This window comes from Lytechinus pictus, chromosome 5, assembly GCF_037042905.1.
Source record: "Lytechinus pictus isolate F3 Inbred chromosome 5, Lp3.0, whole genome shotgun sequence".
Lineage (NCBI taxonomy): Eukaryota > Metazoa > Echinodermata > Echinoidea > Temnopleuroida > Toxopneustidae > Lytechinus > Lytechinus pictus.
Window position 1 is genome coordinate 20,304,663 of NC_087249.1, and position 72,089 is coordinate 20,376,751.

General features: G+C 36.8%; 1 protein-coding gene across 1 annotated transcript; it reads right to left on the minus strand.

The window, feature by feature from the left end:
- Nucleotides 1-4,838: 4,838 nt before the first annotated feature.
- LOC135154159 (uncharacterized) lies at nt 4,839-14,721 on the minus strand. The gene is made up of 4 exons (XM_064099445.1): nt 14,643-14,721; nt 13,728-13,917; nt 13,012-13,085; nt 4,839-6,723 (listed from the first exon to the last, which is right to left on the minus strand). The coding sequence occupies exons 1-4, from the start codon at nt 14,719-14,721 to the stop codon at nt 6,629-6,631; spliced, it is 438 nt and encodes a 145-aa protein (XP_063955515.1). The 3' UTR covers nt 4,839-6,628.
- Between the last annotated feature and the right edge of the window lie 57,368 nt (nt 14,722-72,089).

Consider the following 72,089-nt stretch of genomic DNA (forward strand, 5'->3'; position numbering starts at 1 on the left):
GAATGAATAATAAGAAAGTTATGAGCATTTGAATATTGAGATCACTAATGCCATGTAGATCCTCCCATTGGCAATGCGACCAAGATCTGTGATGTCACACACGTACAACTCCCTCATTACTTTAGTACTTATTTCACTTATATTCTCACTTTTATAGAGTCTATCACAAGGTGAAGTGTTCTCTTTATGAGAGGACAAGTACAGAGGTTTCACAACATTATATCATTGATGATGATTAGAATGAGCAAAAAGAGATGTTTTGGGGTATATTTTCAGTGTCCAAAAGGGGAGAGTTGTTCATCTGTGACATCATAGATCTTGGTCGCATTGCCAATAGGAGGATCTCCATAGCATGAGTGATCTCGACATTCAAATGCTCATAACTCTTCTATTGCTAGTCCTATTTTACTCAAACTTTTGTTGATCTTATTCTTTGATTTTTCTGCTTTCACAAAAGCTAACTTGCTCCAAGAGTTTCATTCTCCTTTAACTATTCATACAATGCATGAAGGATCACTCAGTCCTGAAATTATACCAAATACAATAATTCTCTTTTACTATAGTATACATCATTTGATTTGTTTATTGGCGGGGAATTTAATGTCTCTGCTGGTCCTTCTTGGTTTAATTGTTTTGGTACTCATAAAAATGAGCTTGCCGTAGCAGTAGAAGTACAGGACGCCATCATTATCCCCGTCACCAAGTTGATAAATATATTCATTAGGAAAAATGATATTGGGTTACTGACCTTCTTGCTCCCAGCCAATCAGATTCAGGGATTTCAGTAGATTATCACAATTGTTAGAGAGAATAACTGACACATTTTAAAAAAAACTTAACTCAAATCTTTATCCATCCAATACTCAGCTGTGTTGGAATACCTTAGTGACCATTAGGGCCCCGTCTTACAAAGAGTCATGGGGCCGATTGCACGAAAGGGTCTTTCCAAGGACCGTCTTTCGTGTCGCCCATTTTTTATGATGCGCTATAAGCGGGGTGTTTCTGAAATTTATGATAAACAAATACAATTCGTAGGCTTGCTTTAAAATCAAATTTTATACAATTTTGTGAGATATCAAATCATTTTAAAAACAAATATTTTGTTTATTTTAACGGACGAATTAAATATGTTTGCAGATAATTTATTTGAAATGCGTTTCACATGGCGCATCATAAAAAATGGGCGACACGAAAGACGGTCCTTGCAAAGAACACTGAACTAGAAATTCTAGTTCAGTGGCAAAGACCCTTTCGTGCAATCGGCCCCTGATTGATCCAATCAACCACAACTATGGAAAGCCAGTGACGTCAACATCTAAAACACATGTTCAAAATATTTTTTTAGATATGATGTATATTCATACATTCATATTTTTTGTTTTTTTGAAAATATTGTTGTGTTTCCCTTTGTTTACAAAGGACATTGTGCAAATTTCCTGAAGAAAAAATTGACGTTGATGGATTTCCATATACTTAAGGTTGATCGGATCAATTGTAACTCTTTGTAAAAACGGGGCCTAGGTCGCTGTCTTACAAAGAGTTGCAATCGATTCTACCATGGCACGCCCGAGTCAAAGAAATCAAAATCTTCTGTAGAAGCCTATTCGCTTTCATTGTTAAAAAGAAGGGCAGGGCCCGAGAATCATTTGCAAGTCTTTGCGTGATCTCTCAGAATACACACTTCTTAGTATATAACTCGGTAATACCTTTTTTAAATGACTCATTCATGGATGACCATTTTCGCTCCCAATTTTAGCAAATAATAAGAAGGGATGCGGGGCCCTGGAAGCAATTTTTTAACATGGAGTGTTGTTTGAAATTTGACAAGCAAGAAAAAAATAGGTTTTCACTACAAAATGAAGGTCATTTTGGAGAAATTTGACAAGCAAAAAAAACAAGGGTTTCGATACAAATTGAAGGTGATGCTACTTAGCAAACGTGCTAAATATTATATTTTTTTGATAGGGTTTCGATACAAATTGAAGGTGATGCTATTTAGCATACGTGCTATAAATTATAATCACCAATGAACAATTAATGCGAATATCATTTACCACAAGAGAGTATCACCAGTCATTCTTAAAGTCACTCTTAACTTAGGAACAGCTCGATGAAATGGGCCCCCACATTTCCAGAGGGTGCCGTCTATTACACGCAGCACCCCCGCTTCCCAGGGCCATAAAGGGATGCATTGATTGCTGATTGGTCAAGACCCGCTTGATTTACATTCTGTTTGGTCTTATCCCACATCATGTAATAGTATTCCATATACAACCAGTGTGTCAGTAACAATTGGGTCTTATTGCCATTTAGCCCATTTACATTTTCGTCTGATTCACGGTTCGCTTTACTCATTTCAACTTTACAGTTTTTCTAAGACCACTTGGTCTATAGCATATTGTTGGCCTTGTGTAGATGAAGTAGAAATAAGGTCATCAACTGGGCTCCGTAACACAAAACTTTGCGATGAGTTGCAAATATGAAAGAACCGCACTGATTGGTCCCTGGTCAGTATTTTAAACCTAATGCGCGTGTAACATTGATATTGATTGGTCAGTTCAATTAGCGATTGATCGCTAATCTTTGTGTAACGGAGCCCAGGGCATTATTACGCTAAATGGACATTAGAATAGATGTTGTGTAGACCAAATGGCAATGAGGCCGAATTGATAGTAGACCAAAAGGGTTTAGCCCATGTGTTATCACACTGAAAAGTAGACCAACTGCTTTCTATATAGACCTGAAGAATATAAACCGAAGAAGATCGTGGTTTTTGTCTAAAAATACCTCACCAATCTTGATCATACCCACGATCTTGCACTTGTATCTATCTGGGAAACACTTAAAGGTAAAGTCCACCCCAGAAAAATATTGATTTGAATAAATAGAGAAAAATCAAACTAGCATAACGCTGAAAATTTGACCAAAATCGGATGTAAAAGAAGAAAGTTATGACATTTTAAAGTTTCGCTTATTTTTCACAAAACAGTGATATGAACTACTCAGTGACATGCAAATTAGACGATGATGTCGCTCACTCACTATTTCTTTTGTTTTCTATATTGTTTGAATTATACAAGATTTCATTTTTTACAGGTTTGACATTATGGACCAACTTGACTGAACCATATAGTAAAAATTGCTAATTCCACATGTTCAGGGATAATTTAATTGTTGTTTCACTTGACAATGAGGAGATAATTAGAATATTTCATATTTCATATAGTAAAATACAAAGAAATAGTGAGTGGATGATGTCATCAGTCTCCTCATTTGCATACCGACCAGGATGTAAATATAACTGTTTTGTGAAATTAAGCAAAACTTTAAAATGTCACAACTTTCTTATTTTACATCCGATTTTGATGACATTTTCAGTGTTATGCTTGTTGGATTTTTCTCTTTTTATTCAAGTCAACTTTTTGTTGGGGCGGACTTGTCCTTAAAAGATCTCAGCTGTCCATTCTATCGTGTAGAAAGTGTCGTTTCACTCATGCTAAATAAATTCAGTGAATTTTCGTAAAAGTCTTCATCTAATTTGTATAAAAGGCACACGTCCAAACCGCTATTTTTTTTTAAACTCTACTTTAAAATATGTTACAATGTTAGCTTGCCCTTTTTCGTAGTAGTAGTAGTAGTATTAGTAGTTGTTGTTGTAGAATACCATCACATGTTTCTTACAAAAACATAAACATCAGCTCGAAGCAGAGGGTCTCATGAAGCATCCCGACTGATGTATTGCCATCAGCCAATCAAGAGCAGGGATTTCAGTAGCTTATAACAGTTGTCAATAAAAATCAGTGACAAAATGCTCCTTGAAACACCATGAATTATTTTTGAATTTTACTTCTTGATCAGGGCAAGTTCAGCGTCTGACTTGTATATGTATACACTTTATTTTGATTGTTTGCTGTTTGTATTAACTTGATAATATTGTAACAAACATGTGACAACATACAACTCGCCAAAGTTTGAATGTCGTTGAAGTTGTAGTAACATTCAATACACCAAACTATATTTATTCTCTGACAATATCATGAAAATATCTATGCTTTTATTATTTGACTTTTACAATTTGGTCCTCAACTTTCGGTATCTGACCATGATAAATTATATGCACATTTATTATTGAAAATAGTATATACAGTGATGTGAAGTTTAATTTAAAAAAAAGGAACCCGCTATTTGAATACTGTGCAGCGATTAATATGTCCCTCTGTAAATATAATTGTGTCTATCAGGCCAGCTGAACCATGAATATTTTCAGTGAACTATGTACATTGTGTGTATGTATATATATGTATCCCATTTGTATCGATATACCACACAGAAGAGTTTTTCGCCCAAATTAATATCAGACCCCCCAAATCACAAACCTGTGTGTTTTTCTGAATACCGCAGAAACACTGGTTATTTTTTATTAGATGTACTTGTACATATTCTGCATTGATACACTTTATCAATGATGAGTTTAAATCAAATAATTAAAGAAAGCGTATTAATAATAAATTTTAATCGGTTATTTATTGCAGGGGACTTACATAAACCAGCAATGCTTTCCAGTGAGTTCCACTTTTTCGATTCTGTTATACATATTTTGCTTTGTACTTACTTTGTCAATCTATTTGAAATGAAAAAGAAGAATAAATTCAATCAAGTTAAGTGTAACTTGATATTAATTTACTTTTATATTCTTTGGATTATCCACTTAGTGGAAAATAAACAGAAGAACAGGTCAATTATCTAATGAGTGTATAAAAATGAATAGGATTATGAGTTATGTGCTATATTATCATCATTCTCCAAAGATTTTTATTCTGTAATTTTTTTTTGGGGGGGTAAAATGCTGTAATGATTAATCTATGATGATGCAAAAGAGAAAAAGGCGTAAGGTCAAAGTAACTTAAGATTCCCGTTGTGTAACTTTCATTTACTTCCACCGACATATGACTTTAGGCAATAATGAGAAATGACAATACTACCATAAAAATATCACTATCTAAATCATACTAATATTACTAGCGACATCATAATATGAAGAAGACTTACATAAAATGGAGTGACGCACAGTGCGTAAAAACGCGTTATTGCTGAAATATTTACATCTTGCCATGACATTTATATACTTTTCATAACAAAATCAATATCTTCAATTGACCTTCACTAGTCTTATGCATGAGGAAGTTACCTAATTTTGCATCATAAAATATTCAAACAAATACTTATAATAGTGCACCCGGTTGATGTGCTATGCTTGTATGACTTTGTTTATTCTTGTTATTTTTTGTTATTCATAATTCTGCAACTTTCTATTACTTACAAACTTCATGGAGTAACAATGCTCGTAAATCCAGAACGCCATGATGTGATATTCTTGATCCTAACAGAGAACTTCTTCTAATTTTGTTAAGTGACTATCATTTCTGTAATAGGCCTATCGGTTGTTTGAGGATCATTCTGGACTTATCTTCTTATAGCATCTTTGCCATAGACCAAGAAAAGTAAGCCTAAGCGTACATTTTCCAGTGCTTACTTAGCATGTTTAGGCAAAGTGGTTGACGCATAAGATATGACAACCCACGGGGTAAGTTTGCTTTCACAACCCCAACAAAAAATTATTGGACCCTTTGGTTTAAAACTTGGTAATGAACTCAACTTACAAAAATCAAACGTAAATTGACTTGTAACATACCACAACTAACTATTCAAGAATTGAATTTGACTTTAGTAAGGTTCGTTGAATCCCAAGTTTTACGACTCTGGCCCGTAATGTTGAACCACAAGGCCTAAGACATTAGGGACCTTAAAATTTGCTGTAGGCATCTCACTTCACTTTTCCTAGTCTATATTTTCTACCATTAAATTTTCGAAAGCCACCGCTTCTGTAATTTGTCCATCCCCTTTGACTTTTGGTTTCTTTATATCATTTTTAGTATTTAATGTTCCGAATTTCACGTCCCGGATGCTTCTACCAGGTGCGAGAGTCGTACCGAAGCCCCTGACAGATCCTGACGCCTAATCATTAGCGGATCTATATAGCTTTTCGCTAAAAGGGGGTTGACCAGCTTTTATGTCCCAAAAAATTGACAAGGAAAAAAGGGCATTTGAGGTTCATCTTTTTACTGAGCTGCGACGTACTGCGTCTTGAACCCTCCCTTCCGTATAGACCACCTTCCCCTTTCTTTCACGGATCCCAAAGGGTGGTTTAAACCCAATAACCCCCACCCCCATATCGAAAACCGTTAAAAAAAATGCGTAAGTTTAAACCTCATTCTTCAGCAGCATCCATTTCTGACTATCTAAATGTTGGCAGACTGCATTAGCATTTGCCCTCTTTTGGTATTTCAACATGTTCATGGAATTTTTGTCATTTTACCCCTTCCTACATAAGTATCGAGACGGATGCTGACGTTATTGTTGAAAAATTGTAATAAGCGACTGGGTCTTGAAGATTGCACTCTATTTCGCAAAGAATTTCCTCGACCGTCCAGTTGTTGTTATTTGGAGATTTAAGTCGCTCTCAATCAAACAAGAATAATGTGTGCCACATTATGATCGGTTGCTCCTTGTAGGGTCGAACTTCCTCACCCATGGCTTCTAAGTGATGATTGGATCAGCTGACGGTACTTTATAGAGGTTTAGAACAGCAACACCATATAAGCCTCCTCCTCATCTTACCAACACCGCTCACGGGAAGAACTTCGGAGATGAATGCACTACCATCTGTATTCAAAGTGGAAAAAGGGGAGAGAAAAAGATGGAAAACGGTGAGAGAGCATTTTGGCACTAGGCTGATATCCTCAAAATTACCCATTATATACGTCACTCCAGGCTAAAAAATGATATGATTAGAACAGAAAAGGTAAAATCAGACAAACGATATACTGAAAATTTCATCAAAATCGGATGAGGAATAACATAGATATGACATTTTAAATATTTGCATTATTTCTCTCTAATCATTTCTCTCTAATATAACAATGTCGACTTCATAATGTGTTGTATATGTTCTTTTGATTGGTTTATGTATATATGTATTGTGCAGGGCCCTGGATGACAGTAGTGTCTGAATCACTAAACATGCTACCCTGGGTAACGATGACATATTAAAAAAAAATCGGTGAAACTGTTCTATGCAAGTCTTGATGAATACCGGTATGCAATTAGCAAGGTGGCGATGTCATATCCCCACTTACTCTTTTGTATTTTATTACATTAAGTAATAATTATTCAAAAGTTTGTCCACCAAGAATGGAACAAAAATTCATTTGACAACTGTTTTAATGCATAAGATATTCATCACTGCAATTCTTTTCGTTACAACATAACACAATTGAGACCGTTTTCACAATAATATTACTAAACTTATAACTTCTTTATTTGTACTTGTCATCAGATTTTGATGCAATTTTAAGCGTACTTGCTAGATGAATTTTTACTCTACTTAGTTATTTTCAGCCCATAGTACCCTTTAAACAAATGAAAGGGGGTGGTAATGGTTGTGGTAGATGGTGCATGGAAAAAGGAGATTTTATGGGTGGATTTTATTAAGAAACTGTCTTGAATTTAAAAGTATCTTGCTGTGGATGTATGTAGGCACCCTGTACATTCTAATATAGTCTCCTGGTAAGAGTTCACTGTCCCAATAATACCCTGATAATATATCAACTCAGCAAATTTACTTTGAAAATTATTTTAGCTATTATGGTTTTAATGTTACAAATCTTTGGAACACAAATTGATCTGTCCCCTAAACTTAAAAATATTTAACATTGATTAATTAGTACTGGTCTAAATGCTTAAATGGTATACTCGTCCCATTATTTCCCATTACTTTTTTTACATTCCACAGAGGAATTTGGACATTCACCGGGTCTAGGCCTATAATGCTTATTTTAGTCGTGTTCTTTCGTCCATCATTAAGCACATTATTTTTTCAATACCAAAATATTAATGTGATTTTTTGGGGGTAATCCTCTTTGTTATTTCTATCTAGAATAATTATCTACTTAACTATTAAACTAACTACACTAATCTACTTAAGAGAAACTAACTACAAATCTACTTAAGAAAGACTTTGTTCTATATTCTTAAAGGGCAAGTCTACCCCAGGAAACGTTGATTTGAATCAATAGAGAAAAATCAAACAAGAAAAACGCTGAAAATGTCATCAAAATCGGATGTTAGATAAGAAAGTTATGACATTTTAAAGTTTCGCTTATTTTTCACAAAACAGTTCTATGCTCAACTCAGTGATATGCAAATGAGAGAGTTGATGATGTCACTCACTCACTATTTCTTTTGTTTTTTATTGTTTGAATTATACAATATTTCAATTTCAACAGATTTGACAATAAAGACCCTCTTGGTTAAACCACAAAATGTTAAAACTGGTAATTCCACATGTTCAAGAATGAATGAAACTTTGTTTCTCATGACAATGAGGAGAAAATTGAAATATTTCTTATTTCATAAAATAAAATACAAAAGAAATAGTGAGTGGATGATGTCATTAGTCCCGTCATTTGCATACCAACCAGGATGTGCAAATAACTGTTTTGTGAAAATAAGCGAAACTTTAAAATATCATAACTTTCTTATTTTACATCCGATTTCGATGAAATTTTCAGTGTTATGCCGCTTGCTTGATTTTTCTCTTTTTATTTAAATCATGTTTTTGTTGGGGTGGACTTGTCCTTTAATAATCAGGGAATGTCTACCACACAAGGCATGCTTTATACTGGGTCACAAAGCCTTACTCAACTTCCTCAAATCCGTCAATTTTTATCGGTATTATAATTATGCGAATACACGTCGGCCTATATTTGTGTAATCTGGATAATTTATATAAGATCAAATAAAAAAGAAGAGGACCGCCTCTTTTCCTATCATGATTGTAATAATTGTAGCAATTCAATTATTGTATCGAAAGGGGGAAATAACTTTTTTTTCTGCGACAAAAAACGCTTGTTACTCTACTGAATATAAGGGGAACATATAGACTCACCGTTACAACATAATATACGTAACTTTGGGGAGGGGTTGCAAATACTTTGGTTTTTCATCTCGCCAACATTAGTTTATATCAGGTAAATATATCTGTGTCATTAAATTGTAATTTGGAATATGTTTCCCGAGAAAGAAACATGTAGTTCAACGAGAGTTCATGTCGTCAGGCGATGTTGATTACATTCTTTCATTTGCAATCCCTCGCATCAGTATTATTCATACGGGGCAACAGGACGCACCTTCATTGTGACAGTCACATTTAGAATACACGCCACAGAATAAATGTAAAAGTTTTGATTGTAATGTGCGGTTTCCTCAAACATCCTTCACCTATTGACCCCCCCCCCCCTTCTTTTTCTCTCTCTCTATCTTTCTATCTATCTCACTCTATTTCCTTCTCTTTATATGCAGAATTATACAGGCGCGGATCCAATATTGTTAAAAATATATCAACCCATGCATCCTATTTATAATTACAAAAGTTTTTAAAATGTCCAGCCTCAATATCAATAAAATTCGTCGCATAAGGTTTATCAGATTAATAAATAAGATATCACTTTAATGAATTCCTAATAACTAAATTGTCCCCCTTTTTAGAACGGAATATCGAAAAGTTTCATCTCGTGCTTAGAAAGAGCAATAGGAAGATAGTCATCATTTTCATATGATGGCATAATGTCATTTGAATGTCCCGCGGTCGTAGGTAAAAATGATAATGAAAAATATCAGCTCGCGCTTCGCGTTCGTATCATTTTTTTTTCCAGTTCTTTCCACATGCACTTCACAGTTTCTCTACATAGTGCTTGAAATAGTGCTTAATTTGATCCTTTTTCTGATCGGAATATCAAATATTTTCAGCTCGCACTTCGCCCTTGTTATTGAATTTCATGATTAAAAAAATGTATTCAGAATGCCGAGATTTTAGGTCTAAATCTAAAACGCACGCATGCATGTTTATTGAGAGTTGGTTCATTATTTAAAACGTGTTTATGTTATCCAGTTTCAAATCAGAGTATCAATTTTTTTCTGCTCGTACTTCGCACTCGCATCAAATGTTTAGTTATTTATCCAGGTGGGTGTTTAATAAAGCTGTTCGTAAGTTACGAACGACTTTACGCACGACTGGTGACCCTTTCTTGTGCTATGTGACATCCCTGTATAATTGATATATGACCTAAGAACCTGTTCCAGTCGTGCTTTAAGTTGTGCGTAACTTTACGAACAGCTTTATGAGACACCTACCAGTTCCAAATTACAAAAAGTACTTAGCATGCCAGATTTTTAGGTCAATAAGGTCGGAATGTACAAAATTATCATCTCGCGCTTCGCGCTCGCATTATTTAATTGTTGAAATGTGTATCGTCTCTATGGCTTACTGCAGAGAGTCCTTAACAGGCACCCTTTTCGATTAGGCCAGAACGTATATTTAAAAAGTTCTGTTCGTCCTTCACGCTCGCGGTAATTATCTTATTATGCATCTTGTTTAAGATTACAAACATTGCACATAATGTTCAATTTTCAAGACAAAAAAAAAAAAAAAAATCCGATTTTTTTTTTGGCTCGCACATCGCGCTCGCAATATATGAATAGGGCTTATAAGATTATTACATATCTATGTTGATTTATAAGAATAAAGCTAAGAACTGTTAGGACTACCACTTCAAAGAAACAAACAAAAATCATCGTTGAGCGGCCGATCAGGGAAAATGTGGGTAAAAATGTTTTCGCCCCCCCCCCCCTATTGGTAGGTTTTTATCCAAAATTTAAGGTCATTTAAGGCCACGAAAAAAAATGACAAGAAAAAAAAGTTCTTCGCTTTCAAGGGGGGGGGGGCATAATTGTGTTATAACGATATTTACATAGGCCTTTGTATATACATGTATAAATATATATATCATATATATCTCTCTCTTTCACAAAAGTTATCATAAAAAACCTTTATTAAAAAGGTTAATATTGTATTTACAGTTTAAGTCGGAAATAAAGCATCTGCGATATTTTCTTTTCAAGGAAAGATCAATTTCCTTTGACAGGAAAAAATGCAAGAATAACACCAAACTTACTGTTTAGTTTTACGAAGCGATATTTGCACATGACTACAAAAACTCTCCAAATTATATAATGTATTTTGCCTCCATATTCAATTTATTCGAAATTGAAATGAATACAATCAAACTGTGCAATTCCATTAAGGGAAAATAGTGGAAAATGGACAGGAATAATGAACTGAATGGACAATTTAAAATTTTCGTAGGCCACAAGCGGATCAATTTGAAATTGTTATATTGCCTATTTAGAGAACATATTGTAACGAGTTCATATCAGGATTTCGTATCGCATATTATAGAGGCCATTTTTGTTTGAAAGCGTATGCCTATAAACGCTTGATAGAAATTTTAGCAATATGGATATGAGTGCTATTTTGTGTAAACAATATATATTTCAGCTAAATTTCAGCCATATTCTTGTCAAGCGATTTCTAAGCTTTTATGAAAATCAACGATAAATTTCTATTGCATTTGCCTTTATTCTTTTTTATTTTTTTTTAACCGTTTCTTCATATATGAATTTAGTAAAGTTTTGAGGCAGAACGCAGAATCTAGATGATAGAAAGGAACGAAAGAGAGGTTTGGAGTGAGACGAAAATGAAATAGAGAGAAGGCACGAGAGGGGAAGAGGGAGGGGGATAGAGAGACAGACTGACTGACAGACAGACAGACAGACAAAAATATAGAATATGGGAGAGATGAATATTTTAAGAGACAATCTAAAAAGAAGAGGAGAGAGAGAAAAAATTAAGAGCGGGATATGAAAGATGGTTAAAGATGGATATAGTGTCTGTGGAATATTATGCCTGTGTGCGGGTGTGTGTTGGGGGAGAGAGGGGAAAGAGTGTATGTTTGTGTGAGGGAGAGAGAGAGAGAGAGACAAAGAGGAAGATGAAAGGACACCAGTCTACCATTAATAATATTAATCCCCGGTGACATACATTTCTATTTGCTCATCGCTTCCTACAGTTTTATTTTGTGTACAAACAGAAAATATTCCATTCACGACCCACGAAATAAAACGTTATTGGGGCATTCGCATTGAGCATCGATGCGCATTCTTACAAACCCATGAAATCGCTTTTACATCTTTCGTATTAATAATAGGCAAACCTCGTTGGAAAGGTCTTTTCATTGTCGTTATTGTTCTTTTTATCTAGTTCGGTTTTATTTTCAAATATAACATACATCGTCAATAGATCATTGTCATTGAAAATGTTGCAAGAGTTAAAGGGATTTTCATATTCTGTTCTTTCGTTTTCTTTTGTGTTTCCCATGTTATCCTTTTTTATAAGAAAGATGGCGATGAAATTTGATTAGTGTCATTAAGGGGATAACTTCATTAACGTGAAATCAAATTATGTACGTTCGTAGTCTTATTCATATTTCTACCAATGCATGGTGTTAACTGCATTTTTACTTCCCACATCTCTCTCTCTCTCTCTCTCATTACACCCATTTTGTTCATCCTTAATGTTCTGTTTTCTCTGGCATTCCAGATTTTCGTAGACATACTCGCTCTTGAACATGTTGGCAAGCATCTACTTTACCACATAATTCATTTCGTAGTTAACGAGCTTGAAATGACTTCAAACATTTTTTGTGCTCAAACTCTTCAGATTATTTTTACATCTTATAAAGTAATTTGTCTGCTGATTATAATTTTTAATGCAAAAACACGTTATGAGGTGAGGTTGCTGCTAGCATGTGACGTCACACTATAATATGTTGTTTTCGGATAGATTTCCGCCAAACCTTGATGAATAACACTTACGTGTTGCCTGTAAGCATACCCAACTCCAAGATACTCACGAAATTCATTATAATTATAACAAGATTCCACTTCAAGGATGACATCTTCGGTCATCGGGTTCTGGCTATCCGATGGTTTGTACTTTCTCCACTCCCCGAGGAGCAATTCAGCGAGAGACCCACAGAGAACACGTTCACTTACCTGGAGTTCGTTGTCTTGGTAGTAACTCGTTATGATCGACCTCCCTCAGCATAGCCTGAACATGCCTTATATCTCTGTAGTAAATAAGATAGGAATATGCATGTATTAAGCTTCAAATGAGTTTTATTGAGTATTATTCTGTTTCCTTTCTGTCATCATTCACATCTCAAATCGTCTTCCCCATCATCATGATCATTATCATTATATCTCCTGCTTCTCTTAATGCTGCTATCCACTCCTGTATCTCATCTTCAGCACCAAAAGCATTGATATTCTCCCCCTATTCCCCCTCCTTTTCTCATCCTCCTTCTCCAAGTCTTCCTTCTCCGCATCAACAACAAGCCGCTGTCATTTTCCTCCGCCTTCTCACCCTCGTTCTTCTTTTCTTTCACTTTCTAATCATCATCACTATCATCATCATCATCATTTTCATCATCATTATCATCATCATCATCACCATTATCATCATATTATTACTATCATCACCACCATCATTATTATCATCACATCACCATCATTATCATCACCATCACCATTATTATCATCAATATAATCATCACCATCATCATAAGCAGCAACCTCATCGTCGTCGTCATTGACAATATTTTTTTTATCAGCAACGCAAAATATAGACCCATGGTCATCGTGATGAAAAGCCACACCAATAGCATCGCAAACATGACCATCGTCTTACCTGACAACCTAATACTACTTACACACATATTTGTTCGAGGTCGTCTTTGATGGTGATGGGGGCGTCGATGACCATGGAGTCTTCCATGTGGTCCGAGATCGTCCTCTCCCCTTTTAGTCTGTCTGATCCCTGGACGGTGTTAGAAAGGGGCTTCCCCGTGGTCGGCCAGGTCCCCTTGTTAGGCACATCAGAACTTTCTACCACACCAGGCACTGGAAATGGAAATGCAAAAGGAAATATAATTGTTTGTTTATTTGTTTTATTTCCGAAATCAAATAAAACGATAACTTACAAAACAACAACAACAATAATAATCATAATAGTATGATACGGTTGAACAGCCCATTTCAGAGCTGTTTAGCATAACAGCTCCGTTCTTCCATTGGATCCAATGATCATTGTGTCTAAAGAATCAACATACTGTAATTATTTACGAAACATTTAAAAATGAAATTTAGAAGATAAGTTTTATGTGGAAAATACAAAATAGAATGTGACACGTAATTAGGAACGGATAAAGAGGTAACGCTTTCACTTTTATCAAAGAATGATATTTCAAATAATATAATATTCAATTAATCTTTTATCATCATTATGATAATCATAACTAAAGTAGGAAGAAACAATATTATTGTTTCGACTATGAAGGTCCTTGAATGCTGTTGCGAGTATTTGCATAAATAATATACCAGGGTAAGTGTTGGGGTATGAGGGAGTTCACGTTTATAATTTATTGGTGTGTAAATGTGGGTTTTGCATATTGGGTCAGATGCATAAAGAGGTAGCAATTGTTTTTGCTAGGCTTTTGCTCGATTCCGTACGCATAAAAATGAGCAAGCAAAAGCTTTTTCTAGTAAGCCTAAGCAATTGCTTATGCCTATACTACCGTTTGCTTCAAGATTAAGCTATTGCTAAAAGGCGTATGCATAAAACGAACATTTTGCTAGGGTTTTCTCAAGCTGCTTCAGAGCAGCTTGAGCGTTTGTTTGATCAGCCCGTTCGCGTCTTATAATCATGTTTATGTAGCTGAGAGAGACCCCCAAAGGTGTACAGTAGCCTACATGAACATGTTTTCTTTCTTGTAAGGGCAAACTGAATGCCAACTATATTAATTTATCAATTAGAAACGACAAAAGTTGGACACCACGTATGAGGAAAGATGTTACAGGTAGACAGGAGAGAAGCGGTATTTTACCCTGCCACACTATTGCGTTCGAGTAAGTGCTTTCTGAAGGCAAGAAAAGGGGTTTAAGGTTATGCATACGAAATAAAATAATTGCTAAGGCATGATCTTTTGCTTGGCAAGCGATTGCTTGTGCTTGAAGCAATTGCTTGCCAGTAATTGCTACTTTTTGTGCATCTGACCCAATGTCCTTGGAAAACCAAGAGAAGTATACTGAATTTAAAAGAAAACTATGAATGTATGAATATACATCCTATCTAGAAAATATTTAGAACAAACATGTATTTTAGATGGTGACGTTGCTGGCTTTCCATAGTTGAGTTTGATCGGATCAATTGTAACTCTTTGTAAGACGGGGCTCAGATTTACCTCTATCACTCCGATCACGTCATCATTCTTTAAACCAATAATATCCGACCACTAATCGATTCGATCAATATTACGTTTCCTGTTGTCCTAAATCTCTAAATAACATCTCGCGAAATTCACATTTCTTTGCATCATTCTGCAGCTGGTGTTTCTTAAAATCATTTTCACACCTTCCTTCATTATATTACACCGTTTCGTGTGTCTATTTTTTCTTTATGTTTTCCTTCAAATACACGAACTTCACTCTTTTGCTTTATGTAAACGGAGTGCACTCTCTCTTGCGAACACTTTTTAAACAAATATTTTGAATCAGTAGAGACCTACACTCCATCATCATCTTTGTCATCATCATTATCATCATCGTCGTCGTCGTATTCGTCTTCATCGTCATAATAGAGACCTTTCGTTTTCTGTGACGAGCCATGTGGACGTACGAGATTAAGGAATTTTGGGAGCGCTGCGCATGCGCGAAGTAATCTGTGACGAGCCTTCTCGTTCACTGCCCAAATCTGTGACTCGTATTTGAGGGTTTTGACGTTCGGTGTCATAGTGCTCGAACGAGCGCTAGTTCATACATTATTACGTCATCCAAGCTTAGCAAAAATGAATGAAGCCGCATCACCATTCGAGTTTCGTTGATTCAGCAGGGCTGGTAAACTGCAAACTACTGCTTGTCACCAGCTTTTCCATTACATTTAGTGTGTCCTGTTTTTAGACACTACATATCCGATAGGTAATTGATGTTCTATTTCCAAACAAGTGTGTTTTTCGGCTTTTTGCGCAAGAGCGCAAATGTTGCACCCGCAGTCGCCCCACTGGTTCGTAGCCAGTGGCGTAGCTACGGGGGGGCATGGGGGGGGCACGTGCCCCCCCCTGAGATTTGGTGTGCCCCCCCCCAGGTGCCCCCCCCCTGAAAAAAATTGGCAGAGCAAAAAAAAAAAAGGGAGAAAGAAGAAAAGAAAAAAAGAAAAAAGAAGAAAGACAGAAGAACAAAAAGGAAGAGGAAGACGAGTGAATGAAATAATGTGAGGGGAAGACTTGCAAAAAAAAATCTTTCATGTTACCATATAAAATTTTTGCTTGCGCTTCGCACCAGAATTGCCTGTTCGATGAGATTCATATCTTGCTCAATAGGCTGATATGGAGCAAGTTTTGAAGTCTATATACAAAACATATTTTAGCTCGGACATCGAGCTTTCATTATTTTTTTCATTTACAAATTTAAGTGCTCTGTAAAATGTGTGTTTTTATGGTCTACATATCAGCATTTAATTTAAGCTCACGCTGCGTGGTCACATTGTTTGATTTGCCAAGTTCATATTGTCTAGGTGTATTCCATAATGTTCCACTAAACAAATGTATTCAGAATGCCCAGATTCTAGGTCTAAATCTAAAACATGCGCGATGGCCTGCATGTTCTTTATTTAAAATGTACTTAAATTATCCAGTTTCACGTCAGAATATCAATAATTGTCTGCTCACGCTTCATGATCGCATTATTAATGATACCCAATTAACTATATCCTATTTATGATTTACAAAATATGAATAGGGTGTCCCGCTTTTAGGTCTGAAATCTAAATTTTCTACCTCTCGCGCTTCGCGCTCGCATCAATTGTTTAGTTACATACCTATCCCATTTATTAATACAAAAAGTGCTTAGAATGACCATTTTTAGGTCGGAATGTTAAAAAAATTTGCTCGCGCTTCGCGCTCGCATTATCGAAATATATACCGTCTTCGTGGGTAACTGTAAGCAGTCCTTAACAGGTCCCTTTTCGATAATGCTAGAACAGGTAATAAAAATTTCTGCTCGCGCTTGGCGTTCGCAGTAACCATCTAGTTACATACGAATCTTGTTCAGGATCACACATAACATTGCCCAGAATATTAAATTTTCAGGACAAAATACATAAAAGTAAAAAAAAAAAATCGCTCGCGCTTCGCGCTCGCACTTTTTATAAGGCTTATTTCATGTTAATGTTGTTTTATAAGAATAAAACTAAGAAGTGACTGATCGGGGAAAATATAGGTGAAGATAATTTCGGGCACCGTCCCCTATTGGCGAAAGTCGGATCCGCCCTTGTGACACATACACACACACACCGAAAAAATGGTGCCCCCCCCCCCTGAAAAAGCAAGGACCCCCCAGTGCCCCCCCAGGAAAAAAATCCTAGCTACGCCACTGTTCGTAGCGTGATGCTACGCCTGATTCTCCGGCCGAGCATCGGCCCACGGCCCGCTCGCTATCACGCTGGTATATGCTGTGGCCTGGTACGGGTACGTCGACTTAAATCGAAACTGTTTTCATCAATGTACGAACGTGATACTGAACGAGCGGTGTCACCACTTCCGGTGAACTAGGAGATCGTTGCAGTCGCAGACAATCGAAAGCTTACTATTCATAACGCTTGCACCATTACCACTGATCACTGTTAACACAATACATACAGAATTCAGTCATGCTCTATTTAGCATGTTTAGTTTGACTCTTCGTCTATAATAGAGTCATAGTATTCATAATACCTTGGTCACATTTGCTCTACGGTGGCCGTACGGCGATTCGAAAACAGCCGTTTTATTCATTTTTATTCAAACCACCGTCCTATGTATAGCTGGTACAAAAAATGTTAAAAACGGCTGTTTTCGACTCGCCGTACGGCCACCTTAGAGCAAATATGACCGCGGTATAAGGGAAGGAAATCTTCTACACCCTCTAAGAAAACATCTTAAAACAGTTTGCCTTAGGCTTTCATTGTCTGATCCCCATCTCTCTCTCTCTCTCTCTCTCCCTCCCTCTCACTCACTTATTCAATATCTCTCCATTTTGTCGTATCACTCTTCCCTCTCTCTCCTTCTACCTGTAAAAGTTTTAGGAAAATACATGTATAATTATGCTTAGAGATTTGATAAAAATTTTACTTCCATCGTCATCCCCTCACATCATCCACGCGACCGCTTCCGAATCAAATCGCTTCCATTATAGCAGCACCTGCTCATGTTTTCGATCAAGCTCATAATGTGGTTATAATGTCAACATAACCATGATAGCAATGAGACTTACACCTGTGTTTTCTTTGCGAGGTCATGAGCTGTCGCCATGGCAACGCGTCCTAATTTTGCCAATGTCTCCTGCGTTGACTTGGTCTGAAATAATTGTGGTTATTACGATATGTCTGTATATATTTTCTCCCTCTCTCTTCTCTGCACATTCTCATTTATCCTCAATAGTATACTACATGTATATACACCTGTTATCTTCATAAGATATTAACTTATTTTAGCCACAATTACCCGTCTACAAGGCGGAGATTTTTTCATATACAAATATTCGAATTTGAAATCATTGCATATTTCTCAAAGTATCCAACAAAATGTAATCTACATTTAAGTAAATTAAGTAAGTCATAACACCTGATAATTAATAAGCTATTAGGCCTAATTTAGATATAGCCGCCGGTGACGGATAGCAATGTACTGTGGGGAACGAGTTTTACAAACCGCTGATACCGGCAGACAACTTATGCTAGTCCGATCTCAACTCACATGAACAAATAGAGGAATGATATACCGTGTACTACATTAATAGACACGTGGTATCTTCATTAGATGAAGCTATTTAGTCATAATTTGTTTTCACTCGAAACTTTTTTGAGGATTTTAATCTGCATTTTGAAAAAAACTTCGCAAACTTATATTTTGGTAACTCCTTTTTTGTGGTATAATATTACAACCTATATCATAGACTTTGCAGATTTTGTTGTTTTATAATATTATTTGCGTTTGTTTAAAAGTGAATGTCCGAACTTGTATAATTTTCAATATGTGTGTAACATGTTGTATTGTTGGGCCTCTAAGAATAACAGTGTTGAAATGATGAGGCTTCCTGACTTAAAGAAGGATGAATAATAAAGGATGAATCAAATTATTTATACACAAATAGTTGATAAATATATAAATAAAATAAGTAATATAAATAAAAGAACAACAAAAAGATAAAATACTTAATCATACAAATAAAATCGCGAAAGTCTGTCTACGTAGAGGCCTACTATCAATATAACGTTTTATTCTTATATCAATATTTTTGAAGAGCTGTAAGGAATGCTATCAAATCTGGTGTATTAGTCTAATCTCACCTCAAACCCCCAATTTCCGTGCCACGTTATATACAATTTTATTCTATACTTAAACCATTATGTTGGGTTTCTAAAGACTTCAAGTCTTGTGGTTTGTCGGTTAAAAATGCAGCTGGGCACGAAACACGAATCGTCTGATGCCCTCTAAATCTAGAGTAAAGAGTATTATAAGTGCATCGTAAAGTATACACTTTCCCCGTTACACCCCAAGTACCGAACTCTATAAATAGAAAATGGTCTATTGAAGTAGAGATTAAAGATGGAGTTGGATCCATGGGGATCATTAAGGAGGGGTGATATGCCCCACCCCCCACGGAAATTGTACATTTTGTACATCAACGAAGTCTTATACCGTGGGGAGGGGGTGTCAGGAGCGAGATCGCCTCTGGGAAATCATTGTGACATCTCTGAAGAATAGAACTGTATAATGGATGTACATATGTGTATGTCTCCAAAATAACATTATTGAGATCCAAGAAAAGCCTGAAAAGGTAACTGTTTTCACAATGTTAAAGATTTTGTTATGAGAAAGTGTGCATTTTCGAATACCCCCCTCTCCTCACCCCCCCCCCCCCCCAACACACACACATTTTTTTCCGCGGTACACGGATTCCTAAACCAACATCAAATATAATGGGATGGCTAGACTTATGGTATGGGTAGAGAGGGGTAAAGAAGGTCACCAGCAGAATTTTGTTCTGCATGTATACTGCTTCTCACTGTTCACGCTCGAAATATCGACCGAATGGTTTATTTCCTCCATTCTCTTTGCATTGTCGACATGCAGCACGATGCATACGTGCAGATATGTCGCAGCATTTCAGATCACTCATATCAAAACAAACTGTAAAAAAAAATAGTGTAATGTGCACGTATACTGCAGATTACCAATGTCGTACCCGAATACATTGCAGATGATGTTTTTCATTAAACATGGATGTCCTCTGAGCAGAAAGGGTCTCGAGAGCAATTGAGAAGAAAAAAACAATAATCATATTTATATTTATAATAGGCCTACAATCAGTCTACGTTTGACACTAGACATGCTGGAGCCAATTATGTTTAGTTTTTCTCTATAGCTATTGATACTACAAACAAGGTGAAATGTCTGCAGTCATGGCAGTTTCCATTTTCTTTTTTAATACAGTATGGGGCTGGAATTGGTTATCCTTATCCACGGCATGCACCCACAAACACACGCGCACACCACTTCTTTGTTAAAAAATTAAAAGGTAATATTAGCGAAGACATTTGTTGATACAGCAGTATTTTCACAATTTATTTAAAAGAAATTTATCAAATAGAATTAAGGAAAGCATCCCGATGTATAGGCCCACATTAGACAAATAAAAATGGCAGTAAGCTGTAAGACAAAAATTGGTCATGTTGGTTATTTACTTTTAATTGGTTGAGACAGACAAGACAGTGTTTCAACGTAGTCAAGTAAATATCAATTTAACCTATATAATAATAATAATAATAGATGCAATTTATAAGGCGCCAAATCCATTAAAAATATAATGCTCAAGGCGCACAGGTGAAAAAGTGAAAAGAGTGAGAAAAAATAGCATATATAGAGGTGAAAATAATATTGGTTAATCATGTGTATGCAGCATTGGACAAGTATGTTTTCAGCTTTTTTTTAATAATTCTACAGACTTGGTGTCACGGATAACAAGAGGAAGAGAGTTCCAGAGTGAAGGACCCGCATGTATGAAAGCCCTATCCCCCATATAAATCGATGAAGCATGTGGGAAGGGATAGTGGTGAGGGAGGGGCGGGGTCTTGTTTTATCATGGAATAAGGGGGAAGGATCAGAAGGGGAGTAGTGCAACGGAAGTGGATTATTTTATACAAATAAAGTTTTTTTATGATTTATATCCTATATTTTTTCAGGTATATCGGGTTCCCCTGTTTCTTCGAATTGTGTTTTTTTTTTATCTAATCCTGTAGACTGAGACGAACGATATAAGTGGGTGATAAAACGTTTATTGGTTTGTTTGTTTGTTTTTACAATTTTCAAATCGATCATGAAATCTACTATGAATTGCCATCATTTCATCGTCGTTGAAGAAAGTGTTGTTGAATATGCTATGTATTTCGGTTTGCTGTGTCCATGTATGAAAGAAAAATGAAATTAATTGAGTAATACAAATCAATGAATTATATTTTCCTAGTGAGTAAACCATGAAAAAAAAGCAATATGGAAAATGGTTAGATAGATATTGTCAATGTTTCATCCTAAATTAACTTAATCTGTTAATTTGATAGATCCAAACCAAAATCTAGACGCCATACTGCTTTAAATAGATGTTTCTAATACCGGTAAAGTGGGCATAACGTTACTTCGTAAGAATTGCCACTGCATGCCTTTGATGGAGATAGATGCATCATTTTACCTTTTTTCCCTCGTCTGGTAACCGAGCTATCGTCAACCATACTCGAACATCTTACATGGACTGAGGGAAGTCCAGTCTTCAGTTTCACTTTAAAAGCCGTGTTTAGAGAGGACTCGGGCGGTAAGACTGCTAGAGTTACATTTCTACCTTCATTCCTTCTCCGGCGTATTTTCTTTCTCATAAATTATCATCTAGAAAGGGTTTGTCTCTTGTGCGCATTCCGGGAAGCATGCACGACATGCACGAAAAGACTTGCGCTGTGTGTAAGATCATGATGAAGATATCCTTGGCGGATGTTTTTAAGACGCTTGTTTTAAAGATAAAGTTGACGCTTTTGTACTCTATGTGAAATAAGATATCCAAAGATATTTTCTTCCATTAATTGACTTAAATACGTAGACCTGTATTCATTTAAATGATGGATACGAGGTTAACTTATGTTTTATTTGACCCAAACTGTAGCACGATATGTGCAGGGATTTGTAAACAGCAACGGAAAGGCGCGCCAGAGCAAATAGTTATCTTCTGGATTCGATTTAAATTAGTTTACTTGGATTAGGTTTAACTATCTTGGCAATTTAAACATTAGATATATTACAAATTTATTCAATTGAAGTTTCAGTATCAATCGTGGATTAACAATAATTTAATTTTATAACTGACAAGAATCCTGAACACAAATAAAGACGGATTATATACATGCATTATACGAGGGTTATTCCTCTAAAAAGAGCATGTTGTGGGAAAGGTCTTTACTTGTAATTATTTGATCATGATGATATAGGCCCACTTCAAAAATTGGAAATCATTTATTTGTGTTTATGGGGAAATTGAATTTTGTTTACGGGAAAAGGGCAATTCCTTTCCCCCATCGATTATTAAGTAATACTAAAGTACGTTCCAGGGACAGTTACCAAACGTATAATTTGCTCTTTTGAGGATCATTGTTTATGGATGAAGACATCAATCTCTTAAAGTTACGCCCTTCACATTTGCACAGAAGCAATACAAAAATGGGTTTGTCAACTTTGTGGGGCAAGGATATCTGGAGATTAAATAACTTACAAGACTATTTTTACAATTATAAATGTATAAACCAAGGTTTTGATGTAAATAGGTTCCATGTTATCAAGGAATTCCGGGAAAAAATGAACTGTAATAATACGCCTTCTTCATAAAGTGTGATTATTTTATCAATGTTAATATTTCATATTTCTTTTGTTTTCTCATTTTTCTTTTCATTTTTTCATGTCCTTGAAATATGAAGTCCACGTTGACGCCAAGTTGATTTTTGTCAAACGTCTCAATGGCTTTTCGATAATATTAAGATCAATAGAAGGATTTTAAAAATCGGGACGTATACCAATCAGTTATAAGAGTCGTTGTCGACAAGGACCTTCATCCTGGTTAGGTGCACCTCATTGAAACGAGACAGATTTCATCTTTAAAGAATTCTTGATTTAGGCATTTATATTTGTTGGTCATTTTCATGTTTGTTGTGCATGGTTAATAAAAAGGTGAGATGATGACCTCCATCCCGGTTTCACGATCTCTGTTTCATCGGCTTTAAAATGACGTAAGGGCGGATTCCCCATGTAAATCATGTTTCGAAAGAGGTGATATGCATTTCCAACGAATAACCTGATGTCCGGGCCCTTTTAATAAGAACAGGGGGCGTTTCATGAAAGGACTTGTCGGACGTTTTATCCGACAAGTCCCATTTTATCCGACAGTTACCATAGGAACAGTACCTCTCAGCCAATCAACATCAGAGAAAGATGTCAGATCTGACAACTTGTCGGACGAAAATGTTGATGAAACACTCCCCTGAATGTATTCAAATTGTCATGGTTTCTTGATATACCGATAAGCGTTTGGGGAGTGGGATATTCTTGTATTGAAACACCGATCATGAGGATATAGATAGCCGATGCGTGGGCAGTCCAATCGGCAAGATGAACTTTCAATTGATACACATGACATCAGCTGGAAAAACAAAACCAGTGGTCGCATTTACTGCATGAGATTCAAATTAGGTTTACATTTAGGAGCGACGGTGTGAAAATGGTAGCCTATGTCAAGGAACGGTTAAGAATTGAAGAAAAGAAAATAGAAGGAGATGGACGAAATGGGGCGTATAGGGGTGGAATTTCATCGTTTAAAATGTTTAATGAGAAAAGAAAAGTACTGCACTGTTAGAAAATTTATCCTTAAAATAAAAGAAGTTCTTGCAGCAGAGTCTCGAGAACACCTGTAATCTTACCAGATTGCGTAATCTTACAGAAAATTGGTATTTGGTGTATGTAATCTTACAAATTTCCTTGAATAAAACACCCTTTTCCCCTTTTTAAACAGACCTGTTCTGTTAAATTGCAGAAAATTTCCTGTTTTATGAATTTACAGAATGATTCTGTTATTGCTTTCTGCAAAATCTTCTTTTTTCTGTAAAATCACGGGTTTTTTTAACAGTGTGTGTAAGAGACCACGCTAATGCGGGAGGGGGTCACTAGAATATACTGCAGAAGAACTAGACACGCATGATCATTAATGTCAAAACAATGTCGACTAGATATTCGCAAATTATCTTTTAAATAGAAAGAGATGAATATTAAATGAATAAATTAATTTGTAAAGGGATGAATAATGAACTCTTAACAGGCATGTATTCCTCATATCGCACAGAACACCAGAAATGATAATGGGAAAAGTGTAACCCAAACTCCGCGGCACTTTAGGGGTTTTCCTTTTTAACTTCTCACTCCAAAATCAGACACATTTTTCCTCAAAGATTGTCGATTTATCTGTGACGAGTCTGCATATGAAACTACATTCAAGATAATCAAATGAATCCTATAATTTATCCATGTCATTTCATATTCATCTATTTATTTATGTATCAATTGCGTTATTTGTTTCACGTTTTGTTCATACTTTGCTTATTTGCATGACTTTTTTTCAGGTAGACATAATTACGAAGTTAAGTTCAGCGTCTGCATAAGGTTTCACATCTTACATACTCCCAGACGGTGAGACTTGTTATTATACTGGGTAATATTCTAAGAGTTCTTGGTGCTATGTCGGGCCTATTCAGTCTCCTGTTATGAAGAAGGAATGTTCTTAACATCGTCTTTTCTCCCCATGCTCTGTGCTATAAAAGTATGCACCGGGTCACTAACGTACCTAAGGGGGGGGGGCAGGGGGGCAGACTGCCCCCCCCCCCTGACGAGTCACAACTCATGCAGGGGACGTATCCCTGCCCCCCCCCCTGACGAGTCACAACTGATACAGGGGACGTGAACGTGAAGACCTTTTTTTTTTTTTTTTTTGCTTGTCAATTTTTCTTTTCTGTTAAGAAATCCTTTGTTGGTGGTTGAAGACCTTTTTTTTGCTTGTCAAATTTTTTCGCTGAAGAAAAATCCTCCAAAAAAATTGCCCCCCCCCCCTCTGGAAAATCCTAGGTACGCCAGTGCACCGGGTATAAACTGCTGTATCGACTTTGAGCATGAAAGACAAACATAAAGCATGTTCAGGTTTGATTGATTGGTTTGCCATGGCGTGGGGGTATATATCGGGATAAGCACAGCCGATCATGCCGAGCAAAGTGATGCAGAAAGCGAGTGTTTGTCCAGACAGGCCGTAAGGGAGTTTATCCAGCTCAGTCAGTCACACGCAATCTCCCCCCCCCCCCTCTCATGGTCGTTCGCGTTATTCCATGAATGAATCAGCACCCTCAATTTGCCGGTACCTTTCTAGGCCTTAGGCTTAGATCTATATCTAGATCCAATTCTTAAAAACTTAACAAATTGCCATTAATGGCAAGACAAAATGCTCGGCTAGCCTATGGATAGACAGGTCCAGATTTGAGATAACGTTAATGCCATAGCTTATAGGCAAGCCATAAGTGTTTAAGAATTTGATCTAGATATAAATCTAAGCCTAAGGCCTAGAAGAGTACCAGCAATTTGTGCTGATTCATTCCCGGATTCATTCATGGCATGCATGCAACGCGAACGACCACAATTTTGTAAAGATTAAGTCCACGCGCATGCATACTCTTATTCCGAAGACGAAAGTCATGAATATTCATATTGGGTCTGGAACTATTGTGGAAAAAATAATTTCGCCCCCGGTCCCCTCCCTTTATACAATCTCTTCCTTGCTCCTCCCCTTTCTCTATGAAATTACATTAGAATACACCAACATGAATGTAGGCTCATTCTCTTCAAATTGCAGGTATTTCCTGATACACTGCCGAGCTTTGATATGAGCCTGGAATTTTTACATTGTTCGGATCTTAAAATGAAGAGATTTATCTCTCTCTTTTCTTTTTTACATTTAGCCTTTTTCTAGACAAAAAAAATATCAGAGAAGAAACGGTATATTTCTTTTGCAATAAGATGCCATAGGATATCAAAGGATTATATGCAGCCCAAATATATAAGATTTCCAAGAAAAGGGCAAGGTGATGAATTCTGGGCAATTGGGCAATATAATCTCAACCCCTCTTTTTTCTCCCCCCCCCCCCCCCGTCTCTCTCTCTCTCTCTCTCTCTCTCCTATAGGTCATTACATCACTCAGTTCATCGTTTACCAATCATTTTCTCACTTTTTTCCAAATAAGTTATTACCGATGATAAAATGATACATCACAGTTCTACCAATTACTCTTTTAGACAAAGCCTTCAATATTAATATAATGCATTTTTGTCAAACCTTCTCGAGAACTGTAGAACCAGCCGCTAATGGATGGTAGATAATAAAGAACTATACCGTTCCAATTCATATCAATATTCACTTAAAAAAAAAACACTCTCAAGCACGGGACTCGCGATTTATGGTAACAAGAGAATCAATACACTTTTCCCAAATGCAAGTTGTATATATTCTCAACATAAATATTGTCCCTTCATTCGAATCATCGTTGGTTTAGACAAACAGTGACACAAATTGCCTACCATGTTGTGCACTGGCGTAAATCCCGGGGGGTGGGGGGATATACCCCCCCCCCCCACTTTTCGAGGAGGGGGGGATGGCCTGTACAAACATCCCCCCCACTTTTTACGAAAGAAATGAAAAAAAATCACAAGAGATAATTATTTTATTGGTGAAAATTCTTCCAAAAATACCGCTTAACAAATAAAATAATATTATTGAATCATAAAATGCAAATAAAGAGCCAGTTCACCATTTCCAAACGAAATACTTATGTCCTTATTATAACATTGAAGAGAAACCCCCGTTTCTTCCAATTCATCAATGTTGTGGTCTTTGGGAAGGGATTAAGATGGAATGTCAAAAATTTGTTGAATGTAATCTCTAATAAAACCATTAAACCATCATGGGGTAAAAAAGATAATAATATTGGAGGGGTATTTGCCATATGGACATACAGTGGCGTAACTACGGGGGACATGGGGGGCACATACCCCCCCCCCCCCCCCCCCCATCGGCTGACCAAAAAAAACGGGGAAAGGGGGGGAAGGAGAAAAGAGGGAGAAAGGAAGAGAAACGTAGTGGGAAAGAAGAAAATATTATTCATTATAATGTTATATTATATTATAACTATGTTAAGTTACATTACATAAGAAACATTTTTATCATAACTTTATGAAACATAATTTGCCCAGGGCCTACGTCTTCATTGTTCCTGGTGCTCTCATTGTGTGTTTAACGAGATATATAATCCTGTTGTACTAAAACATCCCGTTTTCAAGTCAATATAAACCAAATATATTTCCTAGCATGAAACATTTCCTGTCCGTGATTACGTTCGCATTAGTGGATTGGTGAGATATGTCTGCTCTTCATGAATTCCTAAAATCAGTCCTTAAAATGTCCCTTCTTCTGATCTGAATATCAAACATTTTCAGCTCGCGCTTCGCGCTCGCATCATTTGGTTAATGAAATACGTATGGTCCTAGTTAATTCCTACAAAGAAACCTTAGAATGCTCCACTTCAGGTCTGAATTATCTAAGTTTTAAGCTCGCGCTTCGCGCTCGCATTGTTAAGCGAGACAGGTACCTATCATGATTACACAAATTTGATTATAATGTCCCTTTTTAGGTATGAATATAAAAAAAATTCAGCTCGCACTTCGCGCTCGCATTATTTGATCAGTGAGATACATATCCGTTTAATGACATTGTCCTTAAAATGTCTCTATTAGGTCACTCACTCAGTCATTCAAACATTTTGCTGGTGCCCCCCCCCCCCCAATGCCATGACCCACGGTCGCCACTGTGGACATATCAATGACAATTCCTTGCATATCTAAAAACATGATTGCAAACAAATGCCTAAATATTTCAGTCATCCCCCCACCCATCAACACGGATTTACGCCAGTGATGTTGTGATATACTACTTTCTCTTGTCTTCAACTTTTACAACACGGCAGATGTAATAGGCACACACGAAAAAAAAATTTTGTCACAGATACTTCGGAAAAAAATCTTTCAAATAATTTTTGTCAGAAAGAAAAATAAAAAAGGTTTTAATATACTGTATACTGTTAATTCAATCATCGGGCTATGAACATATGGATTAAGATCAAGTATACTGTTCGTCAGATTGTCAATAATTTAAAAATATGCCGGTTATCTATTCAATGAAGTATTACACGAATTGTATATAAAATTAATCACAGACACAATATCGCCGATGAAATGCCCAAACGTCACGTTCGGTTTTCTGAATAAACAAGTTGTGCAAGCAAAACGTGCATTTACCAATCAAGACGATATATTTTCAATAAGATCTTAACATAATGTGGATAGAAATTTTCCTAAATTTTGGATGATAAATTGCACATTTGATGAGCAAAGTTAGCAGACCTGATGGTGGGGATGTTCTTAGTTTGCTCGAGCAGATCTATGCTCTACCAGCAACTGTGTAATCAGTCTTACTTGCTTTGGCTATATTAAAGTGTTTGTTTTATTGTGCTCAAATAATGATTTACGATAGTCAATTGTGTCTGATCAGTTTTAATATAGTTTATCAATTTTTATTTCAGTGGTCATAAAACAATAATTCACGGAGTATATTCACGAATAAAAAAAATATTGTTCTTCAATAGCTGAAACAAAAATAAATGATTGTTTCATAAATTTATCACTTCATGAAACTTAATATTGATAGCTTCTCATAAATCAAAATAATCAAATGAAGGGTAATTTGACCATTTTTCGTGTCGATATACAGTATATGAAAATAATTTAAATAAATGCCGTCTGCTTGTATTGCATTAAGATTTAATTCACATTCAAAGAAATTTGAGTGTATCAGTTTCTTTTATCGGTACATATTTCCAAATCTCTTTCCCCATGATAGGCCGAATGTGAAGTTTTATTCCTATCATCCTCTTTACCCTGAGTGATATACAGTAATGCTTTTATAAATCGGCTATATAGTATAAGCTTCTAATATCACACTGTGTAACAAAATTATTTCAAACATGATCTAGAAAGTTAAGATCTCTTTGTTGACTTCGTTTACATTTATATTTTTTGTTGTTTTTATGCAAAGGAACTGTTGCTGCGCTAGCGCCATGAGCGTCTCTCGACGATTTGTGCGCTCAGTAACACCTCACCATTATCCTCATTATTAGAAGGTTTGACTCTATCTAAAAAAAAAAAAAAAAAAACTCTGCCGATGATACTCGTTAAAACTCAAGTATTACCGGTAGTGCTATAGAGAAACAAGAACTGCTAATTACAGAATCAAAGCGTATTATCATGTTTTTTGAGAGACTCGGCTCAATTAAATTCATGCCCTTTTGGCAAGATGCAATGAAGGGTATTGCTGCGTTGCTTTTATAGCCTTTGATAAATATGAAAGCGAATTATGAGGTCTGATGAATGGAGAGGAGAGCAAATGCCTTCGGCAATTGATTTGAGGAAACAAAAAATATATTTTGTCTCTTTTGAGAAATCATTGGCTAATGGAAATTGAGTAGAGTAACCCATTTTGACATTTCACATAATATTTAGTTTGTATTTTACACAACTCGCTATAAAACTGAAATCCTGATTGAAAGGTTGGAGGAGTGACTGCCTTAACTAGCCGCCCTTTCACACGGAAAAAAATCGTAATTTGAATGATGATACCAGTGAAAAATAAGGCTAATGACGAATATATTGGTGTGAAACCAAACTAGAATATGATTAGAATCACGAACGCTTACAATAGCAATCATCATTACAATGATGATTCAAGATTTACGTGTGAAAAGGCCCCAATTCAAATGGTTCTAACTTCATTGGATTTAGCTTTATGAAAGGTTGGATATCCTCTGACTTCAGTTCTATAGCTATTTTAACATGTTAGATTTTAGCGTTTAAAGCTATATCAAATATTGATATTTTTCGTAAATATATATATAAATATAATTTTTTTATTCTGATTCATTCTATTAAATGAAGAAAAAAAATGAAATTCGTCATAAATTATTTTCCGAATCCATGAGCAATAACGATTTACCTACACCATGTACACGATAAACAGTTCTTTCGGAAAAGTTGTCAAGCTCTTTTATATTTTTCTTGATAATAATGAGGCTGATGATGAAATGAACAATAATGGGAATTTAACGTGAATAGATAAATAAATTATCAAGTACTAAATTGATGTAACAGTAACCTTCAAACAAAAGGTGTACAGTTATATTTTGAAAATAGACAGTAATCATCCTCAGCATTTAAATCAAAATAACATTTAAGGGCCTAACTCTTTAGTTGAATTAGTTTTTTTAAGAACATTCTAAAAAGGGTAAAAATGAATTTTCCATACCTCTGAGGGCATCTACGGGTAATATTTGAAGAAGAATGAGTGATTTAATCATCTCATTAACATACATCTCCATACATCCAGTCAGCTGTATGAACAACCTCTCGAACTCCGGTCTCGTTCGACACCTACGTGCATAGAATAGTGCGACAAAATACGAGAAATTTATGATTTTCGGGGGCTGTGTCTTCGATTCATTAATGTAATAGCAATAATGAATTTAAAATGAATATAAAGCTATTGAGTGTAACAAATGCGGGTCGTTTTTTTTATTTTCCGGACAGAAAAAACATTTTATCGTATCTTTCATTTTTACACGAATTCTCTTTTGAAAAATAGGGAAAGAGGAAGTATGTATATGTTTTGCAGAATCACAATATCCTTATTTCTAGTGGCATATACAGGTCTTCTTACCTGAGGGAGGATTCCATATCGGCCAGCTGCATAAACATGTGTCTTGACCTTCAACCCCTTTCATAAACCCATCCTCCAATTAGCCGCCTAAGAGTAATGCGGATAATTCAATAAAAATTGCGTTCACAAACTCCGAAAATAATCTGCACTATTTTTACGAGCGCCCGTCCTGAAAAAAGGCGGATAATCGTCATGACAACTGCACACGCCCTCTCCGATGCGGTTGTGTTGGAAAAGGGTGACCTTGTGACCGCACCATGGCAATTATCCGCATTTGGAAATGCGTTCATAAAGTCAAAATCTGGTCCCGATGCCGCTATTATGCGGATAATTGCAGCATCAAAATAATGCGGATAACTCTGGTCCTCCGACGAATTTACGACCAAATTATGCTGCTATTAGTCGCATAATTGGGTTTATGAAAGGGGTATTTGCAGCATCAAAATAATGCGGATAACTCTGGTCCTCCTCCGATTTTACGACCAAATTATGCTGCTATTAGCCGCATAATTGGGTTTATGAAAGGGGTATCAAGAGGTTGTGGGTGGGTGTTGAGGTTGTGTGGATATGTGTGTATGTATATGATTATGTATAATGAATTGTAGTGACGTAATGAGCCAAACATTAATTTGAAGGGGCAACATTGGACAAATATTTCTTACAGGACAAGTCCACCCCAACAAAAAGTTGATTTGAATAAAAAGAGAAAATCCAACAAGCATAAAACTGAAAATTTCATCAAAATCGGATGTAAAATAAGAAAGTTATGACATTTTAAAGTTTCGCTTATTTTTCACAAAATAGTTATATGCACAATAATATTTAGTCACATGGAAACGAGAGAATCGATGATGTCTCTTTTTACTCACTATTTCTTTTGTTTTTTTATTGTTCGAATTAAACATTATTTCAGTTTTTGCAGATTTGACAATAAGGACCAACTTGAATGAACCATAAACTGTTAAGCAATGGTAATTCAACATGTTCGGGGAGAAATAAATCTTTGTTTCACAGGACAATGAGGAGAAAATTAGAATATCTTATATTTCATATAATAAAATACAAAAGAAATAGTAAGTGAGTGATGTCATCAGTTCCCTCATTTGCATACCAACCGGGATGTGCATACAGCTATTTTGTTAAATTAAGCGAAATTTTGAAATGTCATAACTTTCTTATTTTACATCCAATTTTGATGAAATTTTCAGTGTTATGCTTGTTGGATTTTTCTCTTTTTATTCAAATCAACTTTTTGCTGGGGTGGACTTGTCCTTTAACGTTTCAAGCGAACAAAGAGAGTGAACAACCTTTTTAAAGTGTAAATCTCATCAGATTGTGATAGATTTTGACATTGTATTCAGAAAATAATATGTTTCACCGTTTTTTGCTTTCTTTTTCTTTTTTTATCTTGGTTTTGGAGCTTTAGGGGAGTGCCATTTAAGCCCCCCCCCATCTATGCGTCAATGTGTGTGTGAGGGTGGGTGAATGTGCGTTTGTATACAACGTGTAAACATTATGAAGCTTCTTGCCTACCTAAATTTATATAAAAGAATATTGAGAGCTAGCGAAGTGAGTGAGAAAACCTTTTTCGGCTTGATTTCATCGTAAATGCATAATGCTAATGTTCATATAATAAAAATTATAATACTAATGAGAATAATGAAAATAACCGTTGGTAACTTCATATCATACAAACAATATCACTAGAAATTGTTTTTTTTTTTTCATCTCAACCTGGGGGAAGCATCCTCCACGCTAAAAGTTGGGTGATACATACCCCCCCCCCCCCCCATAGCCCTTCTATTACTGCGCCATAATACGAAATTGGCGCATTACAAATTCTAATATTACCATCATTATCAATGAAATTATTTCTGGACCTTTGTTAATTTTCATAGAGACCACTGCAATATAACTCACCCTCGCATGTGTGGATATAGTTTGGTCTTGGCGGTCTTTGCAGCCTCTAGGCATTTCCGTCGGTAGCGTCGGACTTCGTGTCGGAAGTGCGAGCAGTCCCCGAAGTCGGCAATGCTGATGAGCTTTTCGCGGTAGATAGCCACCTTGACGTTGAAATCACGGACGAGCTGAGAGGTTGAGAGAAAGAGAGAGAGGAGAATATGCAGAGAGTTGAACAGGATGGGGGGATTGGTAGAGGGAGAGAGAAGGGAGAGAGAGATAGAAAGAGAGAGAGAGAGAGGGGGGAGAGGGGGATGAAGAGAAAAGAGGGAGAGTTTGTGGTGGAGAGAGAGAAAAAAGGGGGAGAGAATAGTAGATAGAGAGAGGGGGAGATAGAAATATAGTAGAGGCAGAGAAAAGGGAGAAAGAGTGGGAGACGGAGACAGGGAGAAAGAGAAGGGACAGGGACAGGAATGAAAAGGGGAGGGATGAGAAGGGGTCGGGGAAAAAGGGAAAAATATTTTTCATATAATATAGGTGGCAACGAGGATAGATAGAGAGGGAAAGTGGACAAAGTCAACCCGAAAATTTGGGAGAAGAGTTTGATATGGGGAACCAACCGAGAGAGAGAGGGGGGTGTAGGAAAGAAAAGAAGGGAAAGAAAAAAAGAAGGAATATGGAAGAAAGGAGGGATGGAAACGATTAGAGAAAATATGAGGAAATGCTTTAATTATAGTAGTTTCACTCATCATCTCTGGAAAAACTGTCCCTAGTGAGACTGACAAGGCATATAAGTTGCCTTGTATAGAAAAGTTAACATACATGATGATATTTTTAGTTACGACGAAAGATTAAATTCACCTTGTCAAAAGTACAGAACAGAAAATCGGAAACCCTGCAGACACATATCAAATAATACTTTGCTATGAAAAGAAATTACTATTGATTCTATGTAGCGATGAAGTCACGTAGAACAAAGCCAGTAGCGCACCTGTAAAATTCTCGCATTGGAAATGTTCAAGGGAAAAGGACATGAGAGTATAGGCTCTGATTTAGAAGAAAGTCAAACCAGACGATTGTAGCTGTTTGCCTTAAACCCAACCCCGTTTTTCAGCAGTGGTTGTACCCGAGACAGAGAGTCAGATGAAACTTTATTCTCAAGTGTTTTTTTACTTTTTATTATTGTTCTTTTGCTTCTCTAGTTAAACGTGGAATAAATTAATTGCTTCACAAATCATAAATAATATTAGGTTGAAGTTATTCAGACCCGTTTCAAGGGAAATTATTGTCTATAGAAGGAACAAAGTTGGGAAAAGAGAGGACATAATATTTCCTTTCATTTCCAATCCGTCCAATTGCCAACTCGTCTTCTATCATTTGGTCTACCATCAGTTTGTCCACTATCCACATGTTCTAACTGCCGTTTCGTCCGCTCACCGTTTCGCCCAATAGCCAGTTGGTCTAATAGCTATTTAGTCCATATAACCATTTGGTCTAATTGGTCTAAGTGTTAATTAAGAATAATGAATGAAAAATGAAATGGATATTAGACCAACTGGTTATGAGACGAAATGGTCATGGACGAAATTTTGATTAGACCAAGTGATGATAGGACCAAATGGATTTTAGACGAAATGTTGATGGACGGAAGGGCATTAGACTAAATAAAAGTAGACCATGTGGTGAGTGGACGAGTTGGGAGTAGACGAATTGGCAGTTTACCACTCAAAGGTGTAGAGTCTATAAATGTCGACGCTTGATTCCTTCGGCAAGGCATAAGACAGTAAGTCCTTCGGACTTATTTATTAATTACCTCGAAATTGTAACTATTAAACACTTGATTTTTATAGTCAGACGGGCTATTTTTTTTTTAAAGATAATATGACTCAACTCAGCATCAAAGTGTATTTTTTTAATGGGCTTGGATTTGTATCATGCATTACTATAGGAGGTTCTCACCATTGATTCTCTGGTTTGTTGTCATGGTAACCATCACATTTCATTAAACCCTACGAGCTATTAGCCTTCGGCATTCTACGGTGAGAGAGAGAAACAAATGTTCATTCCGGTGGTGGTACATCAGTCCATTTTTTTTTTGTAAGTGGGATTGTGTGGAAGATATAAGTACAGTATTATGGGTCGTTCGATGTAACATTACACTGTAAAAAATGAAGTGCTAATTTAGAAAATCAGCACTCGTAGTGCAGTCACTACAGTATACAAGCACTGTAGGTTCTAGATTAGCACTTCATTATTTACAGTGTAGAATGATATCATGGAGAACTTGTCTTCTGAAAAACTTAAGGGTAGAATAGTGACTCATATTGCTTTAAAGAGCATCTAAGTTGTTTATTAAACAATCCTTAATCTAGATTGTATATCTGCCTTTCTCCCTGTACAACGTTTGACTCTGCTTTCCTCTGTGACCAGCCGTCGAATCTGCTAATCAACCGTTCCTGCACACTAAGAAAAATCGGTTCAACTTTGCACCTTTAATTAAAGTGCAGACCAGATGTTACACTGGGCACTCCTTTAACATGTTTAAGGTGAAACTTTGTTCTTTTTTGGAAAGGTGCCCAGGGGCTACTTACATTGACGAGTGGATACCATGTACGACCAAAAAAAAACGTAAAAAGGGTGTCTTTTTCAAGATAGGGCACGTTATACGTATGTAACGTAATCATGGTAATAAGGGTGTCAAAAACAACCTTAACAAAAAAAAATTAAAAAAGGTATCTATTTCGCTAGGAAAGCTACGTGATTAGGGTCAAATTTGCGAGGGTATAAAAATTCAAGACTAAAATGTTTTATAAAGGATGTACTTTTTGCCCCAGGAGTCAACACTACGTGTTTAGAGTACGATTTGCGCGAGTTGGGCTATACTAAACCTGTTTATATACTTGTTTAGGGTTTCAATTCAGGGAATACTTGCCAATAGTTTCGTTTTGTTTCCAATACTTGTTAAGGGTAGGGTTTCACACGCCAATACTTGTTAAGGGGTGCATTTTCAGAATATGGAAAATATGTGTTTAGGGTGCTTTTTGAGATCTCATGGTCGCGCATGGTTTTCTCTCGTGAATGGAAGTGCCCCCCCCACCCCGGGGGGGGGGGGGGGAAGGTGCAACTTTGCACCTCTCTGAAAGGTGCTAATTAGAGAAAGAGTTCAATATGTACACCCCTAGCTCCTACCAAAAATAACAAAAGATTGTCAGGACTTCCGGTTTGTTCACTCAGATTTTTCTATAGATGTTTAGGTGTTGCTTACCTTGCTTGGGACTCGAACTCACCTCGTTGTAACTGCAGTTAAGACCTCTTCCCGCTATACTAGCGAGAAGCGCTAATACCGGAAGTGGTTTTTTAGCGATCATGTGCCGATAGTTCGACTAGTTTATACTCACAGACCCTTTACTGACTAAATTAACCGACGTCTATGGACAATTAACGTACTCAATCCTGCTCGAAAATTTGACGGAATAAAGCCATATTTTGGTATGAATTTTCACTCTCCCATATACTGTATGTTCTATATTAGGGCTAAGTATATTATTTTGAACCTTCTTCATATTTCTATTTTCAATTTTAGAGGCGGTACATAAATTATGGAACTCTTCCTTAAATTAGCACCTATAAGGTGCAGAATGTCTCCCAATAGGTGCTTATTTCCATCAAGAAAGGTACAAAGTTAAACTTTAAAGGTGCTCCCATTGTGACATCTAGTCTGCACTTTCAAAGGTGCAAAGTTAAACTTAAGACTGCCACGGTTCAAACTTGACTCGTTTTCAGAGTCAGAAAAAGTATTTTCTCATTGCCGAGCAGGTTCTACTTTGCGAGCATTTTGATAAAGATGAAGTATGACAGGGATCTATATTATATACGCGAGGTTCAAACTTGCACCCCAACCACCCGCTGCGGGTCTGCGCATGCGCGGAGACGAGTGAAAGGTGCAACTATGCTCGAAGACTCGCTCTGCACATTTTCCCGCAAAATTGCACATTTCTTGCACCCCTATTTCTTAGTGTGTTTTTTATTCATTTAGATAAACAAGATCATCACACCTATCTGTCAAATTATGATAAGTGTTATATATTAGAAAGATTGTGAGAGAAATTACATTCATCCAGTTAGTTGTTTTTTCTCTCTCTCTCTAAGGAGGTTCATTGCATAATAAGAATATTCCAGAATGCCTTAATTAAGCTTTGCAAGGTACACATATTTAATGAGATAGAGCAATGATTGGTATTTGGGTATGTTTGTATTGGACAATAGAGACCCTGCAATGGAAAGGACTATAGGATTAGCTATGATGTTTACATTGTTAATTTCACCGAGGTCATTCAAGAGTCTTCTAGAATTGGACTGCTCTAGAAATTGGCAGAATGTTCTTTTTAAAGACAATATTAGAAGCTTCCAGAATAGTGGACATTTATATATATAAGCTGGCAGTTTCTTCAAGGACATCATCATCAGATCAGATCAGAACTCAGAGTTTCACACCAGACTTTATGTAAGAGCATATAGTTTATTTCAGAGCATATAGTTTATTTCTAATTGACCAACTGGGATACAATATTCTGTGGAATTATTTGCATACCATCGATGAACTGTTCGCTGTTATTTTGAGAGAGGAATTCTCAGTTCTCATCGAGTTCATCAACCTATTTTACTAAACGCTTTTCAACCCATTGATTGCTGAAAAAATTTGACTGCTTATCATCAACTTCGTCTTCACGGACATTTCAGCACGGACATTACAGCGTTTCGTGTTTCAACATAAATTTCATCATCGCCAGCATTGTGGACTTTAATGTAAAGTACTTTGCCAGCCAACTTGGATATATATATCATTTTTAATAACTCAGAACTGAATCTTAAAGATATGTCAGATGTATTATTTTGTTTTGTTTATTCTCTGTAAATAATTAAAAGGCAAAAATTATCTAATCAAAATCTTCTGCTATTTGTTCGGTATTCAATATCGTAACACAAGTCAGTAGCCTGTGAACAATTTCTAAGGAGGAGGTGCTGGTTTGTTAGAAAAAATAAAAAATGACACCCCCCCCCTCCCTCAAATTTAACGATTCTTGGGGAAAAAATGATTGACAAGTCGAAAAAATCACTTCCAAATCTATTTTAGTGGTGCTATTTTACCGTTTTTCAGAAAATTTTATCACGAGGTATAAAATCGAGTGGGCACGTGCACCAATTTCATGTTTACCAAAATAGTGGCTAATGCCAAGCCAGTCGTTAAAATCAGAGATGTTGAATAGTTGGTTCATTATACGTTTATCAATCCACATAACAGTATTGTATAAACATGCAGATATAAAATGATATATTTCTGATTACACTTGAATGAGTCCGGAGGAAGGAGTAATTAGAAGACGCGTGTTATGAATATTGAAACCCAAACCACATTCTCTCATTGCGCGGTTATTCGAAGTTTTCCATTGTCCTCTATTGGGGGATTTGTTATTCCCTTCTCCATGTTCTCTATGCAGATTAAGAGTGGTTTGTTGTATCAGGTTTATGCTACCTTTTCTTCAAAGTGGTGTGGGTTATTCATGTGCTGCAACTATTTCTTTCTCAGCTCGCAAATGTTGAAAATGGTTCGTAAAATATTCATAAGGTACAAGTGTGCAATTTTAACATATCGAGTCCAGAATCAAACATACCTGCTAGCGTGCCTTGATCATTGCTTAGAGCGCAAGACCTCTGAAAGACTGCTGTAGGACCATGAAACTTGCTTGATCTTTCATCGAACTTTCAAAGATCTCTGAGGTATTTCACGATTCCTCATGTTCCTGATGGATCTTTCAATCGTCTTCGTGGTCCCCGTGACTCCCAAAACTTTTTGAAACGGATCAGAACAGTCTTTCAAGAAAATTGTCTTTTGGTGGTCTTTCAGCGGTCTTTCGATGAACTTTCAAAGTTTTTATTAGTGTCCATGATCTTTCGACAGTCTCTCAAGATTTTTAAGGAGATCACTGTAAGACTCATTAGAGATCATTGAAAGATCATTGAAAGATCATTGAAAGACCACTGAAAGACCAGGAAAAGTCCATGGAAAGAACTCAATAGAACTTGTCTAAGTCTTGTAAGACAAGAAATATCAGGAAGTCTTTAAGAGTTCTTTGAGGGGTCTTTCTGAGCCATTCCACAGAGATGACAAATTTCAGTAACCTTGGAGACTGCTGTGAAACCTAGCGAATTTTTGGTCTTTCAAAGGTCCTTCAAAGGTCCCCCAACTCACCCCCCCCCCCCCCCCCCCCCCCCCCCTCTGTGGAATGTGGACCTAATATACCAATCTTACAATGCATGATCTTGGCCGGTATTCAATTGTAAGTATTTAAAATACGGAGTAAAATACTTACAATTCTAGCTTAATTATCAAATCGAATACCGGCCTTTGTCTACAACTAGAACATATAATTGTAGAATATTTAGTGTCAAAGTGCGAGATTAGGATTTCCCCGATTTTCCTACAAAGCAAAACTTCAAACATTATCACACACAGTGCGTCAAACATTTCATTTTGCACCTCGAGATATTTGTTAACATTTCAGCCATACCTTTAAAAAATGATTGAGCAACCAACTTGGCATGTCATACTGTATTCCAATCGTTCTTAGAGGTTGATAGATATAGGTCGCGCACACCTAATAATTTCCCCAAAATGCATAATGTATTCAAAATGAAGTTTGCAGGGATAATGTTTCTCTAAATACATCAAAGACCAGTTGAATCTTCCTATTTTGGTATTCCATGAATTATCACCCACAACCTAACGAGATCAGGTGGGTGTTTCATAAAGCTGTTCGTAAGATAAGAGCGACTTTAAGAACGACTGGTGATCCTTTCTTTTGGCAAATGGTATACTCCATTGGCGATGGTTTAGCACGTAAGAAAGGTTTACCAGTCGTTCTTAAAGTCGCTCTTAACTTACGAACAGCTTTATGAAACGGCCCCCTGGTGGGTGTTTCAAAAAGATGTTCGTAAGTTAAGAACGACTGGTGATCCTGTCTTATGGTAAATGGAATATACAATGGCGATGGTTTAGCGCGTAAGAAAGGATCACCAATCGTTCTTAAAGTCGCTCTTAACTTACGAACAACTTTATGAAACGGCCCCCAGGAGGGATTGGTTCTTGATATATATCGATTCAATGGACTGTAATGATCTATATCTAAGCCTTAATTCAATAACTTTTTCCTCACTCAATATGTACTCGATTTGTTTGAAAAAACACTTTCTTATCCATGTCATAATCTATTTTAGGTCCTGCATTTCGAATATCTCCAGCCATCAGTCGTAATGTACATGCATGTATGGTGCGGGTGTCGCGGGAAAGAATTTTGCACACGAAAAGCAGATCTGTAGGGCCTGTAACCCCCCTGTAACACAAAGCTTAGCATTGATTGTAGAGCAGTTCTCTACGTTTGATTCTATTGACTATAATGTACAATCAATCTTAAAAATCAAGTGTATGATTAAGCGTTAACTTTTGTGTTAGGGGACCCTAATATTAGCGTCCGTGAGGATTGCGAAAGGTGGCAAATACGGAGTTTTCGCAAACGTCTACAACGCGAGATTAGAGTCCGGTAACACAAAAGTTAACGATTAATCATAGACTCGATTTGCTAGATTGATTGTACATTATAGTCAATATAATCGAATGTAGAAAACTGTTCTACAATCCTTTCTAAGCTTTATGTTACAGGCCCTATAGATCTTGCTTTTCGAGTTCAAAATTCTTTCATACGATACCAGCATGCCATGTCATTTGCCTGCCTGAGCGGCGGGACTGTACTATCATGACTATCATGACTCCAGCTGGCTGGAGAAAAGCGGAAAAATTCTAGTTTTAGACCTTAGAACGGGACACTCTATTCATGTTTTGTAAATCATGAAAAGGATGAGTAAGAGGGGATCTTCCTACATTAATAATGCGAGCGCAAAGCGCGAGCAGAAAATGTTAGTATACGTTTTGAACTGATCGAAAAGTGCCTTTTAAGGACATGCTTGCACTTAGCCATAAAGACGTTACATATTTCAACAATCAAATAATACGACCGCGAAGCGCGAGCTGAAAATTTTTGACATTTCTACATAAAGAATGGAAATCTTTAATCAATTTTTGTAATCATAAACAGGAAAAACCGGAAAAATTATAGTTTTAGACCTTAGAACGGGACCCTCTATTCATGTTTTGTAAATCATGAAAATGATGAGAAAGGGGGATCTTCCTACATTAATAATTCGAGCACAAAGGGCGAGCAGAAAATTTTTGATATTGTGATCTGAAACTGGATAACTGAATGAGCATGCGCGCGCGTGTTTCAGATTTAGACCTAGAATCTAGGCATTCTAAATACATCTTTTATCATGAAAATAAAAGCGAGCGCGAGTTTAAAATATTTGATATTCCGATCTGAAAAATGAGGTCAATTTCAGCTTTCCATTTCAAGCACTTTGTAGGAAAATTGTAAGGTGGATATAAATCGCACTTGATAAAGAGCTGATATTTTTCATTATTACTTTGAGTTTGAGACACATGACCGTGACATCCTTAGGACATGTTATCATATGAATATGATGACTATATATCTTCCTATTCATCTTGCTAAGCGCGAGATTAAACAAAATGGACAATTTAATTATCAAATTGATATCTTATTTATTAATGCATAATGAGGGCGCGGAATCTGATGATATTATGGCCTGAACACTGTACATTTCAAGCACTTTTTTGTTATGAATAGGATGCATCAGTAATCAGTTGATATATTTTTAACCATTAATGCGAGCGCAAATCGCGAGCCGAAATTTTTGATAAACTGTCATGAAAAGGGGATTTTAAGTAGTTTGTTATGTAATCAATATTGAGACATACATAACCCACCAATCAATACGCAAGCATGGCAGCGCTAGCTGATACGTTTTGACAATCAGACCTGGAAAGGGATATTTTGACAACTTTATGGAATACATGAAAATAATAGGTACCTGATAAATAAAAATTCGCGATCGCGCAGCGCGAGCGGAAAATGTTAATATTCAGACCATAAAACTGACATTTTTACAGAGCACTTTAAAAAATCAATTTGTAAATCACACAAATTAATGAAATTTCGATTTCCGAGGGGAAATATGTTTTGTATATTGACTTGCAAACTTGATATTTAAGCTCCATGTTGAACAAGATATGTAAATCACATAACAGGCAATGCGAGCGCGAAGCGCGAGCGAAAATTTTATACAGTGCGTATCAAAAAAAGTTTACACTTTGAAAAAGCCCTGGGAATAAAAAAATATACAACATGTGGGAAATTTTTTCACATATAATCTTGGGTTTGGGTCTCATCTATCCAATGAGGTAAAAGTTTTGACAGAATGTTACACGTGAGTGAGCACTGTCCATTTTTGTAAAGCTCGGAGAAATCTGTTTGCGCAGAAATTTCAACACTTAGTAAGCACAACCTTTACCATTTTTGTGCCAGCTGGATCTGAGGACATAACGGAATCTGAACAAAAGTTTATATCAGACATCTCCAGCATTTTTTCAATAAGGTTTTATCATTTAAAGTGGGTTTACGTTTCATTTTCATTTAATACTTGTTTCTCCACACCTTTCCCAAGCTTGACAATGATTAACAAAATAAAAATTAAGCCGAAGCCATTTCATTTAAATCACAGCTCAGTGTAAAGCAAATATCGTCACGATGGCCTTGGTGTGTGGGGGAGTGGAGTGGGGCGTCATGCACTCTTCGAAGTGTTTTGGGCAAGGAAACATGTTAAAAAAGGTAAAAAATATCTTCAAATCAATTTTACTAGCTAAATTCCATGTGTTCTTCATGATTAAGGTCTACTTTTATTCGCATTACTATTTCAAAGTTCTGCGCAAATCATTTTTCACTAACTTTTTAAAAGTAAGTGGTGCTCACTCAAGTGGAAATATTTTTCAACAGTTATATCGTCATTTGCTTAAATGGATCTATACCAATGTTAAAATTAGGAAAAATCTTCAGGATATTACAAATGGATAATTTTACAGGACTTTTTGCAAGTGTAAACTTTTTTTTGATACGCACTGTATAGTGACATGAAATATTTTTTTTCCAAGTCTTCCTCTCATCTTATTTTATTCACTCGTCTTCCTCCTCTTCTTTTTCTCTTGTCTTTTCCTTCCTTTTTTCTTTCTTTCCCTTTTTTCTATTATTTTTTGCTCCTCCAATAGGGGGGCCCGGGCCCCTCGGGCCCCCACCTGGATCCGCCTATGTGTCAGATCACCTCTCCAGCTAAACCATTTCGCATGCGTTGATATGTACACAGCATACGCAATAGGCTTTTCCGTCTGAAACCCATCCAACTTTGCGTTCCCCCCCCCCTTTCCCTGCTCTTCCTACACAAACGATATGCCTCTAGCACACAATGTGATGGGCATTATGTATTACTTTTCCCCGAAATGGGGGATTAGATTCAGATTTTCGGGGGGACCACTTCCATTTACGAGTGGATACCAGGCGCGACCATGGGGTTTCGAAAAGCACCCTAAACAAGGAAAGCAAGTCTTTTCCAGATTATGAAAATGCATCCATTAACAATTATTTGGCTTGTGAAACCCTACAAGTATTGGAAATGTATCCCTTTTTTCAGTTTTTTAAGCATCGTTTTTGACAACCTTATAACGTAACATATAGGCCTATACGTAACGTACTTGCCCACTCTTTCCCTTTTTACGCGTGGTCGCGCCTGGTATCCATTCGTCAATGGAAGTGGGCCTCTCGAGCTCTGGGAGGAACCAAATGTGGCTCTGGAAAGTCGTCCTAAAAAAATCGGATATATCGTTGTTACCATAGTAGCAACCAGAATTTCGCACACGAAACGCATATTGAATGTTTCCGCTGCAGATGCGAAACGAAAAAAGATCTCATGTCACACAATTTGCATTGCAGGACAGAGTTTTACGACCATGACGACGGGCCCAAAAGTCTCTTCCAAAATCAACTACCGTCGTCAATAAGCGTTCGCGTTCTCCAGCGAAAGGTCGGGAACCAAAGCACTGCACCGCAAATACAAAATGAGTGCAGCATGACAATTGTATTATCTACGGAAGTGCTTGAAAGGTCACGTAAGCTCCGCCCCCAAAAAGATGTTTTGGAGGTCAACCCTTTCAGACGAAAAATTCGTACCGTACTTTGAGTGAAACTTAACTGGAATTCACCTCCGGAGTAGAATTTGAATTTGTGATTGTGATTAGCGTTCGATATTCTAGTTTGGTTTCACACGTGCTAAAAAATAGTCATTAAAACTATTTTTCACGGGAATCATCATTCAAATTACGATTTTGGTACCGTGTGAAAGGGCGGAAAGAATCGCTTGGCGAGGGGGTGGGGGAGGGGGTGGTCTTTTTTGAAAATTGGTGAACCGTAATAGCAGTTCCGTCCTTAGTTTGGGAGCTGACGAAAAAATGTTAATACGTTTGTCGAGAATCGAGGACTAAACTGATGTTTTGATTCACTAATTTTTGTCAAAGACTTCTTTACTCTTCTTTACTCTTCTTTTTCATGCCAGGCATTTGACAATACATTGTCTCTGCTCTTGAATCATCCGTACGTCGATGAGTGAAAACTCCTCAATGGCGGTTCCATAACAGGGAGAGGGGAGGGGGAGGGATGGTAACATAAAAATAAAAAGAACAGAAAAAAAATAATTGGGATTCTGAGGGGTGGGGGATGGGTTATGAAGAAACAAGATGGAAAGCTAGGTAATAGAAAATGCCCCATTTTTTCATTAAGAGAAATATTTATGTCTCCTCTATATAAAATTATGACGTCTTGCCCCTAATCAAAATACAATTGGCCTAAAATCTGAGCTCGGGTTTAATTTAAACGTTGGTCTAAAGTTTTGGTTTAACTGTGGATATAGCCAATATTGTGACATAATTTCTCTAACATGCAGTAAAAGTTCAATTTGTCAGATTAGCTGACACTAAAATACTTCACCTGCCAGTAATAACGAAAATAGCTTTCTTCACAATTAAACCATGGGAAAAGAGCATATTTTTACCGCCCATGTACCACTTGATAACATGTATTTTTGTCAGATCCAGATCATATTGAAACAGATAAATATATCCGAACATCACCATGTATGTTCATGGCCTGACTTTGTCAAGTGTACACAAAAGTCATAAATCAGATTACCCACTGTTTGCATCGATACATAAGACATCGACCAGAATAAGCTCTATATTTTGAGGTAAGAGCATCTTGTCTTGTTGCCTTTTGATTTGGGACTTTCTTCATGAATTGTACATGAATGATTTTCCCGTCAAGTTAATCCGAGAAAAGTGAGACGACCAGTTGCGTACCCAGTAGTAGTATGGTCGTCATTTTCTGGGAGCGAAAAGGGGCAAAAGTGAAAAAGTAATAAATAATATATATAATGAAAGTAATTAAATTAAATGCAATTAAAACTCTTCGAAGTCTTACTTCACGAACAACTAAAATGACCAAAGATGCAACTGGGCGTCAACATTAATTTTGGAAGGCATGCGCGCGATTTCAACGCTAACCCCTTGCGTCAGCTACTTTTTGCAAGTACCCCGGGCGTTCCCCTCCATTCGCCACTGGTTTTATCCCATAGGGAACAGGCCTTTGTAGAATCGATGGTGCCAAGTAATGTAACCGATGGCACTCTGCTATTTCAGTTTAATATCAGGGGTGCAACAGGAACCCCTTTTATTGATCGAGTTGGTCCGGCCACTTAGACGAGGTGACGGGGTACTGAATGATGACAGGAAATTGAAGAACATTAGAGCAGAGTTCATTAACTCCAACCCACAGAACAGGCACGCATTTTTTTCCCGCGAGTGTATGCTTTATATAGTGAATATACATTAAAGTGGCATGGTAGCTATGAATAAAGAATGGTACAAGAGCTAGTTATGCGTGATTGATAAACAGAAACAATACTTGGAAAATTGAAAGAATGACCGATTTATTTTCGCCATACTTATATCTTACACCTCTTTCCCATCTTTTAAATCCAATAGTGAATAGATAGTGGCAATTGATTGGAGTAGGTAATGATGATTATATCTTTTTCTATAAACCAATAAGGACTTAGTAGATGGATATAACAATGAATACAAATATTTATGTATTCACAAAATCATACATTCTAAATAAATGAAAGAGTGAAAAGGGTAAACAGCTTTTTTTGGGTGGAAAACTTGGTGGCCGTACTTCACAATTTTTCATCATTTTCGCATTCTGTGTTTTGGAGTGATGTTACTGTTATATTACCAATCGAAATAGATGGATAATAGTAGGGTTGTATGGGAGAGCATTGGATAGAGGGGATAAAGAGGGGGGTAAGTCAGAGTGAGAGATGCAAGAGCAAAAGAGGGGGAAATAAAAGAAGATGAAGGAATGGAGGAGGGAGGGAGAAACAGAGAGAGAGAGAGAGACGATGGGTAGATAGGGAGGGGACTGGATGGAGACGAGGCATGTGCAGCAGAATGATCACATCAGATTACATTAATTGCCAGTATTGCATGTATACATTGTTACGAAGTAACGATACAAACTTTGTTTCAAATGACACCCAAGCCACAAATATCAAATTCACCATAATATCATTAACTAATGTTTAACTCAATTAAGATGTTTTTGATTTGCAGATCCTACGTACATAATTCATGCGATATTTAAAGTTCATGCATGCAGTGGTAAACTCACTTCATTTCAATGTACTTTTCAGCATGCTCAACATCATTATACAATTCACATAGGCCTACTTAAAATATTACGTGCATAGTAATTCCATATGGACAGTATTTTCTTGAAAAAGTGGTTCAGGATACACTCCTTTCATGCAAGTTTGGAAATGATATTAATAATCTTACAAAGCAGGCTAAAATTCAAATGCTTAAAACTAAGCCCTTTAACATTTGATACTTTACGTTATACGTACATGCATACCTATACCGTTATTTGGATTTTTATGGTGAATTTATGAGTGGCCCAAGAAACCGTATAACCAGCTAATCGTTTAATCACTACATACATTTTTAGGGGATAATCTGGATTGCATGCAGCCCCTATACCGTCGCAAATAAGCGTTCGCGTTCTCCAACGAAAGGTCGGGATTGACGAGTCACCAAGGACACAATACCGCCTTCGCTCAGGAATAGACCAGTTCGTAGTTACTTCATGGACAATTTTGGTCAAATGACTTTTCATTTCTTTCATTATGATAGGCAGATTTCAAATCAAGATATTACGTAAGCTTGCCTTACATAGCAGGATGAAGAAATTGAATAGACCAGGTGACTAGAATAGTACATCAGGGATATAAGGTTTGGAAATCTGTTTATTGTCTGCCTTTGGCACATTTGACTATTGTTTAGGCTACTGTCAAATACCAGTGATTATGAAGGCTTATTACTCTTCAGCTTGGATGTGATAAAATTGATATTTTGAAAGGAATACATGAATAATCATCAAATCACAAATGCCTATGTCAGTGAATTTGAAAGCCACCTTCATGGTTTATCTCAAATGACCTTTTTCTGTTCGTGCGCAGTTTACAACCGTGAACAGGCTTATTACAATGATGATTCAAGATTCTCACGTAAACTAAGGGCTTTTTCACACGAGAATCTTGAATCATCATTGTAATGATGATTCCTATTGTAATCGTGACTGTGATTAGCGTTCGTCATTCTAATCATGTTTTAGTTTGATTTCACACGTGCTAAATATTCATTATTATCCTTATTTTTCACTGGAATCATTATTCAAATTACGATTTTTTTTTTGACCGTGTGAAACTGAAAGGGCGGTAAGTCTTTTGACGGGCATTTTCAATACATTTACTTTGTTCTTGATTCCTCTGTAAGCCGCTGAGCGAAAACTCGGTATTGTCTTTGTATTTGAAGGGGGGGGTTCCTGACATGCCTGATAGTATTCCAAGTCGTGCATGACTATCGTGTGCTCCCTATGCTTACTTCACAAACATGCACATGAAATGCACACAAAACCGAATCACTGTCAAAATCAATTCCAAAGTGAACGTGAGAAGTAATATTCTAGGTTCGGAGTAACAATATACATGTACACGAAAGCCCCTTTATGCCATCTTGTCGCCAAAGGATGTTAACTATGCTTAAGTTCACACACATCTTTCCTTTCAGATGAATGCTCGATTTTACTTCACTTCTCGTAGAACCACCACAAAAATCTTCATAATGCCCTCTAGCCAGGGATGGATATGAATACAGCCATTAATGTCATGGAAAATTCATGACGGCTTAGACTATTTCACTGTGAAATGAAGAAGTTGCAAGATAAGCTGGTAAGATATAGTTTGTATTCATAGATTTTTCTACGATGGAATGAAAGGTTGTTCACCTATTATTATCATCGGAGCGTCGTGGTACAGTGGATTAGTCTCGGTCCGGACTTTGAAACAGAGGGTTGTGGGTTCAAATCCCATGCAGCCATGGCGTAATTTCCTTCAGCAAGGAATTCATCCACAGTGTGCTGCACTCGACCCAGGTGAGGTAAATGGGTACCGGCAGGAAGTAATTCCTCAAAAAGCTGTATGCACCCGAATAGGTAGCCTAGCTTAGCCGGGTAATAATAATAGCAGGGCCCGCTTGGAGAACAGTTTTCGGAGCTGAAGTGGCTACCCTGGGTAAATATACCGTTACTATTATTATTATCATTATTATTATCATTACATGTTATTATGACGCACTATGCCTGTTCTATTTTCTTTTACAAAAGATGGCTCGATTCCAATCAAACTCAATTTTAGATAAATTTTAAATGTTATTTCTTATATGAATAGTACACAACCTAAGTTGATATTGATTTAATTAAGGGCCTTTTCACACGTGAATCTTGAATCATCATTGTAACGCAATTCGTCTTTAGAATCGTCGGACCTTTCACACGCTCACTCAAAAACTCATTTTAAATGGAATGGAACTGGAACTCACCTCCAGAGTAGAATTGGAATTCGTGATTGTGATTAGCGTTCGTGATTCTAATCATGTATTAGTTTGATTTCACACGTGCTAACACTTCGTCAGCCTCATTTTTACTGGAATCATCATTCAAATTGCGATTTTTAACCGTGTGAAAGGGCGGTAAGTCTGAACTATTTATAAGAATTAGCCCTGTGTGTATTTTATTACACCGTGGACATTCAGCGACGAAATAAATTTGAAAAGCAAATTCAACTCATTTTCACTACACATACTAACCGCCATTTCACACGATGAAAAAAATAATTTGAATGATTCCAGTGAAATATAAGGCTAATGACGAATACTAAGAACGTGTGAAACTAAGCTAGAACATGATTAGCATCACGAACGCTAATCACAGTCACGATTACAATAGCAATCATCATTACAATGATGATTCAAGATTCAAGTGTGAAAATGCTCTTAATTATATGAAGAGGTGTAATCTTTAATAGATTAAAGATCTCTCTAATATTGTTTCTATAAATGTTATAAGCTCCTGAAATTGCATCATTACGTTCGATTGAGAACAAAATTACCTCTGCTTGGTTCAAAATCATAGCGAACTTTGTTATGCTAATCCAAATATTTTAAAAGTTTAGAACGTCAGTTGATGCATAAAACAAATACGCCATAGGCCTACCCCGAATTCCCGCCCTGCGCCTGCACAAAAACCAAACCGACGCCCGATCCCCATCCATATGGCTTCAAAAGTCGATATAATATGTGACTTTGAGCAAACATCGAATCATCAGAGATGACTACAGGAAGGCAGAACTATTTTTGAGCGCCAAACACCTGTCTAAATCTTAGCACATGGTACTAAAATTAAATTTTGATGTATTGATTGTATTAATATAAACAAATGTAACCAGTTAATGCTCCTAGTTACAAGAAGGAAACCTTCTCCAAACCGACCAATGACATTCCATTCAAAATAGCATGATAGCTTTGATATAGGTCCGGAGTCCGTTTCGTTGGTATAACTGTAACAAAACAGGGATAGCGGAACCGGGAGATGACGGGACTACAGCCCCCCCCCCCAACATTTTTTTTTCAAAAACCGTGTACACAAAAAACAAAAAAATTACCTTCTGATTGTGATTTTGCCATGGTCAGCCCCCCCCCCCCCACCACCACTTTCGACTCAGCCCCACCCCCACTTTCAAACCGTTTCGCGCCCTAGCAAAACCGAGCCATATGCCAAGCTTGGATGTCTTGATGTCTTGCACTTCACATGAAAGGTCACATTATGCTGCGGAGTTCTTGGGACATACATAAATACATCCATGTTATATTCATGACTGGGATGTAGTACGGCGATCATGTAGTAGCGTGACAGAGAACATAGATCTCACCTCTGTGACCATGGTGGCGTGTATTGCAAGCTCACCTTTTTTCACTCTCTGTAAAACTATTAATATACCTCAATTGCCAAAATTCATATATACATATATTTATATAGTAAATAGTGGTAGTAAAATACGAGCTGTAATTGGCTAAATTGGTACCACCTGACATCCCTTCAAAAAGTTATATTGTACATATGTACAATATAACTTTCGATTTTTGAAGGGTAAAGCCCGTGTTAAATGAATGGGGAGAATAATGGCAATGCGCATTTAGCCAGTAAGCCCTGCGCGTCAACATTAACTAAACGCGTACAATGCGTTAATTGAATCTTAATTTTTATAGTGACGTCACATTTTCCTGACCCATGCAACGGTGGTACGTATGCAACGGTACGAATGTTTGACATTCAGCCTCCCATTTGCTCGCGTAGTAGGTGTTGTACAATTTACTATAATAAATATTGAACGTTCTATTATACAATATTACTGGACAATATGAACTCCAAATACAAAATTTTCCCTCGTGCAGGTCTATTTCATATAAGCCTGCATTCGGGATAATTGTATATTTGTCGTACATATAATCCAGTATATTGTACAATAGATTGTACACTATTTATATAATATACATACATACATTATTCATGGCATGTATTAACATTAATGGTATATGTACCTGAAGAAAATATGTACCTGAAGAAAATATCTAAAATCATGTACCATACAGTCAATAATAAATCACTTTTTACATAATTAAGTCGTAAACTGTGTGCTGTGTAATTTAGTTTATAAATGGAGAGATAGTACATAAGTGAGCGAATATAGTTTGGCTTCTTTTCTTATACTGTGAAAAATTATCGTTTTGATATTGGAAGCATGCCCCATATGTACGATTAATTTCATGTACCAACGGTTGATTCATTTATATCTAAACTAATTTACTTGGAAATGGATAACTTAGATGTACTCATTAGATATACTTTTCAAGACAGTTTGTTCTTTACACCCGACATCATGGACAAGCTATACAGCCCTGTTAGATATATCCGCGATATTTGCATAAGAGATACAAGTAATCTTGTTAATTTGGAAATTTAAGAGAAATTAAACATGGTCCGACTGGCCAGCAATGTTTAATAATAATATTTAAACACAATTCTCTTCTCCTTTTTCTTCCATTCCCTTGATCTAATTTTTGTGGTGGTAGTTGTTGATGTTTTTTTCTTTTAGTTATTCCTCCTCCTCCTCACTTTTCTTCCCCTCCTTCATCTTCTTCTCGTATACATCCACAATATCCAGACTATCCTAGGGTGAAGCATTTATTCAAGATTAGTCCTTGTAAAATGTAAATAGTACACTGTTAGAAAATTTATCCTTAAAATAAAAGAAATTCCTGCAGCAGAGTCTCGAGAACACCTGTAATCTTACCAGATTGCGTAATCTTACAGGAAATTGGTATTTGGTGTATGGAATTTTACAAATTTCCTTGAATAAAACACCCTTTTCCCCTTTTTAAACAGACCTGGGGGGCGTTTCATAAACATTTTCGTCCGACAAGTTGTCAGATCTGACATCTTTTCTTGATAATGATTGGTTGAGAGCCACTGTTACCATAGTAGCTGTCGGATAAAACAGTACTTGTCGGATAAAACGTCCGACAAGTCCTTTCATGAAACGCTTCCCTGTTCTGTTAAATTGCAGAAAAATTCCTGTTTTATGAATTTACAGAATGAATCTGTTATTGCTTTCTTCTGAATCTTCTTTTTTTCTGTAAAATCACGGTTTTTTAACAGTGTAAGAACATTCTTACCTGGAGTGAATCTTGTAGAATATCAATTTGATCATTCCAAAGCGTCTTCAAGACGCTTTGGAATGATGTGACCTATTTGTATAATTTCATTTTCCCCCCAAACTATTGTCATAGCCAAAGTTACGACATAACAAGTCGGCAGTGCTAAACATCATCAGTCAGTATTATGCTCTGCTTATGAATTAAGATAATTGAAAGGGATATAATGATGACAAGTTTTTATTAAAACATAAGTCGCCAATGAACTACCACTGAGGGCAAATATATTGAATGTAGCAAGCAGTCGCGAATCAATGACAGCCCCATCCCCTCCGGCTGGCGGCGGACCAACCAAGTAGAAACTCTCTCAGTCATAATCCTCTTGTAATATATCACTCTCATATAGCGACACGTATCGTGTAGATAATTCCCAAGGATCATCGGGCCTGGCTTCCCATCTAACAACAATGTGATAAATGCTAATTAAGTCTACCTTCTCGCCCCGCTCACCTGCATGAGCAATAAAGGGTTGTCCTTCACAGGGATGATGCCCAGTCAAGTTGATCATAATTATGCACAAGGATTTGGTGTCAATATCTTTGTCACGTCTTCGTATAAGCCATGGTAAAGCATATACTTATGGGAGCACCATAAAGACGTGTATGTATTGAAATGTTCGTTGAATTATACATAATTTTATATAGATGATTGCCAGAAACACAGAGAGTGATATAAAGACGTTAACACGTTACATAACTTAAACATGAAAAATATTTATTCTTATATTCTGATTTCCTTTACAATAAGCATTATAACATCTTTACTTTCGATATTCGTCTTTAGATGGGTTTTTTTTTCGAACGACGTTTTACTTAAGTTGCTGAATCCTAACCAAACACTCTGACCCGTTTTCTAAACTTTGTCTTACTGTAATTTAAACTCTGGTCTAAAGTTGTGGTTTAACTATGTACAGCCAACTGTCTGTGACACAAATCTTTCATAGCATGGACCTACAAGTCCATGCTCATAGTAAAGGTTCAGTTTAGCAGCTCTCATCAAATCAGTCATAACTGTCTGGGAATGATAAATAAGACAGTTAAATTCACCGGTAAAGAATGAGTACAGACCATAGTAAACTATTAAAAAAACATACAATGTAAACAATACCATCACCACATATCAAACACTTAAGATCAAGAACAGATTCGGGCAATGTGTTTACGAAGGAGAAGAAAATCCATCAAAATCGAGTCGTCATGTGCATGGTCCATGGTCATCCCATGCTGCAAAGATTGATCCAGCCCTGAATGCTGCCTGCAGAGCAATTACTGGCTGCCTGCGACCAACAAGAGTAGATGATCTTTACCTACTGTGTGGCATTGCCCCCTCCACACATCAGAAGAGAGGTTGCAGCACAGGTGGAAAAAAACTAAACAAGAAGATAATCCGCTTCATCCACTCTACAACCATGAACCCGCCAAAAAGAGACTCAAATCAAGACGTAGTTTCCTTCACTCGACTGAACCCCTCGATGGCTCTGCTCACAATCAAAGGGTCAAATTATGGTCCAACCACCTCCAGTCTGTGACGCACAAGCTTTCCTATGGACATAGCGAGTCACTCCCCCGGGTTCAAGTGAGGAATGGCCATCCTGGCTATGTCTTAATCGCCTACGGTCTGGGACAGGACGGTGCAAAGTCCTTATGCAGAAATTGGGCTACAACATAGATGGGGACACTGCTTGCGAGTGTGGGGAGGATCAGACGATGCAACACCTTCTGGTCTGCCCCCTCCTACCAGAGCTGTGCACTGCCGAAGATCTGGAGTCCTTTAACCCCAAAGCCAGATCTTGTACCCCCCACTGAACAGGTCTTGTGTAGTGACCCGACAAGAAGAAGAAGAAGAAGAAGGTTGCATAAAGAACCATATAGGCATACACACTTAAATGTTGGGCAACACACTGTCCTCGGTGTTGGGTGATGTATGTTGGTTACAAAATATATATTCTGGGCAATTATTATCCATTTGCGAAAATTTATTACACTATTATATGTTTTTATTTCCAAAATTTGACAGATTTTAACCAATAGTCGTTCGGACATTTTGTTGCCCAGTGATGTTTACAAATTGGGCCTTTTTGCCCAAACTTTTAAGAGTGTACAAAATTGAGAGGGTTCTTCATAGCATCAAGAATCTCATATACAAGAACTTTAAAGTGTTCCTTGTATAACTCGTTGCTAAAGAACTATTTAGAACAATTTTCTGCTTCTTTGAAGAACTTTAAATGGTTCCAAATACGGGACAAAGAAAGTCTCTAAATTTCTACGAGTGTATCATTCCTCTTCACCCCCGCCCCCTTCTTCCCTCTCTCTAGAAGGGGCCGTGGAATGGTTTTCAAAGTGGGGGCTGACCATGCCAAAAAATCACAATCAGATGGTAATTTTTACGTTTTTGTACACGGTTTTGGAAAAAAAGTAGGGGCTGAAGCCCACCCAGCCCCCCTCCCCCTTGGCCACTGTTTATTAACTTTCAATCCATATATCTCTTTCTCTCATCCTCCTTCATCCCCCTCTCCTTTCATCTCATTCGTATAAATGTCGCTATACCTTTCTATTTCATAAAACATTTTTTACTCGGAAACAGGACAAGAGGCATACCCTTTTATTGCATTAAATTCAAAACAGTAAAAAGAGTATTTTTTCTCCTTTTTTGACACAGAAACATCTGCTCTCCTGTCCTGATTATAATATTTATGTCCGAGGACACAACATGACTCTTACAAAAGATAAAGAGCACAAGAAATTACGTTTATTGCATTTTCCGCTCTGTTCGCATCATGGCGATCACAATAATTCCAGCGTATCTGTAACATATTGCAGTGGATGCCCCCATCATAATGCGTCACAGCTACTCATAAAAGACGTCATGCTATGCCGATATTGTTATTATACCGCAGGCCTTCTTTGGCAGCGCGAGCGAGTCTAGACGATTATGTTCTTCTCATCATCAAAAAATCAACCAATGCTGTCTGGAGCGGGACAAACGAACATAAATATTTCTGGGGTCGAGGGGGGCAAAGCGCTGAAATAAAGAAATACTGACTTCTGCAGCGAGGATATCGAAAACACCTTTAACTGATTGCATATGCAACAGAAAAAGACACATACACCCTCCTTCACGCACACACACACACACACAAGAACAGGATAGCGATGACATTTAACTATTACTGGTAAGTGGAATCACAAGAATTCACAATCAAATAGTATCAATACAGGTATTTTACATCCCTTTCATGGCGATTGAGTAAATCAGGTATACATGTAAATCTAAAAAATATTTACTACCATTCGACTTCCTCCCGAAGGATTAAAAAATATTGGGCGTAAATCATATCTGAGTACCCAACGTAATATCACTAATAACGATTACACCTACCTCAACCCATTAAGAGTGGTTTGCCCTTTTTACTGAATATTTTCTTGTCATCAAGTGCGGTTGGAATTCATTTCAACGAGGTAATCTTGTTATCATTCACTGTCGGATTATGGAAGCCATATCCAAGTATTAAAAGATTACTCCCCACCGATCAAATGCTATGAAATTCTGCCAAGATCATCGGGGAAGTGAGGCAGAGAGTGCTAGGAAAAGAGGGTGTGAGGCTATACACTGTTAAAAAAAAAACTGATTTTACAGAAAAAAAAGAAGATTTTGCAGAAAGCAATAACAGAATCATTCTATAAATTCATAAAACAGGAATTTTTCTGCAATTTAACAGAACAGGCCTATTTAAAAGGGGGAAAAGTGTGTTTTATTTAAGGAAATTTGTAAGGTTCCATTCACCAAATACCAATTTCCTGTAATTTTACATGATATAATGTAAGATTACGCAATCTGGTAAGATTACAGGTGTTCTTGAGACTCTGCTGCAGGAACTTCTTTTATTTTTAATAAGGATAAATTTTTCTAACAGTGTAATACAGACAAAGGCAGAAGGAGAAAGCGGTAGACAATAAACAGAGGCATAGGAAAATAAAATATAAGAAGGTACAAGAGTGAGAGGAGATTCAGAAAGGGGGATAAAAAGGGGGGATGTTAGAAATGAAAATAAACGAGGAGGGAGACAGGAAGATATTTTAAGTAAACTAAAGAAAGACAAGTAAGTGGAAAAGAGAAAAATAGATTCGAATGGGGGAGGTTAAGGGTTGAGAGGCTGGAGAGAATGAAGCTACGAGAGAGGAAAGGTTCTTGATCGTACGTAAGAAATATAGTGAAACAAAAATAGACGAACAGACAAACGGATAAGAATTGGAAAAGGGAAAAAGTGAAAACGATATTCAGAGCATTGTCTGACAGGAAATGTGGATGGGGGAGTGCAGGAGAAACGGACATTCCGACGGAGAGAGGAAATGGAGCAAATGTAATAGTGTTGGAGGCGTTCATTGCGGAATGCGCAGACAAAATCGATTAGACAATGGAACTCTTGTAGGCATATAGATTGGTGATGAGTGAAAGGAGAGAATAGATAATGACCCGACAGTAAATGTGATTAGATGTTGTACTATTCGTAACCAATTCGTAATCTACAGTAGATGTGAAAAGATAATGAAAAAGCAAATATCGCCAATTTCCGTCGAATTTCAAAATGGGCATTCCTATAATTTGAGGTTTACGTACAAAGCAGAAAGAAAGGGTATCAGTATAGATTGAATCAATGACATTTAATTACAGGTGTATTTATTAATATGATTATTAGTATAATATTTGTACTATCAGTATCACTATTCTTATCGTTTATGTTGTGAGGACGGGGAATACAGAATGGAAGAGTGATGTTGGGGGTGGTATCGTATAATAGAAGTGGTGGTAGTAGTAATGGTAGTAGTAGTAGCAGTAGAGGTAGTAGTAGTAGTAGTAGTATATGAGTAGGAAGAGAAGTAGTAGGAGGAAGAGTAGTAATAGAAGTAGTAGTAGCAGTAGTCGTAGTAGTAGTAGCAGCAGTAGTAATAGAAGTAGTAGTAGTAGTAGTAGTAGTAGTAGTAGTAGTAGTAGTAGTAGTAGTAGTAGTAGTAGTAGTAGTAGTAGTATAGAGGTTATGATAAGGGTTGATGGTCACTGCAGATCTGCACGACTTGTATTCCTTTTCACACTGTTTGAGGGTGCCCTGTTCAAGAAGCTTCTCGTCCTTACTCATCCATTATAAAATCATCTCCATGATAATATAATTTTCTAAAAGCATTTCAAAAGCGTTAAAAATCTGCAAGATCTCACCTTGACCTAGAAAATCGTGCAATCGTAATCACGTGACTTGAAACTTTTGGGTAGCAAAACAGAGAGTAACTCAACAGGGAGCTAAACATGTTGACACCTGGGCGCTTCGTAAGAAAGTGAAGTTTGTATCCTACAACCGTTGTTTATTAAATTGAACAGTCACCACTCAAATTGTTTGTTTTTTTATATTCGAAATTTATTGTAAACATTAATTTTTTAGGAAGACTGGTAGGGAAAGGATACCTGGGGGATACCTGGGGATTACATGGGCCCTAGTTAATGACCCTTTTTTATGTTATACATTACAATCGATTTTGATATCGTATTTGTTGTGCGTTTGTTTATTTTCCAAACCTGTGAGAGTGAGGTCAAAACATGAAAGTTGATATTTAATATTTTATGCTAATAATGGAGAACAGTTTTTCTGAGGTAAAGTGGCTATCATGGGTAAATGCCGTTATTATTATTATTACTATTATTATTATCATTATTATTGTTATTGTTGTTGTTGTTGTTGGTACTGTTCTTATTATTTTCATTAGTATTATTATTATTATTATTATCATCATCATCATTATTATTATTACTTTTCAATTAAACATCTTATTTGTTGTGCATTTGTTTCTTTTTCTATGGGATTGGGTCCAAAACACAGCTAAGAAAGAGATTTATGTGTGTAATTGAGTTTTTACAGACATAATTATACCGATCGGAGCACGTCTGGTGATGACCTATAACGTCACCATCATAAAGACATGACTAGGATTTGAACCTTTGCATCAATTTGCAACTTTTCCCCACGTAGCTTGGATTACAGGCAAACACCCAACACACAGTAAGTGAGCATTTCTGGCATTTCTAGGGACATTACCATGTCTTCTCGCTTTGCTGGATACGCCATTTCCCAAGTTTTCATTTTTTTTTAAAGCTGAGTCGGCAAGACTCTGGAGGGATTGACATAGATTAAGGGCGGAAGCAGGAAGGATTAACATTTTCGATGAGCGACCAGCGATAAAAGAAAATGATGAAGGAAGGCGATAGAGGAAAAAACAGCAAGATGGCTATCTAAGTTAGATGTTAAAATGGTGTTCGTAATCTCAAAATAAACATACGACGATATATCATTAGCATATGGAACTAATAAAGAGTAGGCTGTAGTTGGAGTTTGATACCATGATTAAAATATACTTATTACGGTGTTTAAGACACTGACATACTGGGTTTTCACCAAATATTGTTATTTTTTAACAGATAACATCTTACCGTGATGTTTAGCGAACATCCTGAAATGACACTGACACTGGGTCTTCATCAAATAATGTTATTTATTTTTGTGGATAGCATGATTATAATCGTGATGGTCAGCGAACTTCCTTAAATGCACTATTACCTTACATTTTCAATGTCAAATGTATATAAGAATTCACTTGCGTTCAAAAAAAATATATTCGTGATGTGTTTGCCTTACTTTCTCAAGATGTCAAATTTCTAATGCAGTGTCTCTTAAACGCATGACTATATCATTTGCATATCATTGCTTCACTGAATGGAGTTTATTTGCATAAACATGTTTACTCACCTCAGTACTGGTATAGTGGTATTACTGAGGAAGTGAAGATCAAGATACATTATATTGAAAAACCAATTGATTAATAATAGTATATTGATGATTTTCCATATTCATGATAACTGATTTTCATTAAGGACACCAATGATACAGTTATTTTGACATGCCCCTCCCTTCCCTCAAAAGCAGCAACAAATGGAGAAAAAAACTGGCAAAAGCATCCCGCAATCTCAAAATGCCTTGATACCCAAGCCAACAATATCACCTGTGATGAATATAAAACGGGAGTCAATCTCGTATCAGTCACTACAGCATAATCTTTGATTGCCAAGTTCGTATTAATGACACTTGGGGTTTTTTCATAGGTCACGTGTAAAAGAAATTCTACTCCGGTCTGACTTCCCGCCTAAATTTGCTCTCTGTGAAACATGACACAATGACTCCAACCGCCAAGCACGCTAGAAATATCGGGATGAGTTAGCGTGTGACGATTGTCATGATGAAAACTACATGATATATACCCATCTCATCCTCCTCCCCTTCATTTGACTTTTGATGATGATGAGGAGGAGGAGGATGATGATGATGTTGATAAAAATGATGATGATGTTGCTTATGATGACAAATAACAGCAGTGACACAAAGATTATGGCTATGCTGCCTGGTGACGCTGATGAAAATGGGAATGCTTACAATACGGCGATGATGATGATGACGATGATGATGATGATGATGATGACGACGACGATGACGATTGTGGTGATGATGATCACGATGATGACGATAATGGTGATGATGGTGGTAATTAATGTTAATGAGGCTACATGTGAATGGTGATAATCGTGAAGATTATGTTGCTGCTATAAAATTAACGCAAAGCACATTTATTGTTAGATGTCATACATTAAACCGAGGGCACCGTAAGATAGTAAGCCTACGTAATATGCAAATGCCATATATTCCCCCCCCCCCCCCTTCATTACCCTCTCCAGTCATGTGATTTATTTCAAAGTATGAATTTCCATGTCCCCATCTATCCCACCTTATGAATGAAAAAGAAAGAGTTATAAATGCCCGATCCCTGCGTTGTATTAAATCAATCGACACATTTGCCAACCAGACGTTTTGTTCTATCAACTGGCGGAATCGTTTACCCTATACGCACATGTAGACATGGTAGAGATATATAGACAGAGGTGTACAAGCATATATCAAATGAATACTACCTTCACGTTGATTTTTCTTTAAAACATTATTCGGGACACATATTTCATTGCATGTCAAGCACGATTGTTCCATCGATCCCCAGACCATCCTTTTTGAAATGCTTCTTCGCCACCAGTTGTCTCTTTCCATCAAGATCTTTGACAGAAAAATTCTCATGTAGCCCCAATGCGAACCGACAGCTGGCGATGCTAAGTACACAGAGGTGAATACATAATCTAATGTACAGTATGAGTACGAAATTGTCCTTTATACAATCATGTTATAAAGTAAGTCACCTAAAAACACGTCATTGATTTATGTCTTTAATCTTGTTCGCAACGAATAATATTATACTGACTCTCTTTGTCACGAATATATTTTGTGAAGCACGTTGATTTTTTTTTACTTCTTCACATTAATATTGTTAAGTGCGTTTATGTAGAAAACATTAAGTCAACATGTTCCATAATAAGGAGGAAAGCAAGTAGAGAAAGTTCATTTCCATAATCGGCTAATGTAAGTATTTGTATTCCGTGTGTGTATTAATTATACAATATCACAATTAGTAGATCTACTAGTCTTATCTATATAATATAGGAAAGTAATACATAGTAATTTCAAACATAGAAAGTAATACGGATCGAATAAAGGATTACGATAAGTGCTATAGCGAATGACATCAATAAAGTCAATTCTTCAAGCGGAAGTCCGTGAAAACTTTCAGAACCACCACATAAATTATAACCACACAACGTAAATTTCGTCGATACCAATTTCAACTCATTTTCCGTTTGATCGATTTCATGTAGTATGAAATATAATCCTAGCATATCGGACAGACCAAAAAGAGTAGAATTATCTGCATATGGGGATCCAATTCCCCTACTTCTAACAATATCCAGACACATTGCGACATAGTGTGAATGCATAGCCCATTCGTGAAAAAATGCTTAGAATGGACATAGAGCTGTGACTGTGTTAAATGAGAGCATTTTCCCGTCGTCATACTATTGTCCGTATTCTAGTTTAAATAGCGTGCTTTCGACCTGTGACGGGAGAAATCTAGGATAGTAACTTGAGCCGAAGATTGATCTGCGCATGCGCAACCTCCTAAAAAATTTCCGGGGTACTAGTAGTTGTCCGGGGTGATTGTACGAGGGTAATTGTCCTAAAACCCTCTGACTTAACGTAAGGCACCGTACCTGTCGATAGCGTGAACGAAAAGGGTTTAGAACAGGACGGAAAGGTAGCTCGAGTACGGCCACGGTCTGTTGACTTCCCCGTACCGAGTGCTCCCCGTCGCAGATCGAAAGCACACAGGCTGACCGTGGTCGAACTCGGTGATAACATAATGAGAAGCTCAAGTTGTCAACAGTTTTGTTTAGATTTTGTATGGTTAGTATACATGCTATTTTCCTATGATTAAAATGGAGAAGAAAAATAATTTAGTTATTATTCTTAGACAGTTATATCCTGTATTTAAAGTTGGAGACTTGTGTCACAGATGGCTATCCATAGTTAAACCACAACTCTAAATTTGGGTTTAAATTCAACCCAGGTTCAAAATACGGGCCTATGTGTTCACATTGTGTTCTTTCCAGCGATATGTAAAACCCTCAATAATCTTTCACCTTGACAGCCCCCCCCCCCCTCCCCTATCTTCGGGAGACTTCGTTGACAGTATTAGCACCAGTGTGAGCAGGCGAAACGGGTGATACCATTAATCTAATTACCACTTGCAGTATTATAGTACACCAGTCTATGCTGGATGATCTTTCCTATACCGGTACCAGCCGTGTATGCTATTACACGCATGTGTTTGAATTACTATACAGAAACACATATTTCAAGGAGGTAACCTCAAATTCAACCTTAATTGTGCCAAACATCGATATAAAACATATTAGAGAGGAAAGGTTTGAATTAGTTTTTTTTTTTTGGTGGCTGATCACAGTTGAGTTATCTTAAGTATTTCTTTATGAAGGGTTATCCTTCCAATGGCCTTCGATATCAGACCTAGTCGTAACAATGTAAACCAGCGCTGAAATGATATAACAAACAATAAGTAACCGTAAAAATTACAAATCCCTCGCCTGGCCCCAGGGTATTTTGATATGCGGGGGCAAAACGATCATTTCTTTTTTTTCTCAACTGAATTACAGGAATTATGACAAATATCATTCAGTTTATGTTCTTCTTTCTTTTCTCTTAATTCCTTTCTTCCTTTTTCCCCCTCATTTGTGTTCCCTCTTCTTTTAAATACTTAGAATAAAAAAGAACGGTGGCCTCTCTGCCCCCCCCCCCACCCTGATAGTCCTAAACCACGATGCCAAAACTATCGTATCAGAGATGGTATTACTGGATTGAACAAGTAAGATTAACCATGTTAACAGGGCCTAAATGTTTTACATTAAAAAAAAAATATTCTGCAATAATGAACCCAATATTCTGTCGTGAGGCTATTCACTAATATACTGTTTTGTAAAATCGTCAGTCTACTTTTTAGAAGAAAAAAATTGGTGAAATTTATTTTCGATGTCGGAACTTGAATGCACTTCCCCCCCCCCCCATCATCATCATTAATCTCTTAATTGACATTCATGCATCCCTGTACTGTGCAAAACAGAGGGGATTAGATATCAAATATTGCAAAGGTTTTTCTGTTCCCTCGCACTGAAACAATGCAGCCCAGGTACTGAATCGACCAAAAGCGCATGGTTGATTAATCGCTCTGGGTGTAAATGTTTACATTTACCATATCTCAATTTCAAGCGGCTGCAGTGAAATGATATAGCTCTTGGTCGGTTCTGCAATAATGAACCCAATATTCTGTCGTGAGGCTATTCACTAATACTGTTTTGTAAAATCGTCAGTCTACTTTTTAGAAGAAAAAAATTGGTGAAATTTATTTTCGATGTCGGAACTTGAATGCACTTTCCCCCTCCTCATCATCATTAATCTCTTAATTGGCATTCATGCATCCCTGTACTGTGCAAAACAGAGGGGATTAGATATCAAATATTGCAAAAGTTTTTCTGTTCCCTCGCACTGAAACAATGCAGCCCAGGTACTGAATCGACCAAAAGCGCATGGTTGATTAATCGCTCTGGGTGTAGATGTTTACATTTACCATATCTCAATTTCAAGCGGCTGCAGTGAAATGATATAGCTCTTGGTCGGTTGACAAAGTGAACTCGTTTTTAGCGACCCATGTTGACCAGGTAGGGCCTCTTACACAAAGACATTTTTTTTAATGTGTTCTTATTATAGTAAAATTCATGACATTTATAGCACATCAACTAATTTGTTTTTGTCATCGACATATTTGGCGAACCAAATGCTATTTTAGGATACACAAGCCTGTTATTATTTTGTGGGATGACAAAATATGGACTTCCGTTTTCTTTGTCAACTGTTGAAAATATAAAAAATAACCCGACCTTCCAAATTTAATTTTGTTATATAATTATGTAAATGCATATTGTATGTTCTCAAATAAGTCGCATTCATCTAGAAATGAAAAGAGCTCATTAAGCAGACAAGCACGCATGCATCAACAATAAACACAGTAGTTTCGCTTGTATAACTTTTGCTGTATTTAAAATTAAAAAACAGAGTAAAGAAAAAATCCGGAATATTCGGGTTTATTTACAATTACTTGCAAAATGTGCAAGCATGAAATATAGCTTTGCTCGTTGATTAGGCCCTAAATGTTTTATCATATAAACACATATGCCCGTATTCTGAATTCAAGTTTAACTTAGACCAAGGTATAACTCGGTACTAAAATTATGGGGAGCCCAAAAAAGTGTATATTGTATATTTCTTATGTTTACTACTTTGTTTTCTTTTGTTTTCACAATGAAGAAAAATACTTCAGTTATCATTCTCAGACAAATATGAACAATTTGGGTGTCATATGAGTTAAAGAATTTAATGTGTATATAGGGGATAGCGGGGTAAGTTGAGCATAGGGGCAAGTTGAGCCACCACCCCCAGGTCAATAATGAATGAGTCAGACATTGTGGTGATGTCATGTATTGATGACCCATTGCATAACCACTAACCCCACCACATTGTTTTCAACTTTGAAACAAAAAGTATATTTTTAAAGGGAAAAATACAAATTTCAGCCAAAAAAGTAATTTTAAAAAAAGGGTGTGAAATAGATAAGTGCCTTTCACACACACACACACGTCTTTAAATATAATTAAGACATAAGAACAACATTGTTCGTCCAGGTATGGATCTTCATTCATGTCATAGTCTTTTACATGATGGATGCATAAGAAATGTGTGGATGCGAAATTATCGCTTTAAGTTCGGACTGGGGTAAGTTGAGCCAGCCAACACGGGGCAAGTTGAGTCATGGTAATTCTTATGGTAATGTATATAAAACACAAACAAACCTTAAAAAGCCATCGATATGCAGGCAGAAAGGGGCAAATTTACATGACTGTTCTTTTCATTTTAGAGGATGTTAGTATTTATAGAGAATTAGCAAGTGAAAAGACTTTAAATAAAAGAAAATGACATGCTGGTTCTTCCCCCATACATTTTGTACATAGTTTTGTGGCTCAACTTACCCCAGACGGTGGCTCAACTCACCCCACAGATGGGGCAAGTTGAGCCATTTGACCTTTTTTTTTCAAAGGTGACAATGACTTTAAGTGTGGGGGTAGAAAGTTATCTATAGGTGAAAAATATTTCAGAAGAATTAAAGGTTAAGGCAAGGTACTTATTTCTACAAGATAATTAATCATATCAATTCTATCATGCAAAAAGCAAAAAGTGTCACAACGTACCCCTACTGGCACTCCATTTAAACCAGGGTTTAATTCAAACCCGACTTCGGAATACGGGCCATACACTGTGGCATGCTTAAACACGAAATATTTCCCCCTCCCACACACACACACACCCACATACATACCCTCTCTCTTGGCTCTGTATACCTATATACGGTATAGCCTATAAATCTTCTCTATTTTCATCTCTGGTTACGTCTGGCGTAAAGTGTGCGGTGAGGAAATGCTTTTCGGCGCCATTTATCTAAGCGCGTAATTCCAAATCTTCTACAGTTCTATATACCTCTTAATATCTGATACGACTTGGCTCAATTACGAGTCATGACCAAACCAGGGGTAGTTTTGTGATTCGTAATCACCCTAGCTTAATTATGTAAAATAAACTTGAAGTTCTCCTGTCACAAAGCGCCCCCCCCCCCCACAAAAAAAATACACACACACACACACCCACAAACATGCTCTTTATCTCGTTGGTGACCATTTCATTCTTTTTTTTTTCATATGCCCCTCCCTGTCCTCTACATCACATTACTCAACTTTCTCCAAATTCATTATTGGTTAAAGAGAATAGTCGGGCATATGCCCTATATTCCACTTGATATTAAATCCATGTAACACAGAGATGATAATTGCTAGCACATTTTGCCCCCTTCACTTAAATTAATACGATAGCTGCTTATAATAGACTATAAGGAGTTCGAAATGCATAAATCAGACGTTGGGTTCTTATGGGCCTCCATTATGGAAAAAAAACAAGTAGATAATTGTTATGTGGTTGCGTGAAATTTGTATTTTTCAAATTTGAGTATCTTGACATCCCCTTCCCGGCAACCTTCGTGTCCTGGAGCTACCCTTATCACATCCTACTTTAATACATTTCGAACAATTCCGTTGACTTCTCACTGCTAACCTTAATGGGAGTCGGTAACGTTGGGGGAAAATACCGCTTCTCGGAACATTAGGCAATTTCTTTCCACGGCAGACTAGATAAATTATCACTCTCAAATCTGCAGTTGAGGTACAAAAGGGCGATAATTCTCAAGGACAGCATAATTTAGCGCCTTTCTGTCTCTCAACTCGTTGGTCGTCCAGGGAGAGAACGGCATGCAGAGTACGTTGAAGAGTTACAGCGGAATGAGAAGGCGTTCACGAAAAATGGGTTCAAAGAAGTGGACACCAATTCAACGGTTTGAAATCAGCGTCCATTTTTCATGCGTGGGTTACCAATTTGTACCTATATAAGGAAACATCCAGCCATCTGGAGGCTCCAATTCAAAGGCAGAAATTCAATTTATATTTTTGCTTTAAATCAAATTATGCCTTACAAAGGTTTAAGATTGACATATCATAGAAACGTATGACAAGATTTATTTTATGCAGTAGAAAATAATTCATCTCATAATTTTAATTCTAATGAATGGTACATAGCATGCATATAGAAAGCTATGGTTCTTTTCCTCCCTATTTCTTTCCATATCTTTCTTCATTTGTCATGTTTGTCTATTTCCCTCTCCTCTCTTTACGTATAGTAGCAAATAATTATACATTCTGTGTTACTAAGGTGTTCACTTAGATTTTATAAAATATATATTTTAAACAGCACAGTTAAATTTCGAATTTACAATGCTTGAAAGTTTAAAAATGCTATTTAGATTTCTAAAGCAATGTTTAAACTGTCTTTACATTATCAAGAAACGATGAAGCAGGCCAAGTTTTTGAAATGTATATTCTTTGTTGAATTTGTTTTTAATAATGTATAAACAGTGCGTTTCCCTCTTTCTGTATCAATTTCTTTCTTTCTAGATCCATACGTCTCAGTATTCATTTATGCCTATGATTACTATGTTGACCTAAATGTAACGACATTGATGAATTAAATGATAAATTACTCATTAAGTTTATAAAAAAGATTAGAGTGTTATTTTGCCAATTGCAAAATAATGCGAAAAATTATTGTTATCGTGTTTGCAGTCATCGATTCATCCTAAACTCTCCTACTGACTTTAATGAGATCCACTTGAACACTTCCATCTCTTTGTATGCAAAGCTCGTATTCAAGAGCGATATGCTCGTCGAATCTCAACGAAACCCTTCAATAAAACTATCGCGCTTTCACGACGCGTAGTGGACTCAAGAACGCAGTAAATGTATTGAAACTGTCCGTTAAATGACAATGAACAGCTGGGAAGTCTTTGTCGAAAATTGGTGAATCGGCACAGCATAGACATAATTTTTTTTATGTTACACACATTATTTTGTTTACATTATGTGATTTCACCGACTGGTAGAGCTGTAAAAAAAAAGTAACCACATCCATTTTTGTGCCCTTGCCCTCAATGTTTAAGCAATACATAAATTTCAAGAAGAAAGAAGGGGAGCTGGTTCTCTCGTTGTGTCCGACCTTAAAACAGGTCACAATATTACACTCTAAAAAATATTGGTCCATGCGGGTAATTATGTGTCCAACCAACATTAGGCATTTATTTATTTATTTATTTATTTCTGATATTTTGACAGGGTAGCCCATTCACCAATAAGTAGTGGTCTTCCATGGGGCCCTGAATAACAATAAACATATTTACAAAATGCATAACGTATGTACAGAATGTTACAGCATTAAGATTCACATTAGGATTTGAATGTAAAACGAAACATTAACAAACTTAGCAGCAAACAAAACGCAGACGGGCACTCGTTTGACGTATAATAAAATATCAATAAATCAAATTAATTAAGAAGGACATCTTGAAAATACTGATAATATACACCAAATCATCAAGGTCATGCTAACACAAAATAAGCACAACAGTGGATGTTCCGCAAGTTATTTATAAATTAAAGTTCTTTTAAACATTCTCTTAAATGAAATGACAGAAGGAGCTGTTCTAATTGAATTATCAAGCTTATTCCATTCAAATATTGAAGATACGATTGGACTACACTTATAACAATCAGTGCGAAACTTGGGCACGCGTAAATATCCACTGTCTCTCTGTCTGGTATGATGTTCATGTACATCATTTGGATTGGTTAAATTTACCTGAATGTAAGAAGGTGCTAAATTATGAACACATTTAAATATCATCAAAACGCGACTGAGCTCAAATCGTTTGTCTAGTGTCATCCATTTAAGACTTGTGAACAAATCAGCCGACGGTGTGTCGTATGTCTTGTTCAATATAATTCTTGCAGCCCTCTTCTGAATTTTTTGCAGTTTAATTGTATGGGATTGAAATCTATTCGACCATACAGCAGAACAGTAATCAAATCTTGGCAACACTAAACTGTTATAAAGCAACTTTAAGGACTGCACAGGCAAAGAACTTTTCGCTCTCTTTATTATGCCAATGCTTTTCTGAGTAAGTTTACATACATTTTCAATTTGTTTTGACCATTTCAGTTCTTCATCTATCAAAACTCCCAAGCATTTGGTGAATTGAACTCTATTTATCAAATCACCGTTTAACGAAATCGTGAAAGAATCTATTTTCCTGAGATTAGCACGAGAACCTATTATCATGACACAAGTTTTTTTAGTGTTGAGGACGAGCTGATTATCTTTAATCCATGCCATGACCTTGTTTAATGCAACATTTAATTTTTCTTCCAAAACTGTCGCATCATTCGCACTGACGGTAAGTGTCGTGTCGTCAGCGTACATATCTATAATACCTTCATGAATACATTCAGGTAAACTATTAACATATATTGAAAATAAAAGGGGACCTAGAATTGACCCTTGTGGCACGCCTAATTTGACGATTGAAGGGTGCGATTTGGCTCCTTTGAATTGTGTCACTTGTTGTCGATCAAATAAATATGATTTAAACCAAGTGATAGTCCTCTTACTACAACCAATGCAAGTTAATTTATTTAAAAGCAGCTCATGGTCCACGGTATCAAAGGCCTTCCGAAGATCTATGAACGCAACTCCAGAAATTAAATTGTTATCAATGTCAATTATTATGTATTTGCCCATTCTAAAGTAAATCCTGCTTATTTTTTAACCTTACTGGACAATATGATTCCCATTTTCGGTAAAATACTGCCACAAATTGGTTGGACGCATAATTACCCTCGTGGTGGTAAAAATTTCACCTAATATTTTTACAGTGTATCAGACCGATAAAGCTTAAATCATAAGGATCATGAGAACTGGGATCATTGTAAAAATACTACATAAAATCAAGAACAAAAGGGTAGGTTGAAAATTTATTTAAATGAATTGAAAATTCACGAGAGAAACAATAATAAACGCTTGCCCCACCCCCCCCCCCCAAAAAAAAAATCACCACCAAGAAAAGGGAAGATAGAAGGGTGAAATATGAAATTATTTTCTTAATATTATGCCAAAATCTTTCACAAAATTGGATTTTTGTAATAGGAATGTCGAAACTTTTGCTTGCTCGCTTCACTCGCTCAAAAACTTTTTATCTATTTTTTGCCCGATACGCCCCCTCAAAATTTTTGGCTCAACACGTAGCTTCTCTCTCCAAATTTCAACTCTGATTTATCACATTCCTATCTTTCTATCGACACGTACAACACCTTACACATACTACACACACTCAGGCCGTTATACCTATTTATATTTTAATAAATCATATACACCCAGCACAAGCCATAAGCGTTTGACGACAGCAGAGAATATTATATACATATTTCAACCCGACGTGCACAATATTCGTGTAATTAATCTTACATCCCCCTCTCTCTCTCTCTCTCCCCCTCTTTCTCTCTCTCTTATTCACTCTCGCTTTTCATTTTAATTAGGAGCTGCTATTTTAGTGCACCTCCAAACAATTCTAGCCGAGGAGGGATAATTGTCCGCTATGGAAATAATAAACCACCAATAAACTGCATGCGTTAATAAAAAGGCGAAGACAGAAATAGATGTGTGGTGGTGTAGAGAGGACATGCTTACCCACAAATCTCTTCGCGGAACCCGAGACGAATCTGATGGTTTCACCCGGGGTATTTGGAGGATCGCAGGGGTGCAATGTCCTGATTGCTTTCGTTACGAAATCAGTAAATTTGGGAGTTGAGATCTTTTGACGGTATGGGGGAAGGAAATAGAGTGAGTGAATATTCTGATAGACGCAAAGTGGAAGGGAAGATGAAGGATTAAGGGTCTACTGGCAAGTGGGATAAGGAGGAGGTAAGAGGGAGATGATGAGAATCACGATGAAGTTGTGATGAGGAGGAAGGGAATTGATTACATGGTGAGTCCAGGGATATCTCTGTAATATCTTAATATTAATAATAATAAAAAGGACCCGCTGGGAGAACAGTTTTCGGAACTGAAGTGGCTACCCTGGGAAAATTTACCGTTATTATTAGTAGTAGTATTGATATCGTTATTTATATTATTATTATTATTATATTTTGATTAATGGTTAGAACAGTATTTCTTCATTGTAAAATTCCTATTAGCATCACTTCTCACTATCGACCTTAAGTAAACTCATGGCAGTATAAGAACGTTACATAGCAATATGAGTCTATATTGACGCAATCATAGTTAGATATGAAGTTCGCAACTGGATGAAAAAAAAATTATTTTCATCACTAAAACTTCCATTCTATTATCAACAATACTTGGTATTCTCACCACCCCCTCCCCCTTCCCTCCATCTCTCTCTCCCTGCCCCCCCCCCCTCCTCTCCCTCTCTCTGTTTCACCTTCACCAAAATGTATCTAGGCACTGAAGCAATGAAGCATGCTAAGAATGAAGTAGGCCTATGCCGAAAATAACCTGCATTGTAACTAATTAAAAGTGGCGGTTATGCTAATTGAAATGATCTGGTGTTGGTTGGTAGGGGCATGTGCTCCAGAAGCAATTTTCAGGGGCAAAATTGCCAAACGTGATGAATGTTATACTTTTTGTTAAGACACAGCAGCAAAAACTGTAGTGTTAACCAGTGTACATAGACCAACCCTGTTATTTTACACCGGTGTTAAATTGACAGTGTTAGTTTAACACCTATAGGTGTTATTACAACACATTTGGTTGTTACATTTACACTCTTTAGTGTTATGTTCAATTTTAATGTTGACACCTCCGGGTGTGGTCTTCTATTAACACTAACTGGTGTCAGTTTTAACACCACAGTTTTTACAGTGTGTAAGGGGTCAGATTTTTAGCGCAAGTCCTATCGTTATAATTTAGAAGGAATCGCGATGTCAACGCTTAACTCGGGCATACATTTTTTTCCTCTCCACTTTTTTTTTTACAAAGATACGTCCATGAAAAAAAAATTGATGCTATGGGGTGTTAAATATTTATTTTGTATAACATACCTTTTCACACTCGTCTCTGAGTATCCTCGCCGATTCTTCGTCGAGATCATCAGGCGATCTCACGAGATCGTAAAGCGAAGCTCTCGATCGTTGATCGTCATCGATATCATCATCGGGATGAAGGTGGTGATGGTGGTGGGAATGAGGGTTGTTGTAATTCGGAGGGTGGTCGAGATTGGGCGGCTGGATTTCGACGTCTAGTTGCTCACCCGACGAAGAAAGGGGAGTACTGGCCCGGCGGCCTGGGCTTGCCAGACGCCGCGATGGGGTGCCGTTGTTCATGCACCCGCTTTCATCCGCTCCAACGCGGACAGTGAAGAGAAAACAACCTGGGCGTCAAATCTAGTTCGTCTTCAGCGGAGGGATCGATATCTAAATATCCGATCGATTTAGACAAGGAAAAACATTAGAAGTGAACCAAAGATTATTCCATTACAGTACCTGCGAATAAGGTGTCCTTTCGATAAGATAATCCATGGTGCCTTATTGAAATCCTGCAATGTTCGGACAGAAAAAAAGGGAGAAAATTACATTAGAATTACTTTTGAATAAGTTTTAAAAACAGTTTGTTCACTAAACGATAGGCCTACCAATCAATACTTAATGACAACCAATTATCATGCAAATATCCATAGACCATTTACATCGTAGTAAAATGTGTTTCCTTTGCCTTTCAAAATTTCCATGTAAGTGAAGTATTTTAAATCGTTATCTGAATCTCGTCAACCTTGTTATTTTTCCGAAAATGTTCCTGTCCATCATTTTGGACCCTCCTTGTTGTTATTGTAAACCTCCATTTCTCCGAGATTCATTTTCTTCTTCATCTAGAACAAGGATTCCCTCTTAATGCGATTTCTGGAAAGCAA

Bases quoted from the DNA above. Each gene is read 5' to 3' on its own strand.
- LOC135154159 (XM_064099445.1), bottom strand. From the start codon at position 14,721: ATGATTATAAGACGCGAACGGGCTGATCAAACAAACGCTCAAGCTGCT. The intron at 13,918-14,642 runs GTTCGTTTTATG...TTCCATTTCCAG, and splicing joins TGAGAAAACCCTAGCAAAAT to TGCCTGGTGTGGTAGAAAGT. The intron at 13,086-13,727 runs GTAAGTAGTATT...TATTTACTACAG, and splicing joins GACCTCGAACAAATATGTGT to AGATATAAGGCATGTTCAGG.